Source organism: Ictalurus punctatus, chromosome 23, assembly GCF_001660625.3.
Source record: "Ictalurus punctatus breed USDA103 chromosome 23, Coco_2.0, whole genome shotgun sequence".
Classification (NCBI taxonomy): Eukaryota; Metazoa; Chordata; class Actinopteri; order Siluriformes; family Ictaluridae; genus Ictalurus; species Ictalurus punctatus.
This window is the reverse complement of record NC_030438.2, coordinates 18,085,749-18,157,837: the sequence shown is the minus strand read 5'-3', so window position 1 is coordinate 18,157,837 and position 72,089 is coordinate 18,085,749. Positions and strand designations below refer to the sequence as shown.

Genomic DNA, 72,089 nt, shown 5'->3' with positions numbered 1-72,089 from the left:
TGTTTTTTTGCTCTGGGTTTTTTTTTTTTTTTTTGCTCTTCTCTGTTTTTTGTTGCTCTTGTATGTTTTTTTTTTGCTCTTCTCTGTTTTTTGTTGCTCTTGTATGTTTTTTTGCTCTTCTCTGTTACTTTTTTGTTTGTTTTTTTTGCTCTTCTATGTTTTTTTGCTCTGGGTTTTTTTTTTGCTCTTCTCTGTTTTTTTGCTCTGAGTTTTTTTTTTTTGCTCTTCTCTGGGTTTTTTTGTTTGTTTTTTTTGCTCTTCTCTGTTTTTTTTTTTTTTTTTGCTCTTCTCTGTTTTTTTTTTTTTTTGCTCTTCTCTGTTTTTTTGCTCTGGGATTTTTTTGCTCTTCTCTGTTTTTTTTTTGTTTTTGTTTTTTTTGCTCTTTTTGCTCTTCTCTGTTTTTTTTGCTCTTCTGGTTTTTTTTGTTTGTTTGCTCTTCTCTGTTTTTTGTTGCTCTTTTCTGTTTTTTTTTTTTTGCTCTTCTCTGTTACTTTTTTGTTTGTTTTTTTTGTTGCTCTTCTATGTTTTTTTGCTCTGGGTTTTTTTTTTTTTGCTCTTCTCTGTTTTTTTTGTTTTGTTTTTTTTTTTTTTGCTCTTTTTGCCCTTCTCTGTTTTTTTGCTGTTTTTTTTACTCTTCTCTGTTTTCTTTGCTCTTCTCTGTTTTTTGCTCTTCTCTGGTTTTTTTTTTGTTGTTTTTTTTTTTTTTTTGCTCTTCTCTGTTTTTTTTTTTGTTTTTTTTTTTGCTCTTTTTGCCCTTCTCTGGTTTTTTGCTGTTTTTTTTACTCTTCTGTTTTCTTTGCTCTTCTCTTTTTTTTGCTCTTCTCTGTGTTTTTTTTCTTTTGCTCTTCTGTTTTTTTCTTTTGCTCTTCTCTGTTTTTTTGCTCTTCTCTGTTTTTTTGCTCTGTTTTTTGCTCTTCTCTGTTTTTTGCTCTTCTCTGTTTTTTTGCTCTTCTCTGTTTTTTCCTCTTCTCTGTTTTTTTTTTGCCCTTCTCTGTTTCACTTTCGCTGTTCAGTATTTCATTTTCACTCCTCTCTGTTCCATTTCCACTCTTCTCTTTTTCATGTTTGCTCTTCTGTGTTTCCTTTTTGCTCTTCTTTGCTTCATTTCCACTGTCCTCTGCTTGTTTCTCACTCCCCTCGGTTTCACGCTTGCTCCTTTTGCTTAATTTTCACTCTTGTCAGTTCAATTTTTTTCTCTCTTCTATGTTACCTATCTTACCCAATCTTATCTTGTCCTATCTCATCTAAACAGCACACACACTTTCCCACTGCATTTATCTTCTTTGCAGAGCTTGTAAAGCAGCGCTGTAATTCACCACTTCAGGCTGTAACACAGTCTGTAATTTTACCTAAGTGATCTAACCTGCCTTCCATTTTTCATTTAGATACATGTTTATGCCCTGCATTTGATATTACTTTTAGCTCTTCAATAATGCATCAATAAATAATGAATAATGAGTGTTGCATGAATGTTCATCCAGTCCCATCACTTATACTTAGTGCTACACTGCCGCAGTAATTATGGATAGCGATTATTCGTCAATAATGGAAAATTAATATAATCCATCAAGCTTTTCATTTTTTAATTTATTTTTTTTCTATTTAATTTAAAAGTCTAAATGAAAATGGCTTTACAGAGTATTCCGTGCATTACCAACAACAACAAAAAGTCTAAAACACTCTGATTTGCATTAAGAGGAAAATAAATGCACTAATTACTGTCACTGATTATGAACTGAGATCATTTAGTCCGATCACAAACGTGAACTCAAGCGGCTGTTTAACTCAATTACTGGGACGGGTTTTTCGGAGTTTTATGACCCATCGCCTGCCAGTAACACTTTTACTTTAGAAAATGTAATAATTCTAACTTGTCCTGAGTGACAAAGGAGGTAAGCTGAAAAAATTCATTCATTACCCTAACTTAATTTTAGAACTTTTTTACACACCATTTAATTTATTTCATTCAAATAAAGTTAGTTTCATTGGTTCAGCACAATTTAGTCTGATTAGGTCAAATGAAGGTGCTATCGTAAACTTAACTTAACTTTATTAGGTTTGTCACACTGAATTTTCATACCTCGGTCCAAATTCATTCAGTTAATGTACTAATGTTTATTTAATTCTTTTTATTTTGTTGGTGCTTCTTAATTTATTTATTTACTTTCAGACATTTTTGATTATTTATTAAACTGTGTTATACTGGTCCTAATTAAAGCAATTCATTAATTTACTATGGTTTAATTAATTTTATGATGTTGGTCCGGTTTAACTTTATTGATTTACTATCGTTTTATTTAATGAATTGTCTTATGTTTGTCCAACTTAATTTGTTTTATTCGTTTACTAAAGTTGAATACATTTTCTTGCGATGGTCTAAATCCTTTTAGTTTATTACTTTTATCGTTTAATTTCTCTCAATATTTTTTGTATTATACATGGATTCGAATGCGAAATTGTCAATCCTGTCTCAGAGGATTTGCACAAAAAAAAAAAAAAAAAAGGAAAAAAAAGATAACTTTTTTTTTTTCAAATACACTTCTTGCGGTTAAGTTTATAGTTTACAAAGAGACCGAAAACCTGAAAATCGTGCCGTTTATCATGTCAAGATATTGCTCTCGTGTTTGTTAATATGAAAATTTTTTTTTAAAAAGTTACGTTAAAAAGTTAAGTTCAAACAAGAAAAATCATTAAAATCCTTCTTTCAGAGACTTGCAAAAACTTCAGTTTGTATTTCTTAAAACATACTGAACAAGGTACTACATTCTTCATCTGGTTTACAACATTCAACAGTCACAAAGAAACCAACAGCGTCCGAATCTGGCCTTCGATACGGACAAACTGTAACGCGTTACATTTCAAAACTGTGCTCGAGTATTTCGCCTTCAGAGATTTTCCAAAACGTTAACTTGCATTTTATAAAATGCCCCGAAACAAGGCTTTACATTTTCACATGCTTCTTCTTGTGGTTGTTCCTAACATACACATTTAAAACACAAAACAAAACAAACAAACAAAAAAAAACAGCAAGAACACCACAAGACTCACGTGAACAAATTTGAGTACAAAAAAAGTCTTTCCAAAAAAAAAAAAAAAAATGCCTCAATGTTTTAAAATCATGTATTCGATGACTTCATTACAAAGCAACTTGGGTTTTAGTGCATGTTTCCATCCAGTCCCATCATTTTCTGACTGACTTTTCCGAATGTAAATATACACCTAAGCTCTGGTGGATAATTTAGGTTGAGCGCATATATAAGACCCAGATGCATTGCCACTGCAAAGGGTACACTAGGTAACTCTCTGAGCGCCTCCACGCCTTCCAGGATTATCCCAATGTCCGCTGGGTCATCTGTGGTCATCGCGTTTCTCTAAGAAGGTTCCAGTGACTATCTCTGACATCTCCTTCAGACAGCTAGTCTCTTTGTCCTGAGACAAAACATTGAGAAAAACAAACAAACAAACAAAAAAACTTATTTCTGACACTTTAAGAATGTAAATACCCAAAACTTCTACTGCTACAGTCATATGCAAATCCTGCAGAACAGAATGTCCCATATAAACACGGAGATGTTTTAAAGGCTTTACAGTTAGTAGCTGGTCCTGATGAGAGCTCACCTGCTTACCGTCCGCGCGACTAAGAGACGTCCCGGGATCCAGCCTCTGATCGTCGCGTGAGAAGAGCAGATGACGTCGGAAAGAAGTATAAAAAAATAATAATAATAATAAAAAAAGAAGAGAAGAGAAGAAGAAGAAGAAAAGAAAGCAAATCCAGCTCGAGCGTCTGTCATGTCATGTCATGAAGCGTTGCGAAGAAAAAAAGAAAGAAAGAAAGAGAAAAAAAAACAACTGAGCGGTCAGAGAGAGAGAAAACGGAGATTTGGTGCGCGAGACGCAGGCAGAGGACTCATCCATGGAGTGGAGCGCGCGCGCCTCTGCAGCACGAGAACCGCACGCTTTTTTAACCCAGAACGCTGATCCGCGCGCGCAGCTTCATGCACATTTCGATTTCGAAGCATGCTAATGCGTGTGTTCAACTTTTCCCAGCTACAGCTTTGCTTTTTTTTTTTCTGCTTCAAACCGAAATTAAGTCAAAGACTGGAATAAAGCGCGTGACACGGAAAGGAGTCTTCCGCCATCTATAGGTTCAACAAACAACTCTGACGTCATTCTGTCTCACACACGAACATCCATGACGTATGAAATAGCGTGCGTCCTCTAGGAGAATCACGTGACTCACTAAAACGTGCTCGTACTGTAGGCACTGCATGTTATGGTTCACACACTTATGCACGTGTGCTTTATTGCTTTATTTATTTGTTTATTTATTTATTTATTTATTTATTTGACTTTGCACGTGATTTTCGTCCAGTAAGTCATAACTTTTCACCTGGAGTTTCACTACCATATTTCAAGCGATTATATTCAGTATGTCGTGTGTACTTGAGTTTACTGGTGAAATTTCAGGGCATGGCATGTTGAAATAAAAGTGTGTGAATGTGTGTGTGTGTGTGTGTGTGTGTGTAGGCTACTGGAGGACTTGGTGCTCCAAGTGCATGGTTGGAAAAAGCGCTCTCTAGTGTTCCCCTTAACCTTAGATCAACTGTGATGAAGTGCACCTAGCTACGATTCTCTTATTAAAAACAAAAAAACAATACAGCGTGTCCCAAAATCGCCATGCATATGGACTGTTTCCCAGCACCAGGTTCTCGCTTGGTCCACAACACTTCCAGTCTTTTTGAATGTGTTAAACACAATTTCTGACCATTTTCTCACACAAATTCAAATACACTGCGAGAATCCAGAGCACTAAAGCGCAGTGCACCTGTACCTGCTGGTTCAGGTTCCTCAGCTCATCAGAGAACTGGCGTACATATGTTATCCTAATACACTGCTTCCTAAAAGACTAATGAGCAAACGAGTTTACGAGAGAGCTGGAGTCTCTTAAGAGTGGTCCGTGGTACTGAATTAATCAAGCCAGATGCAAATGAGCTAAATTTACAGCAGGGTTTTTATATGTTAATGACGGAGCAACAGGGTTCAACTGGAAGCCGCGATGCAATTAAGCATTAACTGTATACGTGAGGCAACATCTTTCATTAATGAATATAACCAGGTCCATCCTAGATGCACCGATGCCTTGAGAGTGGTTTTAATTTTTAGGTACGATGATAATGGACGTCTAGAACGATGACCTGCGCTTTATTAGGAACAGCCCTGCTCATTCGTGCAGTTATCCAATCAGATGATCACGTGGAAGTGGCGCGATGCGTAAAATGATGTCAAGAGCTTCGATTAATGTTCACATCAAACATCAGAATGTCAGATGGGCTGGTTTGTTGAACTCCAGAATGGTGCAAATAAAAAACCACACCCATACATGCAGCGAGCATCAGTTCTGACGAGAGAGGTCAGAGGAGAATGGTCTGGACCGGTGCGAGCTGACAGGAAGGCTATGGTAACTCGAATCACCGCTCTGTGAAACTGCGCTGAGCAGAAAAGTATCCCACGTCATGTCACACCTTGAGGTAGACGGCCCAGTTTACCGAGTTTGCCCACTGTAGCCTGTTTCCTGTTGGAGCGAAACCTGATCTCGTCTTCTGCTAGTCCGTTTGCCTGAGGGTTCGGCATAATCGGTGTAAACAATCGCCGTAAATGTTCAAGCTACGCATGATAAACATAACAATGAAGACATTTATAAACGTACGCTACAACGTAGCGAGCGATCGCTCCTATATCGTCCGTTCATTCAGTCGTTTAGCCCGTTCAGTACTACATATATCTAATAAGTTTAGTTTTTTTACGTTTTAAAGCTTGTAAAATACATGCAAGCGACATTCAGTATGGGGAACCGGAACAAACCGCTCATAATGAAATGTACTAAACGCCACCTGCGTGCTATAATCAGAACTATTTGTTCTTTCCGTTATTCGGTCACGTGCCCGTCTGAGCGTCGCGTTCCCGGTCTGACGGTCACGTTAATCAAATACTTCTCCTCAATGCGGTGCACTTTTCGTCCCACTCTGACGAGGGAGGTAAGACGAGCACCTGTCTGGAATGTTAATGGATTTTCATTTTCAAACTTAATGGCGTATATACAGTACAGTAGTAGCTGGGCGACCGTGCCGTGCTGCTGAGATTTATGCATAAGCACTATGTTAGTTAGAACCCGAGGCGGTCAGTGCTGTGCTTTGTAAGGTTCTGTCTGGCCAGCGAGTGAGACCCGAGCCCGTCAGACGTCTCTAAGGCTTCCATCGTTACACTTGAACGTTGGGAGGTAAAGAGAGCAACCGTTACACGTTCTATCTTGAAAGAAGCCTTAGGAGAAACTTTCAAGCTTGAAATTAGTATAAGTGTCTAGTAATAGGTGAAGCTTGCATGGATTCAGTGCACAAAAGAGTACATTAGGATAATTTTCCTTCAAATGAAGTTCAGTAACAACGTGTTACTCTTTTTCGAGAAGCAGAGGCTTGTTGGAAATCTGGGAAATTCAATGTTTTTCAATGAGGCAGTGATGGAAAGTTGATCGCTGCGCACTATTAACCAGCCACAGTACCTTCTGGCCAAAGTGAAGTTTTCTGAACTTTATCTAATGCTATACACTCAGGAGAAACATGGTGTTTCTTCAGAACTGTGATTTTTTTTTTTTAAGCTAGTGATTTCAGTTGTCTAAGTCGTCAGCAGCTGTGACAACTGTACGTCTGTGTTTTTTCCCGCTTGGTCAGAGATTCCGCGGCCATCAGGAAGTTTTCCAAAATTCCGACTCAGAGGTTGACATCAAATTTGTACAAGTCGGAAACTAGTCATTACAATACTTTCAACATGACTTGAATGCTTTCTGGACCATGACCATTCTGTGAAAATGGCTTAGTCAGACTTTTTAAACCGCTTTCCTTAGCTCTGCCAGCTCTCAGCTCTGAATACCAAGAAATGAATCCATGTTAAAGTGGTAATAAATCACCTCAGCTCACCTCAAAGCAGGTTCGGCTGAAGGGAGTATGAATGTGCGCTTTATGGGTACTCTTTTTCAGAAGCGTTTTGAGTCTAATTAGCCTGATAAGTTAATAAATTAACGGCATTTGTGCAATTCAATTCTCTGCGTACCTGTAAGTGATATAAAACAAATTAGGCGATGGACATTAAGTAAGGGATAAAACAACATGGCGGGCTTTTACAGGAAAGCGGTCAACAATGGAGGGCTTTGATATGTTACTGTAACCACTCCAACCAAGTTGATTATTTTTCTATAAAAACTCATTAAGATGAGAGCAAGAGACTGGTGGGAATGATTGTGAATGGCTGTGAATTTTTAAATCTGATACTTGATACTACATCTCACAAGTTTAATCATGTTGCTAGTTTAGAGTGGCTCAACCTTAGCTAGATAACCACTGTTAATATAATTAGAAGTTTATGGGTTTGCTTGAAGTTTGAAGAAGATATATGCCAGTTTTATTAGCATGAAAATTGCTATAAAAAGCGATCAGGTCTATACGTTTATATCTCTCTCTTTCTCTGTATTTTAGCTAGGTAGCTAATGTAGTAACGTTAGCTAAACAGTCTAATGGAAAACAGAGACTTTACCAGTTTAGAACTTACACGATAGTAAGTAAAACGGCATGTCTTCACGTCTCGCTTAGAATGCATGGGTGCTTCTCAACACTCGATTGACGCTTCCTCGTTTCCTCGAATGAAGTCAACCATCTTGAAGGGCATATCAATTCTCTAATTGCATAGCGGGAGGCGAGGAACGAAGAGTTTGGTGCCCCCTGGTGGCATGGCGGTGAAATGAATCATATCGATTGTCTTAAATCAACTTTGTATAGTATAAACAATGCTAGCATTATCCACCTTAAGCTAGCAACATGGTTAAAATGTCCCTGTGGCCTCAAACGATGTCGATGCAGCATGTTCTAGTCTTTTGTTTGCTTTGTAAATGTTTTATGTCTAAAATTATTCCGATAATGCTCTCGTGTTTCAGCACTGATATTACACCGATTGGAGAACTAGCAAAAATGTCGTTTTAGCCAGTATGCCCGTGGAACAAAAATTGGCAGGGCTACGGATTCTTTTTTTCATGCACACAGAGACAAGAGGTAGTTATTTACGACAAATGCCGTGATTATTGTTTTTCTGAAGCCCCACTTTGCCTCTCTTCAGGTATAATAGCTTCTCCTCTTCACGCCTGCCTATCAGCAGAGTAAATGCTTGTTTATGTGGCGTTCAATTTCCATCACGATTGCTGAACGGCGTTGTTCTTTTTCAATAGATTTACATGGCAAGATAATTTTATTCTTCTTATTCAGCACGTCATTGGTTGTTGGATACTTCCCTGACGTTTTTCCTGATATCCACCGAGCAGGTTGCAGCAAGATGCTCGAGATGTTCTACCAGTACCACTTTACTTCAGTGTTTTACTTCACATGGCTTACAATATTTACAATGTTGACGAGTTTGCGCTGCACTTTAATTCCACTCAAACCTGCTGCTGTATCTACAATGTTTACACCCTATTGCGCTACCACATCACACTCTGACGCTGTAATTTTTTTTTTCTTATCTTTTGTATTATTTATTCTTATTTGTTTCATCTATAATGTTAAATCACTTTTAGAATACTTCTAACTTTCTGTGCTGCTGTAATAGGTGAATTTCCCTCTCGGATGAATAAAGTGATCTATCTGTCTGTCTGTTTGTCTGTCTGTCTGTCTGTTTGCCTGTCTATCTAAACGCTTTCTAGCGGCACACTGGCATTTTCAATCAGTGTAAACAAATGAATTACTTTAGCATGGCAAATTTGGTATTAGATGAGTCAGGACCCTGTTGGGTTTCTGTGTGCAGAGTATCGTGACTCTGTGTTTTGCTGTTGGCGAGCAGGGTGATGGGAAAGAGGAGGGGTGTGAGCCCCCTGCTGGGCAAACGATTCACACCTTGCAACAGTAACACTGGTACAGAGATTAAAAACGGACAGTCCTGACGGTCTACTTTCATATGAGCCAATTTAGCTTCACACTTCACTACTGTGGAGTGTGACATCGTGAATAAATTCAACGCTGACCATGGGCACCCCCAAAACAGCAGGAAATTCCTCTTTTTTTTTGGCCTGTGGTAAAAAGAGTTAAACACAAAAGTCCTATTGTTGACGCCACAGCCATTTTTTTTTTTTTATCTCTCTCAAGCAGGTGGGATTTCTTTCTAACACTCTTTCTCTCACCTCATCGACCCAGCCGTCCCTGCTTCTTTTCCCTTCATCACATTATACATCCCGGTGATGAACGCTACAGCAAACCCGAGCCTTCGCATTTGTACAGGTATAAAAGCACACAATAGGCTAAATTGCTTCTGATTGAAACGTTTCAGGATGAGTTCATATTGATTGCGAGTCTGATTGAATGCCTCTGCTGGAAATCCAGTTGCCCACTGGGCGCTGCTCGAACACAGTGATGCAGATGTCTGAATTTCGTTTTGTTTTAATTAACAAATTTGCAACCAAAGCCAATTTGTATGCAGATACTGTGAGCGGTCCTCAGAGAGGCGAAGACAAATACACCTTGAAGAGCCTTTACCAGGGAACACTGCGTGATAAGACACCTGTTATTTTGCACAGACTACCATCTGTGCTTTTATATAAAACACACTTTCAGAAAGATCTCAATACCGTCACAGTACAGTGCCAAATCGAGTATTATTTGGTTCTTTCTCAGTGAAGAGCCGTTTTGAGACAAGGGACTTCAGAGGTTTGGGATTCCAGCTGGCTAAAACCCTAAAGCCCTGAAATTTACATTTCCAGCTAAACAAGGCCGGACTTAACCATAGGGCCAATTGGGCTGTTTCCCACAGGCCTCCAAGCTCGAGAGGGCCTCGAGGTAGGGTCGGATTTTTTTTTCAACAAGGTTTTTACATAAATGGTCGACTGTTTCAAGTGAACAATTTATTATTTTTAAACCACTGAGCACAACTGGTGTATATTAGTGATGTTAGTGTAGAAAAAAGCTCTGTGGCTAGCATTACTGAAACAGTGATCTATGCCAGAGATACTACCAAGACTGCTGCTAATCTCAACACCACCAGCGTTAACGTTGCTGCTTGGGAATGAGAGCGAGTTAGCTAGCATTAGCGAGCCAGTCATGACTAGCTACTGGGTCTCCTTTTACTTCGAGCTTCGACTGATGGTGTTTTGTCGTGGTTTTCTCAGGTTTTTCAAAACCCATAGCTTGGTGTTAGACTAGAGACTGTCGCGTCTTCTTTTACTACACTTGCATTTGAAATGTTTTCTTAGCTACTGTCGAAATTATGAGTTGCATTGAGTTTTTTATTTAGTACTGCCATGAATAATCTATTTCGCATAACAGATAAAAATATCTGAATTTACACAAATGAACCAGTTCAAAATTCTTAACACCGCGTGTCGTTACCTGGACGATCAGCGACTGTGTTTATGTTTTGTGAGTCGTTCATGAGTCCCTTGTTTGTCCCGAGCAGTTACGCAGCCCACTGTTCTTCAGAAAAAAATCCTCCAGGTCCTGCACATTCTTTGCTTTTCCAGCATCTTCTGTATATTCGACCCCTTTCTAACGGTCGCTATATGATGTCGAGATCCGTCTTTTCACACTGACGACAAAAGGTGCAAACATTCACTGATGCTCAAGAAGGCAACACAGTACATTAAGAGCCAGGGGGGTGTAAACTTTTGAACTTTTGTTAGTAAATTCTTATTTATATATATATATTTTTTTTGTTTAGTCCTGCCCTTCAGAAGCTACGTAAGATTTCCCAGAAGATAAAATAACAACAATTTAAACATCTGCTTTATTCAGGGCCGTACCAAATAAAACCCAAAATGCAATTTTTTTATGATTCCTCCTTTATTATTATTATTATTATTAACATTCTGCATTCTGTATATAAACTTATGACCTCAACTGTATTTCTGACTCATGTAGACCAATATGAGCAGCCGCCCATGTAGATGGATATATTTTTAAATCTTTAAGACATAAAGTCTTTTAAGGCTGAGTTTTATTGTGGGCAATCCGAGAATAGTCCATAGTATCACGAGTCAATACACAAGCAGGCGCCAACACACACGGATTAATCCATATTCATGAACCAAAGAAACGCAGAAACTCGCTCGCTCCCTCACCAGCCTCTCTCTCTCGAAGCCGAACTAAACGAACGGCTCCTTACAGAAAGCTTCACCGTATCAACCATTACAGACGCTTTCGATGTGTTTATATGGAGTCGTACTAGTGTGTACGTGCAACCTCCTGACCAATCGGATTCGAGCGGTGTATGCCCTATCTTACACACGCGAACAAGAGCAATCACAGTACACGAGCAAGCGGGTTCTTTTCAGTGAGTTCAAAGATCCATGAAAATAGCTGTTAAGAGAAAAGCACGAGGTTTTCAAGCAGCCATTTAAAAACGTAAGACCTTGTCTGTTTTTCAGAATTGACCCAAACAGAGAGCAGCAGATTGTCAAAATCCCCCCGGCTTTTCATTTCACGGCAGATTTCCATCTCATTTAATAATAATCTGCTGAAGTGCTGCTTTCTTCATGGGTGAAATGCTTTGTACATTCAGAGCAGTAATATCTCTCGTGATAAATTGCCACCTATAGGCTTTCACACGTCTCCGGTGTCACCTATATGAGTTCATCAGTCTCTACTGTTGTTTGTTCAAGCCCGCTGATTTTTACTGTGGCGAATGAATTATTGTGGAGGTTTATGATACTCCGGAGAATAGACGTTTGCTTGAAAGGGTTTTATTTTACAGCACTGTGTAGTCTAGCACTTAGTGACTGGTGTATTTGACTCCAAATTGTAACTTATCGTGTGCAGACTGACTCTTCCAACAGCGAAACATAAAAAGTCTACGTGCAAAAGGAATATTTTCATATTCATTAGACTTGATTCAATATAAACAATTGCATTGTGTTTGCACACTGCCGGAATGTCAATCTCACCCACGGTGTGTTTACGCTTCTAAAGGAAGACAAGATGTCTATCTTCTATGTCTAATGCTGTCTTTTGCGGAATATAAAATAACATTTATATTCGTGCAGATATGTTTATTGCACGGTACTGTTGAATGCTCGGTTCTGATTGGTCAAAAGGTGTTGATTAATTGTCCGCAACTCACAGGATTATATGCTGTATATTAATGTGGATCAAAATATGTATAATTGCTGTAAGACGTTTATTTAGCATTCATGGAAGGAGTCTCCAGTGCGAGGGCTTTGTAACAGTCAGAGGTTTTCCTCCACAGGAAAGTCTTCAGGAAGGAGGAGTTAACCCTTTTCAGTTTCACGATAACTGCATTTATTTATTTATTTATTTATTTATTTATTTATTTATTTATTTATTTTGCAATATTGCCTTCAAGGAAGAGGAAAAACAGAGTCTGGCGAGGAAACGACTGTTTACAGCTGCTATAACAAAAGTGATAAGAGGAACTAGCGTGTTTTGTGGACCTTGTACAACATGAACGTGACTACAAATGGATAAAATGTATGATGCGTTGTTCTTTAACGAATAAAAGAAATTTGCTGGCAAATTGCTGTGGATGTTGTAAAATATTAATACGGCAACAATGAGCAATGGTGTCATGTGGTCAGAATGTCGCTACCCTTCTGCAGTTTGCTAAAGATCGTTTGGACCGATGGCTATTGGAAGAAATACTTTGTAGGTCGATGAGACCAAAATATCATTTTTGGTTGAAATGAGAAGGGTTATGTTTGGAGAAAGGAAAACACTGCATTCAAGCTTAAGAACCTTATGCCGTCTGTGAAACATGGTGGTGGTAGTATCACAGTTTGGGCCTGTTTCAGTGCACCTGTGCCGGGACGGCTTGCCATAATTAATGGAACGATGAATTCTGAAGTATACCTGTGATCTCTAAAGGAAAATATCAGGACATCTGTCTGTGAACTGAATCTCAAGAGAAAGCGGGTCATGCGGCAAGACGACGACGCTAAGCACACGAGTCGTTCTACCGAAGAATGTTTAAAGAAGAATAAAGTTCTTTCTTTTTTTTTATCTACCATATCTACATTTCGTAGATAAAAGTAGATTAGTTTGTGTGAAAATCTGATGATGTCTTAGATCATATTTATGCAGAAATACAGAAAATTCGAAAGGGTTCACAAACTTTCAAGCACCACTGTAATGTGAATGTAAAGGTTGCCTCCAGGGGTAGAGGTCGCTCGAAGAGGATCAAAATGGTCAGAAAAGGTCTAGGCACCTTTATAAACATGAATATTACTGCTTGGAAACGGAAAAGATCTTCTCAGTTATGGGGAAACCAAGCAGCTTAGTGGAAATGACACCCAGATAAGTGCACAAGCCATTATTTCTCCAGACGACACACAGCGAGCGATGTGATGTTACCGGGAACAGGAAAGCAGTGCAGGTCTAACCTTCCATCAAGACTAATTATGACCCCTGTCTAAATTCAACACATGGTATGATGGTGCAAGGGGATGGCGCTTGCTAATGAGATTTATCCAAACATACAGCACAGGGGTTGAATCCAGGTTATTTTCACCACCAAGGAAGCCAAATCTGCTTTCTATTGACATTTTAAAAAGCCATATAATTTTTGGTTCTATTTCAGATGCCTTAAACGTGCCTGCTCATAGCAGCTTTAAGAATACACTTTTTTCTATCATAATTGGTCTGTTTGTCTCTAAATTGTGTCATATTTTACCAATTATCCTCTGCTATCTGGCATAGAGAATCTATTAAAGAACTTTAACTAAAACATCCAATAATATTATAGGATCCAATGTTGAAAATGCACTCCAGTACCCAATTCATTTGAGTTAAACTTTGTAAGGAGATGTTTATTAAGATTTGTGGAAGGATCCATATTAGAGACACAAGAGCTAGAAAACTGTAAATCGTTAACAGGGAAACATACACTATATGGCCAAAAGTATGTGAACACCACCCATATGTAGTTCTTCCAAAAAAAACTGTCGACACAAAGTCAGAAGCACACAGTTGTCTAGAATGTCTTTCTCTTTTACTTTATAGCATTACGATTTTCCTTCACTAGAGCTAAGGGGCTTAGTCACAACCTGTTCCATCTTGACAATACCCCTGTGCACAAAGCAAGTACCATGAACACACGGTTTGCCAAAGTTGGAGTGGAAACATTCAAGTGTCCTGCACAGAGCCCTGACCTCAACACCACTGAACACCTTTGGATGAACTGGAACTGGAGCCTCCTCACCCAACATCAGTGCCTGACCTCACTAATGCTCTTAGCTACTGCTCTTAGTTCATTCAGCTAAGGCTGAATAAACACAAATCCTTACAACAACATTCAAATGCTAAATGGATAAAAGCTAGTGGATAGCAGCAACGGGGCGACCAACTCCATATTAATGTCCATGGTTTTCGTAAAGGGATGTTCAACAAGCACATATGGGTGTAATCGGGTGTCCACATACTTTTGAACAAGTGTTCTCAACTAGACAAAGGAACAGAGGGTATAAATAGATAAACTAAGCATGATCTAAATGGTGAGCAGGTGAACACGATAAAGAATAAATCAATGGAATAAGGGCAGAAAAATGTCACGATAAATGTCTGCACATGATAAATTGTCCAACATGGGAAAGACTTCAAGATGGAGGGCTTTGCACTTTGGGGTTTCTTAGTAACATGACGAGACGTGTTTTTTTTTTTTTTTTTTTTGTCTTATTAACTTCAAGAGAGAGAGAGAGAGAGAGAGAGAGAGGGAAAAAAAGAGGTTGTTTAAGTGATATCAGACACTAACTTGTTTCATGGAAGTTCCACAACATTAAACGTAAGTGTTGTTGTTGTTGTTGTTGTTGTTGTTTTAATCCAACACAGCCTACACAGTTCTCAGTGGAAAAGGTTCCATCTATCACCCTTAAGGGTTCTTCATTTTGTCCATGAGAGAACCCTTAACGGTTCTATGGAGAAATGTTCTAGTACGACTACGCATCAAATATCCTACCCTATGTGTGTTTTAATATGTAGAGGTAGAAACCTGCTTACTGAGGACTTGAAATTGAAATTGAGAAATTTCCCAGAAAAGCTCATTTTGTGCCGATGATGATGTGGCTGTGTGTTTAAGGAACATGGCTTTTTGATAATACGTTAACTTTTATACAACATACTCTAACAACAGTCTTCATTAAGCAGGCAGCCAAGCAATAAGTGGTCCACAGTGACTCTCCATCCATAATTACAGCCTCAGCACTGTAATTTATTCACGATCGGCCTTTGCTAACACTAATTGACTCAATCACGGTGAAAACCACCGGGGATTCGTCGACTGAAAATCGACACGCACAGCTTTACATAGACAAACCCACGATCTCAGTCAGACACGAGCCAAAGGGCGAGCTCTGGAGTGCACTGCAGTCAGCTCGGTTGTCTTAAAGAACCATCTGCAATGCATGGTTAAAGCGAGATAATTAAGAGCCAAGCTCTGTGCTTCCCCTGGGCTGTCAGCATTAGCAGACCATCGGTTTCTGCCGTGCTAATTTACCTGCATGCAGCCACCGTGACATAAAAAATCCCAAACCAAGTAGAATAGAGTGCTGCGTGTAGTCAGCATGAGCTCGGCAGATGCACACTTCAGCTCTTGTGGCTCACCGATGCATTAATTCATCAAAACTCAGAACACGTGATGGATCTGCAGTGTTATGCATGCATTAGATTAAATGTGTGATTAACATTTAGAGTGCATTAGAAAACCATCCCTTATGTCAATATGATATACAATATAATAAAGGTTAACCGTGATGGAGGTGTACGCATACTGCAAATGATCCTTAGCTTTAAAATCTTCCAGGATCTATATTAATGAAATCAACCAGCATGAATCGCCATCGTTGCAGTCCACGGTGGTCACGTTTAATGGAGGAGCTGTGGGTTTCTAGCTGACGTCCCATATAGGAAGAGGGATAGAATGGAGCTGGGAGCCAACTGATGTGCCAATTCAATCCTCAAATGGCACCTTTGGGCTGTTCAGTGAGACAGTCTGCGTACGATCGGGAACAAAGTACCAGAAAAGAGCCATACTGGCACTCTTAAAGGTGGGGTTTGAAACTTTAGAGGTAAAACTTGTATTTCCCCAAAGCAGCCCCCATACATGCTTTGTGATTTGCCTAAAAAGTAAGTAGCTGAGTAGAGCAGAGTACGTACGTTTCATCTGTAGGACGAGTTAATCTCCAGACCAGAAAATGTAAGATCTTTGAAGACACATTTGAATAGTTCGGTGATTATAATCGGTCTAGAAATACTTTTTAAAAAATTACAGACAGCAAAGAGACAAGTCCGCTGTCTTTCACTGCAAAGGGAAAAAATGATATCTTAGCAAGTAAAAACGCCATTAATACCGGGAAATACAACTTGGATTGTTTTTAAACAAATATAAGATCATTAAGCCTATTTCTAGATATTTTAATCTGCACGGTGTTGCCATATGGCAGCAAGTTATTTATCTCCAATTTTTCGATAGCCAATAATACAAAACTGATATTTTCGTATGTAACTGGAAAAAGGTGGCTTTAACTTTGACATAACAAAAAGAATAAATAAATGACTTTTCACATTTCTGCAGTCACATGGCATGGTGAAGGTTAACATCGGAGGGCTCTCAAACTTTGATTCATTTTTCAATATTTAGGCAAAACTACTTAAAGGAAACAATTGAAATAAGTTAACATTTAAAAAAAATAATAATTAATTTAAACAAGTTGATATATTTTGGGTATTCTGTTAAACAGTTAAATGTAATCGTTGCCGTGCGGCAACAACATGCGATAATGGAACTGTAGTGTGTGCGTTCATGAACTGAAACAGGCCTACACAGCAAAAAAAAAAATAAATAAATAAAAATTCAAAGTAAGAAAAAGAGTGAAAAAGATACTTGCACGTTTGGATCTCATTTTTGTATCTATTGTGAGTGAGTAAATACATCCACATAGTTTTTACAACTGTAATTCCTTTCTAGAACCTTTACATGCTTACTAGGTGGCGAAAAAACCTCTGAAATTTACAGTCTAATCTGGAAAATGCAGTAATTAGAAGTATAATCTCATTCATTTTGTGTGATTTTTGGGTATACGATACTTTCCACTATTGCATATTGTCGCCAAGCGGCAACACTTTACCAACGACAGCCCCTAAAAATATTTTCACATTTAATTGTTTATTTTTTGAGGTAAATGTAATCATTCATGCAGTACAGGGTTAACTATTTTCAAGCTTGAAATGGTCTCATTCTATTGGCAGACATTTTTACTCATTTCAAGCATTTTACTTCTAGAAAAAGTCAAACGATCTGCCAATAGAATAAGGACCATTTCAAGCTTGAAATTAGTGTTGAAAGTGTCTGGAACGCTCTTATATTAGCTACATAATAATTTCATAATGAACTGATTCATTCACATTTCCTTTATGCCAGATATCTTCTCTTACCAAGGTATCATTTATTTTTGTGATGTTTACGGGAGGTAAATCTAATGCTCTTTTATTATTGTGTTGCAGAAAACAAAATATTCATAAATATTACGTCACTTTTTTTTTTTTTTTATTCTTGGGATCTTAAGACAACGAGGTAGCATGGTCACAAAAGTTGTTTTCTCGAGATCACTACTGATTTTTTTCACATGGTGAAATACATTATGGGCATGCGGGTTATTGTATGTTGTTTGAGAGATGAAAGATACAGCTAGTTTCTGTCAAGGCACTCCCCTCCCTGATTAAAGTCAAAACCGATGCACTCAACCATGACATATACAGTAGTTTGTACTTTATGCCCAGTGATGCATTTTGACATGTCGGATGAGAAAAATAAGGCACATAAGTCCACAAGAAAAAAATATATATAAAGGCCACGTTATATATATATATATATATATATATATATATATATGTGTGTGTGTGTGTGTGTGTGTGTGTGTAAAATAAATAAATAATGCATGGCCTTTCTGGACTTCCGTACCGACTCAAACTTTCTGTAAGTTTCAAAGTTCAACAATGGCCGTTTAATCTTTCATCATCGTTCTCCTCTTGGAAAAAAACTAAAAGCTCCACACAGTTACAGTGAGACTGAGCTGCAAAGCCGCGACGGACACTGTGGGAATTTAATGCACAATTGCATTAGTGTTCTCTTCCTTTCCCCTCCATCCTGCCTCTCTGTGGACTTCTGCTCGCAGAGATGTTTTCAGCATGCAGCTCCAACACCAGCAGTGCTCACATCAACAGCGACAGAGCCACAACTCACAGCTCAGCAGGTCTGAGGGGGGAAAGGAGTGTGTAGCAGTAAAAAGAAGGAGAAAAGAAAAAAGAAAAAAAAAAACGAAAGAAATTGCAATGATAAATTATGTGTGGCGGTCTGGAAAACTACCTCAGACTTCACTGCAGGTGAATTCGGGTAAAAAAAATTTAAAAAAATAAAAATAAAAATAAATAAATAAATAAATAAATAAATAAATAAATAAGACTGTATAGCATCTTATTTTCTACCTATAAAATACTTGGCCTTATAAAATACACCTCAACTTTATGAAACGGGAAATTTATTATTCAATCCTGAAAAACTTTCAAAACATTCCCTTTTACATACCGCAGCACTGGGGAATGCTGGATTGTTTAGCATTTGTGGAAGGAGTCTCCAGTGTCAGCTGTCTGTAAAAGATTTTCTCTACAAGAGTTTCAACTTTCTGGATTCTCTGTAACATAACACGCTGTGCATTTTTTGTTTGTTTGTTTGTTTGTTTGTTGTTTTTGTCTTGAGAGACTGGTGAGGGAACGACTGCCATAATTATAGCTGCTATAGTGCAAGTGATAACAAGAACCAACTTGTTTCACGGACCTTCCGCGACGTTAAAAGTAACCGTGAATGGATACAATTGCGATACATCATTCTGTAATTATTATTTTTTAAAAATGTAACAGTTTGCTCTGGATAAAGAGGAATAAAACACTTCAGGAAATTCTGCTATAGGGAAAATAATAATAAGCAACTTTGCATCTCTGTTTCGTAACACACCACCCCGCCACTGTTGTTTTATTCCTTACATATTATAGTAGTTCACTTATGGTGTATCCTAGCTCAGTTCTACAATTCCTTTTGTGAGGGAACTGTAAAGAAAAACTTAAGGTAAGCTTCAATTTCTGCATTCACACACACACACACACACACACACACACACACACACACACACACACACACACACACACAGTATCTCTCTCCCCCAGTCAAAATCAATAAGCCATATCGTCTACTGTTTGTGTAAAGGAGCCAGAGCCAAAGAAATGCTCTGTGTGCCACTGGCCAGAAATGAAACACGGGTCTCTACAGACTTTGGATCTCTGAGCAAAGAAACCTTACAATCAATTTGCCCTGATACCTACCACCATGCACACATCAGGCCATATTCAGAGTTTTAAAAAGTTTACGTCGGCATTTACACAGGGAAAGCTGTGCGTGTTCAGAATCGGGATCGTTTCCTGGACTTCCCCATTCCGATTATTTAACCCTTTCACGCATAGTGTCACCACTTAAACAGCCAACTCAAGGCTCTTTTGCAATGTGGCCTTATTTAAAGATTAAAGACAGTCTCAGTGTTCTGATCAGTTTGTAAACCCTGAAGAGGGCCAAACGAACCTTTCGCATCTGCTCACACACGTTCCCTCAAGTTCACAGGACGGTGTCGGCTATTTATTGGCTCCACACTGGATTTGGCCTGTGGGAGTCAAAATGATTGCAGTCATATCGCAGCTATTCTAGATTTATCGCTTCTCCTTCTGCTTTTTAGCTGTAATGTGTTTTGAGGTTTGCCTACTTTCACTTCCCTCTCCTCAATTGCACTCTGGGTGGCTTTTTTTTCCCCTTTCTGACAGCAAAGCAAAAGTCATGTGTGAGTGAGTCTGAGTGGCAGGCACGATGAACACTTTACTGAAACTAGACTCTGCTGTCATTTTTTTTTTCTTTCCAGTTTTATTTCCACCCAGATTGAACCGGAGTACTGATGATGCCTATTAGAGGGGAAATTATTTCTTCTGCATTTGTGTCAGTCGAAATAATGGTACATTTTCCCACTGAAGCAAACCAGTCAATTGGCTCCTCCTGTTTTTTTGGTGTTTTTTTTTTTTTTTTTTTTAAATAAATAAATAAATAAATAAATAAATAACCGAGATTGTTTAGAAATCTTTAAAAGAAATCTTTTAACATTCCTCTTAAAGGGTGATTTTTATTAAACGTGTACAGTTTTGTCATCTAGCCTTAAGGGTTCTTCGGTTTGTCCCTTTCGGGGAACCCTTGATGGTTTTATGTACAGCCATACAACACTTTCCCAATCAGAAAGGGTTCCAAGTGGTCTCAGGTTCTAAGTTAACTGAAATTAGCTTTAAAGACCCCCTTTTCCAAGGGTTCACTGGAACTCTTAAGGGAACCATTAAAGGTTCTCTAGAACCCCACAGGAGATAGTTTCCCTATAAGAAAACTTTTATTTTTAATTAAAGAACCCTTTCAGGAAAAAAAAAAAAAAAAAAAGGCTTAAATTTAGAAGCTTTATGGGTTCCTCTGTCTTTGTGAAACCTTTGGGAAGCTGTAAACCTTTAACCCTTGATGGACCCCCCTTTTTTTTTTAAGACTGTACAGAAGATTTATGGGTTCTTCAGTTTGTCATTCTAGGAGAACCAGTCAGGGTCACTGCAGATTTGAGGGTCACTGCAGATTTCTTCTGTTTGTCCCCTTGTGAAACCCTTCAAGGTTTTATGTGGAACTCCACAACAGATGCGTGCTCTTTTACACAGGGTTCCAAATATAACTCCTTTAGGAAACTAAGAATGCCGAACTATCTAAAGAACCCTCGAAGAACTCTTGGGGAAGAAAAAAAAAAGGTTGAGCAAGAACCCTCGATTATCCAAATCAATGTTTTGATTGATCAAAAGTCCTCCTGCAAATGACACAGGAGTTAAACAGATGTATCCAGCTGTGCAGACTGGAGACGAAGATGACTCGTTTGACGTAGTGGAGACCAAGAAGCAGAAGATTCAAAAGCAATGGGCGCAGATCAGCATGAACATCGCCACGTGCACAAGCGGAAGTGATACCCATCATCCATAATGCAGAGAACACCCTAGGACAGATACGGCTAATTAGAGCCTCAGAACATCCCATAATATTATCCCTGAGGGATCTCACTTCTTTCCAGGAACCCGAGGTCAGCTGTAGATCAGCACTGTTTTCAAGCAGACCGATGGAGTATCCGCAGAAACCTCAGAAAGGCTTGGATGAGATGAAAACATATGAATCTCATAACCTCAATTTAACGTCCTCAAAGCGTTTTTTAATCGCCGTGACCCGAAGCGCTCGGCGTCAGCCCCGAATGAACTCCTTAATATGGTGATTGTTTATTAATGTGGACTATTTATCTTAAATACTCACACTTTTGAGGCAGTGTATCTCTGCACATTCAAAAAAAAAAAAAAAAAAAAAAAAGAGTTCTCCCACACACATCTGAAAGATCTTCGGAAACGGCACAGAGACTAAAACGATTAGCCGTGGAACTCGTATTATCTTCGCTTTTGCTCTGCGCTGCAGTTTTTTCCGCGACTTGTTTATTATTAAGTCTTGCTAAACATTTATGTCCTACAGATTTACATCATTGGTTATAATATTTCATAGCAATTTGCATATTCAAATATTTAAAACGTAGAAAAAAAAAAAAATCTACCTCCGCGAGTTCCTCAACAACATCGGGTTAACAACAGAATATGGCTTTACAAACAATGACAAAAATATGTCAATGACACACTAAGGTATGTTAATGACATTTAATAATAAAGTTTTCAAATGTTGCAATAGTCCGATACTATTAATCTGAAATTGAAAAAAGTAGGGTGGTCAAATGTTTGGGAACTCCTCGTATAAGTGTTTCTTTTTAACCCTCTTAAAACTTTTAATAAAAATCTCTCGCACTCATCTGTATAAGTTTTATTAGGTTTATTACAATTTAGCCGCCGATAGTAAAACCAGCGAAGCTCTATTCTTCGAGTAGAGCTCTTTGAAGGCGCTCCATGAGAAGAACACGTTATCTTTCAAGCACCTAATAGTTAAAAAATATAGCCAAGTTTCAATTCCTTCATTTATTGCGCTTGAGTGTTTATAAAAGCTGCTTTCGAGACATATGAAAGCAGTGTGTGCGAATAAGAGCACACTTTGACACTGACTGAGAGTGAAGGATTATGGGTAATAAACTGGTTTAAACGCTCACTTCTCAAATTAATCCACGGTATTAAAGTCATGTTATTAAAAAAAAAAAAAAAAAAAATCACTCGAGGAGAGATCTAATATCGTGAGCCGCATTTCTAATACGCTCCGTGTTATAAATCTACACGTCCGTGTTTTCAATCTGGATTTAATTAGCGCACTGAATCATGCCCAGACTGCATTCCTCATGAAATGATCATTTCATAAAGAGATACTGAATGATAATATAGCACAATCTTCATCAGCGACACAGTGAAATGGAGCTGGGTAATATCAAAAAAAGAATAAAATAAAAATAAATAAATAATAATAATCTTTTTTTTTTTTTTTTAAACACGTCAGTTTTCCTCTCCATTAGTTAGGAGAAACTGAGTCGTAGCTTTTCAGAGTCATGTGACCGTGAATCGCATAGAAGAATTAAAAGCTCGCGAAAACGTTTCACACGTCGAAACAGAAGCGTCAAAACACAAGGCTCGGGTATTAAGATCACATCTTTACCTCTCGCACAAACGCACAGTCAACGGTTGTTTTGAGAAATATACTGGAAGGAAAATCGGCTTTAAAAAAAAAAAAAACATTAAAAAGCATCTGGATTAATGGCACGTTTAACACGTTCGGCACGCGTTAACTTGCGAAGGAGCAGATCATTTTATAACGAGTTCATTTTAAGCTAGACGCATCAACAATCAATTCAAAATCAGATCCGTCACGTATATCTTTTTTCAGCGTACAATCCGTTCTTCTAAGTTTACTACATTCATACGAATATTTTAATATATAATAGCAGAAACAGACTCCTGGATATTAATAAGTTTTAAAGCGCACCTATTAAGGTTTCGAAACGTGCTTCGATTTTCACGTGTCCGAGGTCAAAAAACACTTTTGACGTTGCAGCATTACCTTTTTTCCTCCCAGTGTCACAAACGACTCGTTAAATGATTCGTTCTAAAGGATTCGTTCTAAACTCATCCTTTCAGAGAGCATACTCTGTTCTGATTGGACAGATGTCCCAGTCTGTCGTGATTGGTCTACCGCTGTCAGCAAGCAGGTGATGAAGACGAGAGGCGGGGCTTTTTGTTACAAACCTACGTAGGTTAGTACAGGAAGTAAAGTCTGGAATCACTAACGAGTCGATTCAGCCGTTCAGAATCGGTTCCTTCTTTTGTGAGTCGATAACTCCGTTTGTCGTGCGCTTTGATTTTTGAAATTTTGCTTGATGATGTTTTTACATTCCCAAACAGCTCTATAACACACTGTTTATGCGTATGGTATGCGTATAGTTCAAATTAGTTTACAAAATGGACTTGCACTTGTGTAGTGTTTAATTCTAAATAATAATTTTTTAAAAAAAAACCCTTCCTGCTTCTGTAATTTTGCTGCCACCCGACACAAGATAAATGATCCATAAAGACCGCGCTGGACTTTATTTTAATTGACTGTAATTTATTATAATTTTCACATCATTTTCCTCATTTAAAAGTTTTGCTCTGACCGTCCTTTCCTGCTGTTGAATGATTTTTTTTTTTTTTTTTTAAAGATGCTTCAGTGAACTCTTTCACCTCAATCAGAGTACATTTTCACACAGAACTTCCATCTATCTCATACAAATAGAAGTTCTTTCTGTTCCTAAAAGAAGCAGGTCTTTCAGATCGCTGATATTTTTTCCCACTCCGGAGCAAAGTCCACCACTCAAAAGGGAATTGGATAATTTTTGCCTGAACAGAATCCTTGCCGTCGTTCATCAGCCGCCCCGTTTCCTGCAATAACACTAATCATAGCGGGGCTACGGAGCGCACGACCCGCAATTCACACAGGCCTGAGGTGGAAATGGCTGTCTCCCATCACCATAAGTCATGTGTGTGTGCGTTATTGAGGTCTTCAAAAGTGAGACCGCGCCGTTCAAAAGACTCGCCAGTCTCACTTGTGCCGAACACACACGTCATTCTTGGCCATCAATCCACAGAGGTGTGCTCCTGTTGTCCTTCAGGTATTTAAGGTTTTGCCCTGAAACGTTAGAGCCCTCTCCAGCGAGTATGATCTTGGTTTTTTTTTTTTGGTGTGTTTTTTTTTTTCCAAAATGATGTGCGTAAACTTCACTTGGGGGATTTCAGAAAGATCTAACGCTGTTGAATTCTCTATTCTGATCAACCAGGAGCTGTTGATTAATTTTCTAGAACAGCAGCTCTGACATCAAATCCAGCTGCAAGGAAAAACCACGTTTATTATATTCACGCGTTCGTTCTGGTAGCGTTTCTATAGCAACATCACATTTGTATGATGGACACGCCACATCCTTTACAGCTAATAATAAACAAATGGAGAGAGAAAAAAAAAACGTGTCGTCCAAATAATTATGGACCTGACTGTACATTTATATTACCGTCTAATATTATATATATATTTATATATATATAAAGTCTCACAGCGTATGGACAACTCCTTGTACGTTTTGGACCATGATGTTTTGGACACTACTTTCCATCAAAATAATAGCGAGCATGGTTGCTGGAGAGGTCTGGGTGAAGGCCATGGCAGGAACAAGCAATTTCTGCTCTGAAAATTGGGGGGGAATTTATTCCTCTGTCCCTGCGGTAAGCAATGTGAAACCACTGACACTTGGAGAGAATTTATTGGCCCCGTCGACCTTGAAATAGTTCTTTTTTTTTAGAACGGCGAGATTAAAATGGGAAGCGTTTTGTCTAATGGGTGTTTCTACAACCTGGCCGTGGAGTTTCCCCCTTCACTGCATGTCATAGTGTCTTCGTCCTGCTCCGACACGTCCATTTCTACTTTTTTTTTTCTTTCAATGGTTTGTAAATGAGTTGACGCATCGTGACAGGTGCGAATCTAACCAACAGGGTTAGGAAACTTTGGTGTAAAATACCAAGATGAAGCTGAGTGATAACTTCAAGCTGGTACTGTTGTCATGGCAGTCACCTTCTCGAAGCTTTAACTGATTGATTCGTGTTCAGGTTGAGCCAAGGACGGAGAAAAGTAGTCAGTTATGATGTCTGGTCAGTGACAGGTGCCATTTATCAGATGGAAAACCATGACATTGGGTATAACCGATGTAGCCAACCAATGTAAGGAATAAACACAACAACAACAACCAGGTTGTGATGCAGACCAACGTAAAGTGGAGTTTTTTCATTTATATAAACAATACACTGGAGTTTTCATATCCGTTTATAGTTAAAGCATTTAATGTTCTGCAAAGTCCACAAAACAAGTTCCTCTGATCACTCAATTTATACAACTTAGAAATCACTTGTTATTAAAAACAACTATAAATATTCATTCTTTCACTTCTTTTTTTTTTTTTTTTTACTTGAATAAAAGAAAACAAATAAAAAGTAGCTTGTGACCTTAAACCTTAAAGTTACAGTTTAACCTCTGGCTGTTTCAGAGCGCTGACACTGGAGACTCCTTCCATAAATGCTACATATTTGTGTCTCCTTACAGAACGATTCATTGATCGGGTTTTGCTTTGCTAAATAACATTATTAGACTTCGAGTACGTTGAGCGTCCATCGTGCCCTCGTGACTTAATCGATACATTTCGACCGATCAGAAACTGTCTAAGCTTCATGGGTCTTGAAACAGAGGCCTTTCATAAATTCTTACGCACCTTGGCAGGACACGGACACCTGTTCCGATCAGTCGTAAACAGAGATTGCCGTGACGACGGGCATTTGCGATAAAACTCCCAGGAGGATTTATTCACCTCAGCTCCTGAGCTTCACGAGGATGGAGGTGTGAAATCCTGGTGATATTATTTTATGTAATTAGCAAGCAAATTAAAAGGATGACTCTCTTGGCTGATGAACTGGAAGAAAGCACAGATTGAACGTCCCTGTGCTTTACGTAACCTTTATATAATCGGCACCCACCTTCAACCGTTCCCATATTCGCCCACACCTTTACTTGAGTCAATATTTTTTCAGATTTGAAGGATTTACAGTTCGCGAGGTGGGGATGTACTCCAGCTTAGCACATCTGCTGTAGAATAGAATCAGCTGTTGCTATGGAAATCTAGCTAAGGAGTAGTATTATATAACAGTTTTATTCATTATATATATATATATATATATATATATATATCGAGTAGCCGATACACATACCTGGTTATTTCAAGGAGGTAAGAAGAAACTGGAGAACCTGATATGGAAGGCCACATGGACCTGAGGAGAACATGTGAAAATCCAGCATTAAACTAAGACACACCAGCTGACCCACTGAAAGATTTGGATCAGCAAGAAAATATTTAGCCCGGGTAGCTACTCCTCAAATATTCCCTACCTATAAAATCTAACGTCACTCATCATTTCACACAGCTGCAGCAACTAATGAACAGCTTCAGAGACATCCAAATACAAGATCAAGGTGCTGGATAGGATTGAAACTCTACAGGACGTTAGTACACCAGATGCCACGTTGAGGAGATCTCTGTACTGAAAATTCTACCCCAAAACGTTATATTCATTTTACTGCTTCTGACCATATGGCAGCATTAAACCATCCCGTCCGCCCCGAGCGCCCCACTAATCTATAACAAAAGTCTTGCTAGCATTGTGTTAACATATCAAGCATCTGGCATATGAGCATAATTAGTCCTGCTTTCCTGTAAGATGAGGCAAACATCGGCGTTTCGTTCAGTACAGAAGATGACATTTAATACGAGAGCTGCAGTTACTGGAACGCCGGGCGCCGGCGGAAGGCTGTAAAACAGCACAAGCAATCAAAGCGGCGCTGTTTGACGAAGACGGAGGGCGTAATTGTTTGTGATTAAAACTGAGCTGACAGGTTCATTAAGAAGCACTGTGTCAGTGTCGCAGTATTATTACTGTACTGAATTTACTCTTAAGGGGTTCTGGGGCTTTGGATGCACAGTCAACTCCGTCCAAAATAATTAGAGAAATGACTTAGCTTAAAAAATAATTATATTATTACAGAATAATAAGATCGACCTTTTGTATATTCTCTCAAGAATATATGGCAAAATATCGATATAAATAACTAAACTTTTAATAACTTAAAAAATGTTGTTATATTTCATTGAAATTGCTATTATTCGCCAATAACAGGATATATATATATATATATATATATATATATATATATATATAAAAATAAATAAACACTTAATGAAGCGCAATCTGGGAATTTTTGAAAATCGGTCATTTGTCAGGAAGTTGATGCGTGTGCATGCCGTCCAGTTTCTAACTAGCATTAAGTAGCATCTTTCACCGAAGACGATTACGCCGAGAGTTAAATGTGGAAGTGCGGATATTTTTTAAAAATCAGAACATGGCGTTAGAACAAGTATACCGTTTCTTCAAACGACACAAAACACTACGGTAGTTTAAGGAAGCGAGATATTTAAGCTCGAAGTTCTTATCGTACGTATATTCATGTTTACTTATTTTGTGAAGGGTGCCAATAATTCTGGAGCTGGCTTCGTTCGGAAAACATCCGGTCCGGCATCGCGTCGTAAGTTGTGTTGTGTGTGATACAATACATACAGGATACAGGAAGCTTCTCCATTACGCATCTAAACAATTAGGAAGTGTAGCAGATGGAAGCACGCCTCAAAGACACACCCCACTGAAGCCTAGCGCTGAGATGCAGACGTTTTTATTACCAATGCGTCCATCAGATACAGCGGTTCCTTTTCCAAGGTCAGGATGGCCCGGTTCTAATTTACATTTGGGATGCCTAACGGTGTTGTACGGTGTTTTGGCAGTGTCCACTCGATCCCCGTGTCCGTCGCTGAACCGTCCTTCCTCCGTTCTGCTCTTCGGCTGCTGTCCTCTTGTAGCGCCTCTGCCATGAAGAGCTTGCTGAGGTTCTGAGCGGTGAATTCTTTCTCGTTCTGACAGTAGTTGTTGATTTGTCCTTGAGAGGTGAAAGGAAACATGCGTATGTAAATGAGATGCAAATGAGCTGAAGGACTCGTATGCAAATCCGCCGGATCGACTTTAAGAAGAGGACTTGTAATTAGAGGGCAATAAATGACAACTTTACTGGAAAAGTTCTGAGAAATAACGTGGAGAAGAGATCCACGGTCGGGGTGCTACTCGTGTCCGATATTGATACACTTTCAGATGTATAATTAAAAAAATTTTAAATTTACCAAATTTACTTGGACACCGCTGATCATCTACGTAGACCAGGGAATCGCCTTGCGATACAGCTTCTACAGACCAAAAACTAAAGCCCGTCTGGTATTTTGTCCACTGTGAACATAGAAAACCGCCCATTCCCCCTCTCACACCTCTCCAACTGTACAGATGGGGAAATCAATGGCTATAAGAGAATAAAGGGAGTGTAATTGGTTGTAAATGGCTGCGATTGCCCCTTCAGGCACCTGCGATGAGAAGTGTGTCCATGCGCAGAGGAGGCGGTGGGGGTTTGAACATCTTGCTGACGTCCTCCTCCGGCAGTGGCGGCGGTTCTCCTCGACTCCGTCGCTCCGTCGGTCTCCTGCTCTCGCCTCTGCAAGTACTACAGACAAAGATAAAGAGAGGAATGGGGAGAGGGGGACGATGTATAAAAAAAAAAAAACCAACTACTGAAATCTGTGGGATGCCGAAAGAACAAAGGAGCCGAGACTAAATAATTTACTGAAAGCGAACGAGAAGAGAATTTATAAACTGGCATTCGGACTGTAGCCAGAAAAAACGGACACGCCACAAGGTACGTCTCCGTACGTGCGCTTTACTCGTCAGGCGTCTACCAAAGTGTCAAAGTGCCAAAGTGCCAAAGACTTAAGTAATTTAAGCCTTCTTCGCCTTTGTTCATCAAACAAGACTATTAAAAAAAAGCAATAAACATCTGCCGCGGAGGAAAAGTCGATTTTATTCCCTGGCTCAGAGATTTACATCACTGCCGAGGATATCGATCATTTCCTTTCAAATTAACAGATATGATTAAAGGTGTATGATGGTACGATGGTGTGTACAGTACACGGGGGAGGGGGAAGGAAGGAGTGACTGATGTGGGAGGTAATTACTAAGGATCTCGCTGCGTTTGATCGAAAGGCCTTTCTGGTTGAGTCTATTCGGTGCTTGTTGAATGCCCCGGAAAGGCCTTATGTCCTTAATGTATCATCCGTGGCACCAGGTATAATGTTACATAAGGTAATAAGAACAAGGCAGGAAGTAAGAAATCGACTTATCGGACATTTCTCGATCAGTATAAACGGATGAATTCTTTTTATGCGATTAATCAGGACACCGTTGGGTTTCTGTGTGTAGAGTATCATGACTGTTTTTAGCTGCTGCTGTGAAGGGCGACGGGAAAGACAGAGGGTGTGAGAAACCTTCTGGGCAAACAATTCACACTCTATAATCTATAACAGTCTATATACGATTGTCGCCTCGATTCGTTTCAAGTGTCGCCTCTTTAAACGATACATCGATCCAAATCGATCGATTTTCCGCATAAAATCAAAGCAGCCGTGACAGTTTTCGGAGAAGGCACAGAGTCTCCGAGTGGCTCAGATGGAGAGGCATCAGGATCCTAATCAAGAGACATGAAACCTCGTCGATAAAGCGCTTTTCCGGCATCGTTACTTAAAAACGTTCCCAGTGTGTATGTACGGCCGATGCCAAGAGGGCCGATGTGTAGAAAAGCTCTGAAAAGCTGCTGGGATGCAGGTGAGAGCGAGTACCTGGGGTTTCTACTGCTGCTGCTGCTTGCTCAGGTTGCGGCAGTACATGTTGTACGTGACGATTTCTTGGCTCGTGGCATCGATGCGATCCATCAGGCGCTGCAGTCTCTTCTCCAGATGGTTACTGCGGACAGAGAGCGACGCCCAATTAAGCCAAACGAACAGAGTCAGATAAATGTTTGACCGACCGTTCAAGAACGACGGACCTGGGTTTTGACGAACGCTCCGTGAATCAAAAGCTCGAGTGCACGGAACGAACCGCGAGCACTCGATATCCGATCGGACGCAGTTGCGCATAGTTTCTCCTCATCTATTAATCCGTGAAATGTCACACGTCAGCCTCGATCAGCCTCTATTCCTTCCGGTGCTTTATTCAAGTATTTCCATCTTCGGTCACACGCTGCGCACATTCTCACGTCTACAAAACACAAGAACATTCATTATACGCTTTCAAGCTTAGTGGCTTTTTTTTTTCTTTCGCACTTCCACGTTCACTCCATCGACATTTGGCATTTACCCAGACAACAAAAGCGCATTGCTGTACACCGCAAGAGTGAAATTACACTCTGAATACATTATCATTATCTGCCTGTTGATAGGAATTCTGCGTGCAAGCCTATTACACACACGCCACGTCTTCCCATGCATTGAATTCCTAATGAAAGACTCATCCGGGAGGAGGGCGAAAAAAAAAGAAGCTCTATTTTTCTTTGTGTTTTTCACCTTCCAGGTTAACATCTACTTAAATTAACCTAAATAATTAAGTTAATTAAAGGAATAACACGCTCTGCATTATAAAGCGGAGTTACAGTTACCATAGTACCAGAGTTACGAGTTTATAGTTATATGTGAAGATGTGGAATGTATGGAAATAAGTTCATTCGTGTTATCACTTAGACTATAGCAGCTATAAACTCTAGTGTGATTGTTTTAAAAATAATAATAATTTTAAAAAAAGACATTTATTTATCATTTCTGGAAGGAGTCTCCAGTCCCAAAGTGTTCTATTCCATACTTAGTATAGATTGTTAAGCCAAATAAAAAAAAAATGGACATTGTAAAGGGGGGGGGGGGGGGGGGGGGGTGAGATTATGGGGCATTTAAGGGTTAGACAAACTGGACCTAGAGTGCACTTGGTCTGGAATAATGTTTAGGTAGGTTGGTACGTGTCAAAATAACATCCACATGAATGCTTAACTATAAAGAGCATTAACTGATTTTGGATACGTAATGAAATCTCATTTGCACTATGAACTTATTATATTCGATAATTCAACGACCTCTCATTGGTTGATGAATGTAGCAGATTCTATATACAGTATTTGGCACAGGGCACTCAGAGCCAGTAAGATCAAGGTCAGAAAAAGAAGAGGAAAAAAAAAAAAGTCCAAAAGAATCCAGTGAAGTAGCTTTAATATTCATGGGATGCTGTGTATCAGCAACCCATGCTATGAGCTCTATGGGGGGAAAAAAAGAAAAAAAAAAAAGGCCACTGTTTAAATGTGAAAAAGTTTCTGTCCTTCCTGTCGCTGATTTCGGACCTAGCTGTCACTCCTTCGCCGTTATTTCATCCTAATACTCTTGCGCAATTTAAAAAGCAATCACCGTCTGCCAGTGAGGCCAGGGGAAGGCGTGAACCGTGTGGCCGAGATTGATGACTAATCCAGCACAGTCGGCTCGACCGCCATTATTTCTTTTACAAGTTCCTTTCTGATGACCGACACCACAGGGGGTAAAATGTCTGCCTTTTCGCTTTGCTTACAAAAAGTAAGACAAATCCAAAATAGGCCTGGAATAATCCGATCCTTTTATTATTTGCCCTCTGAAGTAGGGAAAGTTAAAAAGTTAAAGACACTACAGGTGAATAGGGTTTTTTTTTTTTTTTACAATAAAATATCACTATTAATATCTGCCTGTTGATTGCCGATGTTCTTATAAGTCGTTTTTGTAATGGGATTTTTTCAATACTTTTCTCGCAAATCAGGCTTCATTTTATTAAATGTATGCATAAATTTGCATACATAATAAAAAACAAAAAAAAAACGTATATGCTGCTGTTAGAGGAAGAGTGAAATGGAATATCTATTTAGCTCTGAAGATTAGAGGTCGACTGATGTGGATTTATAGTGGATTCCATCGACACCAATAACTACTAAGTTGGGCAATGGTACCTGCCAATAATAACGAAAACATAGCACTCAAAGAAAACTATCGCTGAACTTGTTTTTATTTATTACAAATAAAAATAGAGACATCCAAAATGAATTAAAAAAAAAAAAAAAAAAAAAAACACTTCAAATAACACAACACAATTTGTCAGTGATAGGTTATATTTCTCCACTAGAGGCCGCTCTCGTAACCGTATAACTACAGCGGACGCTTCTCAGCCGCTCCCGCAATGGACGCAACCGGGAAAAAAATAATAATATTTTATGCCAATTTCAGTATAAACGCTAGTGTAAATCCAACACAGTCCACCTTCTCAGACGAAACTCTTCTAATTCTAGGTCTTGATTAGGCATACGAATGTATATAAATTCATGAATGCAGGCTATACACGAAAGAATTTTGGTTCTAAATATAGATAAAAAAAAATAAAGTGTTATAAAGAAAATCATTTTAAGGGTTAAATTCTATTTTGGATAATGTTTCCACAGAGAAGTAATTATGTGAATATCGTAATGACTGACACGTACCGTATATCGTAACGATGTATCGTGTATATATATTCGGTAAACAAGCGTTTGGGTGATATGTGACACGATTGTGATGAGTGGGCGTGGCTTAAAGCCTTCTTCAAAGTTGCTACATTTGAGATAATATGTTGGGCTCGGAGTATGCAATTAACTCAATTAAACTGACCCATGTGACCAAAATGTAATTTCTACATGTAGTGTAAAATGTACTGAACTAATTATGCATGTGTATGTGTGTGTGTGTGTGTGTGTGTGTGAGAGAGAGAGAAAGACAGAGAGAGAGAGCAAGAGAGCGAGAGAGATGCCTACCATTCTGGAGAAAAGTGTTTCTCTTTACAGATCTCCATCAGTTCAGGTGTTAACCTGTAGGCTTTGAGGGACAGTGAGCCTTGTGCCGTCTTTATGGGATCTACAAAAGAGAAGGCACTACAAAGTAAAGCCCTGCGCTTTCCTTTCTACAGAGGTAGACATTATGCCGGTCTCTAACTCTTCACCCGGGGTTCTTAACACGTCTGAGAAACCCAGCGAGCAAAGTGTTGTAAACAGCGATGTGGCTGCCTGCAAGTCAGTGAAGTAAATCGCAACATTTTTCCAAAACTAGGTTCCAAACGCTCTCTGCTATTAGAAGTTTACTCCGACTCTCAGCGTAATCACAGGTTGCTCTTCCGGAAAATGGCTCGCAATAAAAAAAAGGGACCTGTATCGCACGTTGCCTTGTTCATGATCTCTCCAGGAAACCAGAACACCTGAAGAGCTCCTTGCTTGCTGTGAAGTAAGGAATAAAACATTGGCGCTGTGCTGTTATAGTTAGATACTGTAATGAAAGACGCGATGGTGTCACCGTTACCGCTTCGAGCTCGATTACTTTTCTAGAAGTCCCGAAGTGTTTTATTCCACTTGCGCCACAAACATTTATCAAAGATTTTTTTTTTTTTTAATTCATTTACAGTTAATGTGATGAACATGAAACGGGACTTCCCAGCCAGCTCCATCAAACCCCTTCAGATGATTCAGAATGCAGCAGCACGCCTCATCTTCAACTGGCCCAAAAGAACCCATGTTGCACCGCTCTTCATCTCCCTCCACTGGCTTCCTGGAGCCGCCCGGATCAAATTCAAGGCCTTGATGCTCACGTACAAGAGCTTGTCTGGAACAGCGCCCCCTACCTCAACTCTCTCCTGAAGGCTTACGTTCACTCACGCGATCTGCTCTGGATTAACGACCGATGCTTAGTAGTGTCTACTCAGCGTGGCTCACGGTCCCTTTCCAGGACCATCACACTAATTGTTCCTCAGCGCTGGAATGAACTTCCGATCTCAATCCGGACCGCAGAATCCGTCACTATCTTCAAAAAACTCTCTTCTTTTTTTCTTGAAGGCAAAAAACACGCCGCGTCGCTGTTCCGAGAAACCGTAAGGTACAAAGTCCTGTCTCGAAGACGGCGGTGGGAATCTTACGGACTGTTACAAAGCACTGAAACTGCGGACTCCTTCTCAAAAACGCCAAAGAAGCATCTTTTTCACAGAACACTTCAATATATCAAAAGTCAAATTAAACACGTTAAAAACGTTTATTATCGCACTCGGATCATGTGGTGCGTTCGTCGTACGATTCCCTTCTTCTGGCCAGTCAGGTGTGAGAACACGCACACACTCACACACTTGTTTTAATTAATGTTTGACGGTACAATTTTGAGTGTGTGAAGTAAAGGTCAAGCAGTAAAGCCTTTTCAGCTGCTTGCGAACAGAGTCAAGGGTCATAGCGATTGCCACGGGGTGTCAAAGTGCAGCTCACCAACAGCTTCGATAACTGAGCTGTGCTGAATTCGTTAATTTCGTCGTCAGGGTTGTCGAAAGACTTGAGACGCATGTTCAAAGTCCTCGTCAGCTGTGCCGCTCATCCAAGATTGGCTTTTGCTCAGAATGAGAGTCTGATTTTAAAAATCCCCGTGCCACAAAAAAAAAAAAAAACCCAACCCGACATCAACCCGATGTGTGTGAAACAACCTCAGTAGCGAGCTAGAATCTGTCCTTGGCTTCTTTCACACTGGATGTTGACAGGCTCGTTTATTTGCTCCTTTAATATAACAAGCTGCATTATTGATGCATTTTAAATGTGTTGTGATTAACTGCATCACTCACATAGCAGCTTCCTCTCTGGAAAAGACTGCGAGATTAACAAAAAAAAAAAAAAAGGGACCAAATATCCCTAAAGGCCTGAACACGCCACTCCTGCCTAATGAACTCTAAAGAACGTGTGGAACCTAAAGCACTTTGGAATAAGATTAAATTTTAATAAATGTCTACTAAAATGTTCAAAGGAATTGCTTGATCAAAAAACGGCTAACATTTGTGTGGTATCTGGGGGAGGAAAAAGCCCGTCGGATGTCCCCCGTGGATGAATTCGGCTAAGCTAAGTGGGAGTTCCTCACATGGTGAATGCCATGATTTGACGTGATGTAGCAAAACAGACTCAAGTCTAATCAGTTGAGTCTAATCAGATACCGGCTGTCAAACTACCACCCACGGTCGGAATGAAATCTTTTAATGCAGTTTTCTCCATTTTCGCTATTTGCTGTAGTTTTCAGAATTTGTTACCATTTGACCAGGTGAAGAGTTTTCCAGGCTGCCACACATTTAACAAACGCGAATAAGCAGTAAAGTCACGTGTTGGTTTGATACATTAGTACCGATGAGACGAACAGTGATCATAGAGTAAGAACTATTAAGGTTGGACCATTTACGTTATGTTTTTAATAAGAATTTCACCGTAACGTGCAGATTTTCGGGGAAACCGCCTCCTGATTTTGGGGAAAGTCGCCTCCTGATCAAATTTCGGACCAGTGTATGAACTGTGAGTTTTTCCAAATTGATCCTGGATTAGAGGTCGACTGATAAAAAAATCAACCGATAGTTCTTAAAATTGATACTGAATGAAAATTTAAACACTCAAAGAAAAATATCGCTGAGCTCTTATTATAAAAAATAAGCAGTACTGTACTGTACTATGAAAATGTACTGTACTTTTTTCAAATAAACAATATATAACACGCCAAATAACAAATAAAAATAGAGACATCCAAAATGAATGAAGGAGAAAAAAAAAACACTTTAAATAACACAACAAAATTTGTCAGGTGATAAGTTTTTATTTCGCCTCTAGAGGCCGCTCTCGTACTGCGTAATGACCGCGGACGTTTCTCAGCCGCTCCCGCAATCGGGAAAAACTATCTGTGTGGATTTTTGCCGATAACCGATCCGATATCGGCGCAGATTAATCGGCAAAACCGCTCAATCAGTCGACCTCTATCCTGGATATTGAGAGGATCTGTTCAGATGTGAGGCGATGACGGACATACTCTGCTCAACTAGGTCCAGTGAAAACTGGGGAAAAAATCAGGAAGTTAGATTGTGCGTGTTAGATGTTTTTTTAATAAGACAAGCGCCCTTAAATTTTACATCAGTCTGAATCATTCATTATGTAAGTTTTAAATCCACGCACCATGAGGTAGCCCTATAATTCAATATGGAGGTCGGGTGGATGTATCGTTAGAATTTAGGGCCCTTAAAACGGGTCTAGCGCGCAGTAAAAGGTTGAGACCATCTGCTCTCGAGTGTGTTCACCTATATTACCGCCCCACAGATACCTGAGAAAATGCACAATGCCGAGGCTTTCTATAATCCGCTTAAGGCACCAGCTCATATGTTGTTAATATGGGAAGTGAAGGTGAAGGTGCTTCTGTTTGCACCTCAACCTTCCGTGTAAATCACACTCCCTGGAAGGAAGACGTTACCTCAGGAGGGGAACTCGATGATCACGGAGACGAGTCTTACCGTATATAAGCACCACGGACTCCTCGATAGCGTGCTGGTAGCTGAACTGGGAGTCCGGCGGCGCTCGGCTCAGGAAGGAGCCGTAGTACGTGGACTGGTACCAGCCGACGTGGAGGTGGTCGATGTTGACGTGATGGAGACTCCTCATCATTCCCACCTGGTATTGAACTGAGAGAGCAGGACAAGATAAAAGAGGAAGAGAAGGAATAGAGAAAATAAAAATTCACAGGAAAATCACAACTGATAAGAAAAATATCCTAGCAAGCAAATATCAAACAGAATTTTACACAAGCGTCATACTGAATACGTGTATCTACGCATCACGTCATGGGGTTGCCAAACGTGGCAATGGTAATCGAGTGTGGGTGAGGCTTTGAATCCGTAAATGATCAATTGATCTCAAATGCCACAGAAATGTGGATCAATACCTATAAAAATATAGTTTATCAGAATCAATAGTACCTTAGTAGTATAGTACCTTAAGAGTACTTTAATAGTATAAGGTATAAGGTCATTAAAATGCACAGTGACGTGATTAAACGTGGATAGAAGGTACAAAAATGTAAGGTGAAGAACAACAAGGCCATACGAACGAGAAGTAGCGAGGCCGAGAAGGAAGCGGGAGACCACGACAAGCTGTGACGAGGTGATGACGACGCACCCGAGCAAAGACCAGCCCAAAATGAGACGGTAAACAAGCGCAGCCCCAGATAAATAACCACACGTCCACGTTCCAATAACACACCTCCTAACAGAGCCTCTGATTTGGAACGGCACCAGCTGAACGGTGTGGATGGACAATCTTGCCGCTACAGAGGCATCTTTCAGGCCGTAATCAGAGTCCTGCTTAATTGGCTGTGTCTGGAGTTTATGGGCAGCCATAATGAAGTGGAATAAGAAAAGGAGCCTGAGGCGAGGGCGATGAGGACCTGCAGGATGCAATGAATGTTTATCACACTCCCCTTTCAATGAAGTACACAAGCGTACAGATAGAGCCTGGTGCATCCTGTTTCTATCAGCTCAAAATGGAACGGGCCAGAAAATGCCCGATACTGGAAAACACATGAGAGCAGTAAAGAATGATACCAGCTACGCAGGAAAGGGCGACCCGGCTCAATCAAAGCCTGCATCAAGATTAGAGTCAATCCGATTGTCCCAGTGCATTCAGACTAGCAAGCGACAAGTCATTCGTTTCACTTTTCGGAATGTAACGACCGTGTTCTTGCTTGTGGGTGTGGCCTGTACAGTGTTGTTGTTGTTTTGTTTTTTTTTGAAGTTCTGTTGAGAAATGTTAGTAGCTGTGAACTCAAGCTAACGAATCAAACACAAGACAAATTAAACGATGCACTAACTTATGTCGCATGCAAAGCAAGATAACCGTACTAGCTACATACATTCACTGAAGGCCCCAACGAGCTTCCTCTCAAGCTTTATGCTTCTTCAGAAATGTCTCTATACGCATTAACTGAGAGGTCGTAAATGACTAAACAAGATGAAACCATGGTTCTGCATGTTTCTTCCATTTTTGAGCATCAAACAGTACATTTGTATTAACTGCAGGTAGGACCTAAAGTTGTGAGTGGGTACCTGAAGCTTTTTAGAGAACATTATGTGAAAGACAATACTCCTTTGCTTAAAAAAAAAACCCCCACGAGTGCAGTGGGTTGCACCAGAAGAACGTGACCTTTATTGTAGCCTAGTTTGAACTTTTGCTCCAATTAATATAGTTTTAACATAGCCTTAAGTTATCGCTTAAAACGTACACCGACCATAAACCGATTACTAAAACAGTCATTTCACGAGAGCCCAAGCGGAATAAGCTTGAAGAACAAACACAACATACAATGAATGGATCACTGGAGATGATTGTTAGGCATAGTGTATTTGGAGGAACAGACCTCGCTTGAAGTTACACTCTTCAGGGTTTTCAAGATTTTTATTTGTCACAAATAGTTCTACGCAATATCTAGTTTGCAGTGAAGTGAAAACGATCCCCACGATAGAAAGGATTAGGCTCGTCACCAAGCTAATCAAACAGCTGAGCGGATATCCCTCCGTACCGTCAACCCGGGGTAGTACTTACAAAAGTTGCAAGCCATCCATAAGGTAAGCCTCAACAAAGAAGTTACCCACAAGTAATTCTTGTGGATGTTAAGACTAGTTATAGCAGATAGATTAAGCTTATAATTAATGCAGCCTAGTTCGCAACTAAAGAAATTGCTAACCTAGCTAAGTTACGTTAGCCAGCGTAGCTAGTTATATACATTATAACGATACCTTGACAGAACTAACGTTAGCATCTATAGTGGCTTGGTAGCTAAACAAAGTTAGGCTGGGTTCGCACGTAACGTCTTTTTCGGATGAAACCCGCCGGTCAAAGCATTTTTACATACTAAAAAGACTGGTCCAGGATGCAGTTGAGAGCATCCCAAAAGAAGCTCGGGTCGTTTCTGAAACCACGGTCTACTCCATAGGATTATCATGTAAAACAGGTGCTGACCACTTCAAAATAAAGATGTTTCACGTGAACACAGCGCCAGGTAGCTTCTTCTCCAAATACGTATGGGTGTATATGTGCAGCACTTCCCACGACTGTCCCGAATACAAATAGATTCCTCACCCCATTCCTGCAGAGTAGTGCGAGAACCCGTCGCAGACAGTGATGCAAGTCCTCGTCTAGACGGTCATGATGTGTGAGCTGCCTTGCCTGCCTAGAAAATTAGCATATTTCATTTTTGTAAAATACGTTTTAGCATATTTTGCCATAACTTGGTGGAAAGCAGTGTGAAAAAAACTGAAAATAACTTCGAATGATTTCAAACCCAACAACTACCACCACCACCACCACCATCAATCCACCGCCGCCCCTACACTGAAATAGATGCTAATTGGTTCTCAAATTCATAAATGAATTTGTCCAAGAATTTGCCTAAGTCCAGGCTAAATTGAACAATAAGACTTAAAAGTAGCCCAAAAAAAGAAAGAAGAAGAAAAAGAGAAAGAGTGAGAGACAGAGAATGAGAGAGAGAGAGAGAGAGAGAGAGAGAGAGAGAGAGAGAGAGAGAGAGAGAGAGAGAGAAAGCCCAAAGCTAAATGCGGAGGTAGGATATCTCAACTCTAGAGATATTAAGCTTAATATTCAACTTGATATGCTGACGACGATGAGACCCCATTCAGGTCAAAACCAAAACAATCCAGAGGAAATTGGCAATTCAAAACAGCAGTGTCTTGCCAAACAAACAATTCTTCAATATTACAGAAAACAGGAGCAGGGTCATCTGTTTATAAGGGCTGACCGAGATGCTAGAATTGGTCTAGGCTAGATGAGAGTCTGTCAGATGAAACCCAGCAGGATTATATCTTGCATAAGAGGATGAAAGCATAAAGAGTGAAAACGCACAGCTGCCACAGTCACAGAGGACCTCATATTGCCGTCATATACATCCAGACCAGATCAGTGCCGAAGACGTCAGGATTGATACACATACGAGCTCTGAATCGTCTTCACAGCAGGTCTGCGTACCGATGTGGGTACTTCACGTCAGAACGCTCTTATCTAGTGTTCAGACAGCTGGATATCTTCTTTTGCCAAGCTGGCACTGTTTAGCATAATCATACAAATAATGTGATGGGAGAAATATTCCTTTTTCCAATCGTGTCATCTCGCCAGATGTTGAGAGCCATTAATATGGTGCACAGAATGAACTTTATTTTCACTACGGATTTGCTTTAGCGATTTCCCGTATGCCCACACGGCTTCACAGCCCAACAGCTAAACTCGCCATCACCCGAGACTTGGCAATCCGGGAATAAGAACGGGGAAGAGAGAGGCAATTTGTCATGAAAGTCTTGGCTGCTTTTTCATGAGTGGAATGTGTGGAAGTGAAGACTTAAGTCATGCAGTAGAAGCTGAACAAGTGATGCCAATTGCGCAGCCTTGACAGGCATAGGGTAAAAAAAAAGAAGAAGAAAAAAGAAAAGAGAAAAGACTACCATCTGCTTTCATAAGTAAGCTATATTGGCAAAATATTGCAACAAAAACACTCCCGTATTCTTTATGCCCGTGTTCAATCAGAATGAAAGTTCTTCCACTGAACGCAACAGCCCACAATCTTTCGTTTTATAGCAAATAAGGTGAAACGGTCACGAGGATTTAAAGCATATAGTCTTATTGCTAATCCTCCTTCATAATTTAAAGCAGCCAGAATGGAGGTAATGAGCAATCGCACCCTGAGATCGTGCCCACCTAAAGGGATTGGGTTTAATGAGCTTTTAGGAGAACAATCCTCCAGAAAAGTCCAAAAAATAAAAACTACAGGGAAGCAAGTACTGAAATCACATTTGCATAACTTCTACCAGCTTCCATTAATCATCTGCAAGTCTACTATTTGAAAGTGAATTATTTAGGGCTTCTTTACATGTACCCTGGGCCTATTGTGTATTTGTTCAGGGGAAGGCATCTTTAGCATTCTCTTTTCAGGTGCTGTCGTTCATTTTCACTTGATTGTTTGTATCTTCACTTTAGCGTTTCTATGCTTTAGCTTGACAGTCTGAGTGTCTTCTTCATGGCTAATACACTGTATGGACAAAAGTATGTAGATGCCTGGCCACAATTGTGTTTGTAGGTTGTAGCATTAAAATTTCCCTTCACTGGAACTAAGAGGCCCAAACCTGTTCCATCATGACAATGCCCCTGTGCATGAAGCAAGGTCCGTGAAGACATGGTTTATTGACGTGGTTGAGGAAGAACTCCAGCATCCTGAACAGAGCCCTGACCTCAACCCTACTGAACACCTTTGGGATGAACTGGAACGCCGACTGCACCCCAGACCTCCTCGCCTGACATAAGTGCCTGACCTCACTAATACTCTTGTGGCTGAATGATCACCAAGCCCAACAGCCACGCTCCAAATTCTAGTGAAAAGCCTCGTCAGAAGAGTGGAGGTTATTATTATAACAAGCAAAGGGGGAATAAATCTGGAATATGATGTTCAAGAAGCACATACTAGCAAAGGTCAGGTGTCCACATACTTTTGGCCATACCGTGAATCAAGTATTGGCACTGTCGCCATGAAATGAATTGCTACAGATGGTTTTGCAGACCACCATCGCTTTCCCTGCTACGGTGAAATAGGAAGTTCCGCCAATCATGTTACTCGTGGCCCAGTCCAAGGAACGGACTTGAAAATGGTGTCCAGAAAGATCAACCCAAAATGGTGGTCTGCAGATCAAAGATAAACCAGCAATCTTTCTGGGCAGGGATACTAGTAACATGATTGGTTGAACTTGATACGTGACCTCCTGTATCAAATTATAGTCAATTTTGGATGTGAACCACATCAAGTAATCGTAGGGCTGGTGGTTCGATTCCCGGCCCATGTGACTCCACGTGTCGAAGTGTCCTTGGGAAAGACATTGAACCCCACGTTGCTCCCGATGGCAATCTAGCGCCTAGGTTGGCAGCTCTACTACCATTGGTGTGTGAGTGTGTGTGAATGTGTGAATGAGAACCGGTGTAAAGCGCTCTGGAACCACTAAGGTTAAAAAAGCGCTATATAAGTACAGAGCATTTACCAAGTATGAAAGCAAACAGGTCACGAATTGCCCACAATGTCAGGATCACGCTCGGAAAACAGCTTTCACGCTTGACGTACCAAGCTCTCGCTTGCGCAAGCGGCCACGGATCCAGCATATATTTTTTAGAAAGCGCAAATACGAAAAAATACCCTTAGAACCAATTCAAAGGAATACTAAACATCACAGGCTAAACACAAGCTAACAGGGGAGTCAAATGTAGTCATCGCTCTTGCTATTTGATTTTGGTCTAAAGAAGTTTGTTCCCACATGACTCTATGCAAAGTTACACTGAACTGAATAAACACATTGTGAACTTCCCCGCAGTAGGGTAATTTATTCCCTCGATCTTCATTCAAAGCAGGAGTCTCATTTGATCGTTATAGCCGAGCGAGAACACAAAGATGAGATTGCACCTCTGTAGTAATCCGGTACTGCCGCCACCTCCAAAGGATTTCCATTGAGGTGCTGTAATTCGACAGCTTTTGTGTACGACAAGTGGTCTGGAGGGCGACTTGACCCACCCCGAATTACTTAGACTGTGTAGGACTACCATGGGAAATACATTCATTTCATGATACATTGGGCTTCGAGTCGGAGGCGAAAAAATCGTTCAAGTCGGACAAGTGCTGCCTTTTGATTTGTTGCCGGACACGGTACGGAAGTCTTTACTAAGAGAAGCACCGAAGCTGTGATTCATGTGACCTGGACAATAAGCATTTTGTTAACTGGGACAATAACTGAGCACCTTTTTCAAACCGCCGCAGTCGTGTAAAGACCGGCGACCACCTATTTTATGGTGCAATTATGGGGTTCGTCACTTACTGAAACAGTCAGTCATCCGTCGTTGGAATTGCAATGCAAGGTGTTACATCAGGGATAGACAATGTTACTTAAAGTGTTTTAAATGGAAAAACTAAAATTACAGTTCATAGTACATCCAACTGCAGAATGGACCATATATATATATATATATATATATATATATATATATATATATATATATATATATATATATATATATATATATATCATGGCTTGCCATATGGGAAAAATGTTAACTTTCCTACTTTATGTACTCAAAAAACTTCAAGATGCCACAAGCTACGAAGAAAAAGCTTGGGCCAGAACGCCCAATGGTCTTTGAGAACATCCCCAGTGTTTTATTACTTACAAATGACATCTGTCCCACGTGCTGAATGTTAATTAGCGCTATAATGGTGTGATACCTCACCAAAAAGATCCAGTATAACTGATTGAAGCAGGTTACATTAAAAAAAAAACAACCAAGTATCAAATAGAAACTGCTCTTAAGAAGCAAAAGTCCACTACATCCAGAGCTGACTCTTGGGTCTCCTGTCAATCAAGGAATGATAGATTTAAAAAATTATAGGCTAGAAGCAGAATTCGCCTGTGCTGGAAGTCGAGCTAACTAATTTATCCAGCCATGTGTATTATCGATGATACATCCCGGCAAAGACTGGCAGACCTTTCTGTTATTTAATGGCTCAAATGGCCATCGAACCCAACACATCCTGCATTATAATTTAGCAATTTATAACAGAGACACTCCCACTCATAGATTAACTGTCACTTTATGTCACGGTAACTCATAAAATGCAGTGGGTTTTAGCCAGTATAACGCTAATCTACTTAATGCTAAGTAGTGCATTTTTCAGCTCTTACTTATTTAACACCAGCACACACACACACACACACACACACACACACACCTCCCCCCTCATTTCAGTCTTTTCCATTAACCCCAAACAAAATTAACCCTTAAATTCTTGTCTTAATATTTAATCTAGAAAAAAAACACAATTTTTTTTTTTTTTTTTTTTTAATGAATTGCTATAAAAGCATCACTGAAGAAATCTTCCTATAGATGATATCTATATCTACATGCATTTCACTGCTCGGACTATTCCTGCTAAAGCTATAAATATCAAGCCGTACCATCAGAGCCAGGGCATGTGATCTCGTCTGTGCAGAACCGTATTCATTTAGCTGGATCCGAACATCAATTCAGGCCTTATTACCAGGAGAGCAATCCAAGCAGAAAGGCCACCAACATGCGACCTTGGGCACGAGGAGCGAAAATAAAAAGGAAAGATAAATTATGCATGGTCTCCTCTGTGCTCGCAAACAACAATTCTCTAATTTAATACCGGAGATGGCCAAGCCTGCCATATCATCACAACGTGGAATAAAATAACAGCGTTGAGTGAATAACAAGGGATCAGACTTAAACGACGGGTTGTATCGGAGCGAGACGGCGAGCGATGATGGCGTTCGGCGTACACAGCATGGGATGCCTGGAAGAACCTCCAGGCTGTTGTGGCATGTCGGAGTGGACGGTGAAAGCTGTGAATCGACTGCTCGTTCGTCAGGACAGCCGAGAGAACCGTGGAGGCAGTTCAACGTTCGTTTCTTACCTTATAGACTTGCACCAGAACATGTTTATGTTCATGGTCGATTCTGAGAAAGAATGGCAACTGGAGTCCACATCTGAACCGCTAATTTGTCTGCGCTTTTTGACCTCGTCAGTAAGGTTTCCAAGCAACTAAAACACGGGATTGGGCACGCACGCTAGGGTTTCTAATGAGAATTATACGTAAAGATTGTGATGTTGCTTCAGGAGCCTGATGTTGATATTAACGACCCATCTCCAGATCGATGGAAACCCGAGTTATGCCTTCGAGAGAGAGAGAGAGAGACCATCATCAGCAATAACTCTGACGTATCAGCGGAGTGCAATTAATCAAAGATTAATGATTATCACAATTTGGAGCACAATTAGCATTAATGCGTGCACATAGCCGCAATCTTGCTAGCAGACCTCCGGCTTACCTCTGTTAATTCGAAATAATTACCGTCATGCAACGAGATGAAGGAAGGAAGCTTTTAATTGTTAATTGCATGACCCTGCTTTTTGCCAGAACAACATGACTCATCCTCATCGAGCATTCGGTAATGCATGCATCAGTAGGAACGCACCAGGAGACGGAAAAATGGAGAGACGGTGGGGGAAAAAAAGCAGTTGCCTATAAAAGGAAATATTCCAGGGAGTGCAAAAGGACGTGCTTGCGTGTTGCGATGCTTTTTCTGACGTCTGATCCGGCCCTGCTGTTTATTTCGATCTGACGCCGTTGCGTCAACCCAGTACCGCGTTGAACAACTCCGCTAGCAAAAGACAGGTGGCAAGCACATACGGGTTTCTCGTAACGAAGATGCACTGCCGCCAATCTAGCCTAGTGGAACACCGAACGAGGCAAGGCGCAGATCTCGCTACGCAGCCAAAAGCGGCGAAGATCAGGCCGCTCCTTGGCCGTCTGGAGCTGAGAAGAATCAGTGCTCGAGGCACGGTTCAATTCCAGCCACACCGAGATCTGTTAAAAGATGTACATGGAGAAACGTGTGTATTGGGCATGTGTTACAATGCCAGCCCCTTTTCATCCTTCTTCAAACAGGTGATGGGGGAAATAGGCAGACAGAGAGGAGGGGGATTATTCTACCAGCAAATGGTGTCCCAGTGAATATCTGCAAATGGTGGACGGTTTCATATTTCACACTCAATCTGTACCGAGCACCTCTGGCGAATCTCTAATGACCTGTAGGATTTGGAATGCAACAGACAGAAAGTTCAACAGGATTTATAGTGGCAGAACATCAGAATAACAAAACACACACACTACCCTAAAGGACCTCAATTTTTTTTTTTGACCGGTGTTGTCATTAAAGCAGCCGGATGATGCCGGGTGTTGCCCGGCTGGACGGATATCCACTGCGTCTCCCTACTCCCCTACAGATAAAACCAACACAGATACACATCAAGTTGTGCCTTCGGTTTGTGATCAGTAGAAGCTGACGGAAAGAGATGAGCTATACGACACATTTCTCACAATGAACCTTGTTTAAATGAGAACGTGGCAAAATTTCTATAGTCTGGTTCACGGCGTCTCCTCCTTTCTGGCGTCCTCATAAAAAGCGACTCGTCTGCAAAATCCATTCGCTTCGATAAAATCGTGCATGTCCTCCTGCATCAGGAAGCAAAAGGCCGACGACTTCGCTCACGCAACTGCAATCAAGAACTTTTCGAACCGATCCACGGTCTGATCCTTCAACGACGGCGAGCTGTCAATTTAAAGATAAAACAGCTGGGTGGCTTCTTGGAGTTCGGCACACCGCGTCCTCCTGCAAGTCCTCCGTCGGGCAGATAAAGGCAAGTTACGAGCTCCTAAAGGATTCGTTCGCTTTAGCTTGTTTCAGGTTCACTCCAATAAAGAAATAAAGATTTTCTGCCTTTAGACAAGCGTTCGCCGTTCCATAATTCACAAACGACGGAGGTTTGAGGTCAGTTTCAGTTCTTTGTACTTGAACATGAAAGCCACAAAAGCGGCTCGAGTCTCCATAACAGTGGGTTCTGCATAAATTTCAATAGATTAAGACCTATAAAAAAAATTTAAAAATCTATTTTCCAGGCATTTACAAACGAGAAGTAGTTCGATAAATTAGAACCCAAAAGTCCCAACACAGCAAATTGCTAAATTTTAATTAAATGCAGTCCTTTCTAGACTAGAAAATGTTTTCGGTGTTCTACAGTATAAACCCGAGTGGGTTTATTATAAGGCTTAATTGAGGACATTTGTCCTGCTTCTTTAATGCGCTGTTTGCTAACGGGTGTTCCACGCTCAGTACGATGACGTATGGATAATTGTGTTTCCACTACCCTCACTGTTGAGAGCTGGCCCAGTGTATTAGAGAACCTGCAAGGTATTTGTTCTTGGAAACTGGCCCGATAATTTCTCACAGTGCAAATTCGACAGGCGTGTTTTAGTGATACTCGTGTTACTTGTGTTTCGAGCGTTAGGATTTCTGGATCCTAGAATTTCTCTCAAAGGTCTCGATACCAACGTGATTGGCGCTACAGGGCAGCCGTCTCAAAAGACGAACATTAAAATCTCTGACGGAAATTGAAGCATCTCCCATGAAGAAATGTAGTTTAACTGCAGTAAGGAAAGCACTTGTCACTCCAGCTCAAGGCACTGGTGGTGTGGTTGTCCAGAGATACTCAATTAATTACATCTCGAGAGAGACAGGAGGAGAAGAAAGGTCAGTATCGAAAGCCTTTAATAAACCAAGTTGTTAAAGGAAGACTGGCCAAGAACCAGACCCAAAGCTCCAGCATCTTCAACTATTTCTCACAAAATCTGAAGCTGGAGATGGCCGTCATGGATATCGTATGATATCCTGAGGCGAGCGTGTGATGAGATCTGAGGTTTAGAGGTCAGCCGAAAGCTAATCCACGTGTTCCAAAAATTCCAGTCGACTCTCACAGCAATGTAGACAGCATACCAGGTTTGAGCTAGACAAATAAAAGCATTTGAAAACATGAAGACGCCCGAAGACGTCACTGCTGCCGAGTGGATAGTGTTGCTGCCCCAGAGCTCCAGGGTTTGGTTCGATCCTGAGCTCGAGTTACTGTCTGGGTGGAGATTTGCATGAGCCTGAACCCCCCACAATTTATGCATGCCTTTTCCTCCTCCTCCCGGTTCTCTGGTTTCCTCCCTCCTCCCAAAAAACATTCCATTAGGTGGTCTGGCTATGTTAAAATTTGCCCCCAGATGGGCAAATGTATGAATGGTACCCTTCTTTGATGGACTTCGTGCCTTGCACCCCATGTTCCTGACACAGGCCAGGATAAATCGGTTACCGATGATAAACGAGTGAATACTGAAGGACAAGGTCCATTTGTCAAGGGGACACACTTTCATCCTAGTCTCTGTGCACCATAAATCCTGTTGTAGGAACTCTTAATAAATGGTTTGCATCCAACTAAAGACCCCAAACTTCCAGCATCTGTGCTCCATAACCAAGGTTTCTCTCAGCCCATATACCAAAGTGCTTTTTTTCTCCCCAACCATGACACACCCACACCAGGGACCAATAAACTCACTCAATCAGTTAGGGCTGCAGAAGATCGTGGACATTTTGATTTGCGTTAAGGGTCGACGATCAGGCTAATGTACACACGGATTCTTGTCGACCAACTCGACATTCGACATACCGCTCTTACAAGGCACAAACTATGGAACGGGTTGAGCTCTGCTCGCTGGCTCGTCAGTTTAGGGGGTTGAAACGGCGGTGCTGAAAGCGGAAGTGCGACATTGCCACCTATTGAGAGGCATGCAAAATAGCTGCCATGGAAGCCTCAAAAAGAATGAAAACCTGCAGCAGCAGCAGCAGCATCAAGCACTGGGGCATTTCTCTTAGGTTGGGGAGAATGATCACAGCAATAACGAAATCCTCTCACTGCCCTTACAACTGCCATCATGCTCACAGGAAGCAAAGGATGAGGGAGGGAGAAAGAGAGACAAAATTATGAGCTTCTGTGAAATCTGTCACTGAGCCAAGACGACTGCCTCAGCAAAACGCGGCCAGCGAGACTGATTTTAAGCGTGATGGACTGCTAAAAATAGTGCTGGGGCAGACTGCAGTCTACAGTCTTCCAGGCTGAGAATTATGACTTCAAAATCAAGTCAAGAGTTGAGGTTTTCAGTCCGCCTCCTTAACCGGAAGTACGTAGTAGGAGTGCCTATAAAATTCTGCTTTGATATTAATCAAGAACTGAGTTATTGCCATCAACACTCAGTAGTTCACAGGACCCAAATAGATATTGCTTTAGTGGTACAGTTGTGCTCGTAAATTTACATACCCCTTGCGGGATCTACAAAAAAATGTAATAATTTAAATAATAATAATAAGAGGAGATCATACATTTTATACGATCCCTGTTATCTTTTTTTAAACGATTAACATTTTGCAGATTCTGCAAGGGGTGTGTAAATTTACGAGCACAACTCGTATAAACGACGCACAGGCACTAGGTCTTCCATTAAAGCCACGAGATAATGCCATGGCTCTGGAAACATCTGTCCCTGGGCACCTATTTTCATCTTGGCCTTTCAGTTCTAGACACAACCTCCAGACTACTGCTCATTAGTGATACTGACCAGTGTTACGTTTAGACACGCTCGAACAGGCGGTCCGGATCAACAAGGTTGTTTCCCGCCCGCAGAGAGCTGGCGAGTTGACCTCCCGTATAGGGTTGGTCTGTCAGAAGGCTGGAACTAGTGCTGGCTAAATAGTATGGCCTACTTGTGAGGAAAAGCCTGCTAAAAATATCAGAACGACGAGGAAGTAAAACACCTGGTTTTTACTCTTACAGCTTTCAGAGTGATGCAGAGTGTCGGTTCACGTGTTGGAAAAACGTTTTCTTTTTTTGAAAACGAAACACGACTCGGTACGAGAGCAAGTACGATAAAGGGTATAAAAAGCCAATTAGTGTCGATGTTTAGATCATTAACGAGGACTCGAATGTGCAATTATGATGACAGCGTGAAGCAAATGATTGATGACCGAACGCTGGAGTACACTCTGACCTGTCTCACGTGTTGTCGTGAAATGACCGTACGGGGAACTCTAAATCAGGCCGGCAGAGCCAAGCCAGAACTCGAGTACTTCCCGTCAGGCCACTTGAAAACGTGGCACGTGTATTAAAAATACCCAAAGCTGCTCAGAGTGCGTTTGCTTTTGATATAAGTAACCGTTCTGAGCTCAAACCTGACCGGATTCATCTTAGCAACATCTGACTCGGGGTTACCTTCGTCAAAGTCTGCATCGTCGTCTGTGTTCTGAGGAAACGCGAAGTAGTTGGTGATCTCCAGGCGGTCGTCAACCACCAGTCCCAGGAAGACACCCTGTACCACCTCGCTGCCCTCGTCCTGCTAATGCTTTATGATCTTTAGCACCACCTGCAGACATACACACCGAACAAGCTCAGACACTCGGAAGGTCTGTATGCACGTATATGCAATGTATGGACAAGTTCACGTATTTAGAAAAGTTCTGAACTTGAAAGTGGGTTTCGAATCATATTTGGGTTTAATGGAAAGACTGATCCAAATGTAGTAACCAAGGAGGGGGGGTTATGAGGTTAATGGAAGCACAACTCTCCACACTATTACAATACAAATACCCTCTCTGTGGTGTAACTGCCGTCTGAAAATCGGTGCTGGGGCATCTGGCTCTCATGATCTTACAGTCCTTATTTTTTTAAACATGCGAATAAATCTAGCAAGGTGCGGTTCACGTTCCCGGTGCAGTATTCTCTCAGTGCAAAGATCAAGACGTGCATGGTCTCGTTGGTTTCTTATGACTTCATATAACATATTTTCAGGATTTTACTTATGTCAAAATCAATCCACCGAATATCTATCTAATGCTAACTCGCTACCTCGCTAACAAAATATAAAGCAGACATTATCGAAACAGGCAACGGTTTTAATCAACGCCAACCGGCTCTTAAACGAACCACCGAGTATTGATTAGTAAAAATAAGAAGAAAAATACCGATAGGCCTGTTTGTCTTGAAACTACTTGAAAGTGAGGTCCAGCCTCCCCGCAGGATCCCAGTTCTTTTCAGGATAGACACTAGGCCAAACCTATGACGCACAACAAAAGCAGCTTACCACAATCCCTGGGATCAAAGATTGTATCCGAATGCCCGCGGTTTTCTCTCTGAAATCCTGAAACGGGCTTTAAGGTCAAAACGAGCCGAAAGGTCAACTCCGTCGGAGCACAGACCGGTTGGAATAGAGCTGGCAATTCAGTAAAGGGGTCTGTCGGGCTAGTCTAAAGAGTTCTCGACATTAGTCAAACACCTGTTTCTCTAAACGAAACGGACGATGCCGCAAAACGCACACGGAGGCCAACGCTGAGATCACAGGGTCTGACCAGCGCGTGCATCTGTTCCCAATTTACAAGCATATTATCTTCAAACAGCTCTTGGAAAGCACACAAACAACAGGATGTGGAAGTCAAGAGAAGCCAATTTTCCCGCTTATTAGAAATGACATGTCATTTGCATCCAAGTCGCTCTTCATGCTAAGGATCAGTCCGATCAGGACGTGATTTGCCAGTCCGGTTTTTGCTCTCGCTCTCGCTCTTTTCGCTCTCGGTTTCAAAGCAGCCGACTGTTCCGTACCACGTGGTAGGTCCGGCAATCAGAGCACGGTACTCAGGGACATGTCCACATGTTCATGACTTCATGCGTCCTGGACATTTCAGTTTAGATGCTGCAAGTTTGGTAAAAGGGTTTGAATGTGAAAACGCCGTCGAATGACGTCGACCTTTGGGGAAATCGCATTTGACATTCCATCAGAAGGCAGTCAGACTTCAAGACAACACTCACTTGGCCGAAAGACAATGGCAAAGTAAAAGTCTCGGCTTATGTTTAGGTACGATCGTAGGGTTGGCGGTTCGATTCCCGGCCCACTTGACTCCACATGCCGAAGTGTCCTTGGGCAAAACGCTGAACCCCAGGTTGCTCCCGATGGAAAGCTAGCGCCTTGCATGGCAGCTCTGCTACCAGTGGTGTGCGAGTGTGTAGGAATGGGTGAATGAGAAGCAGTGTAAAGCACTGCTTAAGAACCACTAAGGTTAAAAATAAATAAATAAATAAATAAATAAAAGCACTATATATGGTCTGACATGCCAAATCATTTCTAAAAGAAGCAACATCATCGTGTTAACATTTTGCCCTCAACTCTCATGTAAATAGACAGATGACGAACGGATTCAGGGATCTGCTGCGCGCGAGAGCCGATGAATTTGATTTCCTCTCAAAGGAAGGTGCTCAAGAGGAATATCAAACATGTTTGGGGGAAATGCTTGAAAATAAATAAATGGAGAGAAAATCTCATCACTGAACCGCTCGTAGTACTCGAGCAGTCACCGTGATTTCTTGTCATGGGATAGGGAGGAGTGTTTTTTGCCACCTCTGTTCCCTCCTCCTCTTGCGTGATCATTTCCTGAGTGATGGAAACAGATTTAGCGAAAGCACACAGCATTTGTTCTTCCAGCCAGGCCTTCCTGCCACCTGCGCTGTGACGATCGAGACAACACACAGAGTCTAGCATGTCGGCTAATGACGCCTGTGAACGCCGCACGCATGCCGGCTCTATTTCAAACAGTCTTCACTTTTGCCTCCTGCAGCTCTCTGTACAAAAAAAACAAAAAAAGATGATTCATGGTCACGATTTAACCTCGGCAACGAATCGACTGTGCTCCAAAGGTGCGAATCATTTATTAATCACATGCTCCAGATTCTCCCATCCAGCACACTGTACTGTTCTGTTCATCAGGGGAACTGGAAATCTGAACGAGGACTTCAAGGTGTGTTGATTTCTAAAGAGGACGCAAACAGATTCTGACCTGAAACAGAAGAAACGTCATCAAAAGGTTTTGAAAATGCGTTTAAGAGTGTCGATTTGCATCAAGGTAAAACCTAGACATGTATTTTAATGCAAGTCTGCCCCCTGTTGGTCATAAGGAAAACTGCACAGCACCGCCTTGGACCAAATTATCAAACCATCAACGTATTGAACACCAACTTGATTGCTGATTGGGCCAGTTGTCTGTGGTACTGATCTGAAATTTACTGGTTTTGCCTCACTGGTGGTAATCTGACTAAAACACACTATACAATACCTTTGTTTAGTAAAATAACTAAATGTAATACACCAAAAAAAAAGGGGGGGGGGGCTTGGAAAACCACAAACCTCACAATCTTCTGTACTAAAGTTCTTCCCATGGTGGAAACTTCAAGTTTATTAAATAGTAAAATTTGTTTGTTTATTTATTTATTTATTTAAAATTTGCTTTTTGTCAGACTTGAGGCCCCATTCACAGCTGGCATCAGCATGTATCACAGCTGGTCCGATCGTAATTGGACAGCGCTAAAAGACAGGTGTGAACGTGTCTTGGAGACACGTTGTGATCCAATCATTCAACCCACCATCAGAGGAGGTCTGGGACATTCAGGTAACGCCACACTCCGGCTGAATCAAAACAAACTTAAGTCTTTCCCCCCCCCCCCCCCCCCAGCTGTAGAAGATCTCTCAGCGCCACCTTCACCCACGCCTGCCTACTTTAACCAAGATGATATCCTAAACCCGATCCGGACAGGATGAAACGTACACGGATGATATCCAAAGCCCTATCCAGATGGGATTAAATGTACACAGGGTCCCGGGGTTTCTTATTTTACAGGTGCTCCTCTGTGACGTTGTTTCTGTCCAGATCGGCAATGTTGGTTTTTCTCCGCCCTCCGTTGAGAAAATACCGTTTTTCACAGTCGTCCGATCATTTCAGTCCGGACGCACGTGTCTGTCCCGGACCGAAATAAGAGCTCTTCTCTACTCCAGTGTGTAATACCGAAGTCACGTGTCAGTGGCACCAGTGGAGACGGAAAGCCACAGGGTCGGGGTTAAAAGCGAAAGGGTTAGGGTTAGTTCAATTACAGACTTGATAGCAGTATACACTGATGGGAGAGACAGAATCAGGTTCTCCATAACCATGTTTCAAATAAATAAACTCCAACACACACAAAATACAGACCCATAAACTGAGCTGCTTTTGTAGAGCAAGACACGCCCCACGGGGGGCGGGACATATAGATACAAGAGAGCATTTAATTGGACAAACACAAGACTAGTACAGGATGAGTCATAAAAATATTTGCTTTCCAGGAAGTGGCGAAATATAAAATTAAAATGAGAATGTCCAGTTTGTTTATTAATTTATTATTATTATTATTATTATTATTATCATAGTTGTTGTTGTTGTTGTTGTAAACATACTTCCGTTTTTGTGCTCCTCACACTAAGGAACATGCACAAAAATCTCCCAAACAGCTGTTTTGATTTTAACTAATCTATAATAAAATATAACTATAATAATATTTTCCATGTTTAAAGGTTTAAACATGCTGTACTAATGAGCTAGCTTCTGTCGTGTTAGCTTCCGTCCTTAACGTATTTATTGTAGTCAGACTTCCGGTTTCACGACAAAACGTAAAACTGTTGAAATATGAACCCGATCACGACACTCACCAGTCCATCAATCTGAAGCGAGTGAGAAAGAAGCTTCAGCGGTTGACTCTGTGCGCGTCGCCATTGTTGCACATGGACAGGAAATGAACATGACGGAGCTTCCGGTATCCGCAATTTATTATTATTATTTTTTTTAATAATTACGTTTTTTTAAATCGTTGGAGAGAAATTAAAATGTACAAAAAGCATGGCTCGTTATAACAATCACAAGAAACAGTGACTTTTCCTTCACAAACCAGATATAACTGCGATTATAGTGAAGAAAATGACAAAATACTGAACATAAAAAAATAATTATAAAAAAAATACTAACAAATCGTTCAAAAACGATTACACTGTGTATAAAAAAATGTTTTTCAGCATTTTTTTTTTTTAAAATAGAGTGATTCAAAGGTTTTTTTTCGTTTATAAATAGTAAAACAGGATAAGGACTTTTATAAAATAAAATGAAGTCTTCCTAGCAGCACTAAATTAGACAAGATATATTGCCATCCATTAAAATATTTTTTTGTCCGTTATAATACAAAACACTTCATGCTGATTATTTCAGTTATTTGTATCTATCCAGACACACACGTTACGTCCTCCCAAAATGTTTAAACAAGAACGCACTCAAACACTAGAAGGTCAGATGTTTCGAGATCTTTCTTCATATCGATTATAAATCGAAATTAGATCATTCAGGCCTCATAAAATCTCCCTTTAAGCTCCACATGCACCAAATACTCTTTTTCTCCTAAGAAATAGCTGTTTCATCAGCTTCTTATTGTAAAATAAACCATGCATCAAGATCAAATATGGAAACGAGTTTTATTTTACTAGTGAACTAAATAGTGAACATGATCATATTTAATAATTTTGCACATTACGTAATTTATGAAATGACACTAATCCATTCCCCAGCAGGAAAAAAAAAATGTCAACATCCACAAATAATTAGCAACAAAATCTGTTTTAATAAACCTTTAATAACCATTGTTAAAAGAGATACAAAATGCAGAGCTTTTGCATTATTCGAGAAATACACCAGACTTCCAAAAATAAACCTTTTGTCTCTCAAATGTGATATTACCAAAAACGTAAAACTGTATACGGCTACTCTACGAAGTATCTCGATGTAAAATCTAGTTGGGTAAAACCATAACGATAAAACAATTTGTGGGGAAAAAAAAAGAAAGAAATGAGGGTGCAAAAGTCTGGTACTGAGGTTACGGGAGTATAAAAGGGGCTGACATGCAAACTGGGCATGGAGCGAAATTTTCAACATGATCAACCAACTGCTCCTGTTCCTCCAAAAAAAAAAAAAAAAACAACAACAAAAAAAAAAAAACAGCCAAACAAAACACAAACAAAAATACAAAGTTGGTCCAAAACAAGCCCAAGATATAGGTACAAAAGACTGAGAAACGATAAAAAGTGTTAAATACAAGCTAAAAACAGAAGAACGAGCGTCTATACAATGTGGAATCGCGGCCCGGGTGTGGCGACGATGTCGCTGTAAGGCTCGGCTTGGGACAGATCCACTGCTTGCTGTTTCTTCAGGACGAGGAAGCTGTAGAACTTGGCGGCGGCTTGTTTCCTGTTGTTGTTTCTGCAAAGCTCCAGCAGGCTGATGGACTGGGCTCCGGTCTTCGCCACCACACGCTGAAAAACACAAGATCGGACCTCAAGACACGCCGACGTACGACGGAATCGTCAAAAACTCTTCAGCTAGAAATAAGACGACGTACGGTAACCTCACAAGCATGGTTTCGTTTTCCGTTACTGGGTCAAAAGGGTGCTTTCACACCTGTTGATCCGTTTGCTAAGAGTCTGAATCAGGGAGGATTTCACACAGACCAAAACTGAAATTTGCAAAATACCGGGAAAATGCTATTATTAAACGTAGCTTAAATTTATATTAAAAAAAAAAAAAATTAAAAAAAAAAAAAAAGGAAAGTGCTCGAGCCCTTAAAGATTCAATTCCAAGAAACAAAGATAAGCTTTTTGATTTTATTTAAAAGCGAATATAATGTTTAAATAGCAAACCAGACTCAAAAGCTCAGATGAATTACATCATACAATAAGATTTCTGCTTATTTCAGTGCTCTGTGTACATTTTTTTCCCTCCGTCCAATCAGATACGTCACCCAAAACTTTTGACTGGCAGATGTTTAGATTTTCTTCCCACTATTATATGTATATATTAATTATTATAATCAAAATTAAACATCAAATCATTCGGTTAAAATATTCCGTGTCGCCGTCTTTACCGGTATATGACTTTAAATCGAGTGTAAAAACGTTTTGTTCTTAAATGAACAATCTTTATTTCAAATGTTCTCAATGATCACATGATCCTTTTTACGATGCGAGGTGCGACCAGAACCGGATTAACCGTTCTGAGGCAGTGCGAGATCCGTACCTGAAGTCCGTGCAGCATCTGCTGGGTTCTCTTGTTCCACCGTCTCTCCTCTTGGTCCTGGTCTCCACCTTGTCCATCACCCTCCTTTATGAAGCAAACCATTACAGTCCGTTATCACTCTTCTTCTCAGCTAAAATAAGATCTCTACTGGGCAGCCATATCTGAACATTTCAATCAACGTTTCTACGGAATAAGGCGATAATTTAAATATATAACGAAACCCTAAGTGGGTGGATGTCGGTGCTCACCTCCTCGTCCTCCTCGCTGTCCTCCTTGTCCTTGCTCTTCTCTCCCAGCAGGTCGAGCTCGGGCACGAGTCTGGACAGGTTAGCGCTGTCCTCTGGAGGAAGGTCAACCTGTGGCATGTCCAGCTGCTGGGATAACAGCGACTGCTCCATTGGCGGAGGCACGGACTGATCCAGTATGCTCATCGTCTATGAGAGAAACACGGTTTCTCGTCACGTTCGTGGAGCAAAATCATAGCAAAATTAAAGTAGCGAAGGAGAAACCATGCGCGAGACTCACAGGCAGAGCGGCTTCGGGCTCCTGGGACTTGCGTTTGACTCCGCGCTGCCGTGAAGGAGGAGGCATCAGGGTCTCGTCCAGTGCGGTTCTGCTGCCCTCCACAGACGAGGTCTGCAGCATGCTAGGCTCCTCGACGATGGTTTGATCTATTCGAGACACCAAAAAAACAAACAAAAACAACAACAAAAAAAAAAGACACACAGTCTGATTAAAAAAGCTGAGGAGAATAACTGAGTAAAGCTGACCCAAAATGGTCCTGAGATGAAGACGCTGCTGATTTTGATGTGACCTCGTCAGAAAACTATACTGCACTGCGTCGTCTAATGGAAAACTCCTTACCGATGATGTCGGCCCTGTGGCCCAGCTGTTCCTCACGGGGAACCTCGGGATTCTCCAGCTCCTTCAGGAACTCCTCCAGGCTGTCAGCCTCTCCACCCTTCCTCCTCTTCCTCATCTCGTCTGGCACCAGCGGGGTCAGGCAGCGTGTGAACATCTAGCGCGCGCACACACACACACACACACACACAGCCAGTGAGCAACTCGCACCATCGTACCTCTAAACACAGCACTCGCACGTGACGGATCGGGATTTAAGCCTCTGGCGGCTTTTAATTTTAAAATGTTAGGAAAGGTCCTGGAGTGCATGATCCAGCAAACGGATATTGTCTAATAAACCTTCAATGGACAAACACTTAATCTGAACAGGATTTGTTTCAAGCACGTTAGCAGATAAATACAGGCTATAAAAGTGAAGTGCGTAGAATCACATCTCGGTCCATTTTGCGGTTTTCCACGACTTGAACTGCCAATGAAAGTCACCAAATTTCCCCTTGGGGATCAATAAAGTTCTCTCCATCTAGGAGCTAAGCACAAGTGGGTAATAATTTGACAACCAGTAAAGCTCAAACCCGGGGGGGTGGGGGGGGTAATCATGAAATGAAAGAGTAACAGGGCATGGATGGCATGTGGTGCTTGGACCTGCGTCCTTTTAACCTGCACTAGGAACAGGCTTTTATAGGAGCCGTTTATACTTGGTCAGAATGACGTCCGACTGAAGTGAACATTGGAAAGCCCCGAGCTTTCAGTCTTTCTAAACAGCTCCATCAAACAGGGGCATGGGTATAAAAAAGCAATACGTGAAATGTTAAAAATAAATAAATAATAAACAAAGTAAGTATATTTTGCTGTGAACTTGTCTGTGGAAGATTGTACAGATTTGTATCACTTACTGAAAAATTGATTTGAAAGCATGCTTCAGCGCTTTTGAACGTCTCTCCTTGTTGTGAATTAAATCCGTTTTAAAAACGTAGCCAGGCGTACTGTCGATTGTATTGACGTGAAAGCGAAAAGCAGCCGAGCGACATCTTTCAAAACTATTTTAACGATCTAGTCTCAGAGATGAACACTCTGGAGCTGATATTATAGCGGCACGCTTCCTTTCCCCGCTTGGCAGTTCCGCATAGATGTACTAGCCTTGCGTTTAACCTTTTACGCAGTAAAGTAAACCCCCTGTCAAAGGCGCACCTTGAGCAGTCTGCTGTTCCAGAGTGGCTGGGCAGGCAGAGAGAAGAGCTTCTCCACGCCTCCCGTCTCCTTCCACATCATCAGCTTCTTGGTGGGCGGGGCCAGATCCAGTGTAGTCACGATGTCGGAGTAATCGCTCAGCTGAGCGCGGATGGTCTTGCTGTCGAGCTCTTTCAGGCTGTCCACGATCAGCTTCCTCTTTCTCTTCGCCTTGGTCTCTTTCACTAAAGACAGAAAACCACCGCTCGTCGTTTACACACCACGTCTATCTTAGAAAGAGAAAAAATGGTATCTCTGGGGGAATTTTTTTTTTTTTTTTTTAAACAACATTCTAGTAGCAGCGTCCCTAACAAAACATCACTTCTGTTTTGTTCGTTTCTTTACCGGTGATGTCGATGGGCTCGAGAGCAAACGCTTCCTCCTCATTGGGCACCAACGTGGTTTGCTCCGTCTGGTCTGTAGTGTTGGGTAGAGCCTCAACCGGACACGAATCGGGGCTGTCCGGAGCTCCGGCCGCTGACGGAACCATTACACACAGCAGGATAAGAGAGAGAAAAGATAAAGGTATATATATATTTTTTTAATTAGGGGACGCTGTGACCAATCACGAAATGAAGATTACAGTCTGAAAAACATTATGTTGCGGCTTTCCGCTGAACTTTAATCTATTCCTTTGCTTGGATGGTCAGAAAGTGATTTTCTAGAATGAATCACTTTCTTTTTAGCGTTTCTATACTAACAGTAAAGTAAGTAATTTCAGCAAATAACCTGTTCCACAACATTAAACGTAACAATAAACGGATAAAGAAAATATAAGCTCAGACAAATTACTGTAGTGCAAGTAGAATAAAACAGTTTGTTGTTAGAGAAAAATACTCAACTACGTATCACCCTGTTATTGAATATTATAATAGCACACCATCGTTGTGTTTGGTTTCTCACGTAATATCTTGTACTGTCCGCGTTCTCAACCCTACACCGCCGTACGTGCGTCCAGCATACGGAGAAGAGCTGCGATAATTAAGTCGCTTACGTGAAAGTTGGTCGTAATCGTCATCGTCGTCGACTCCGTGGACTGGGGGCATCATGACGCTGTCGGTGATGGCTGGAGGGTCGTCGAATATCCCCCCGCCACCATCACCGCTCAAGAGCTTATCCACTGGAAAGATGCAAAAACAAACCAAGTACTTAAGTAAATGAAACAAGCAAGTGCTAAAATGTTTAATGAATCGGTAATGTTATCGTCCTTACCGAGTATCCCACCGTCGCTGTTCTCCAGGTTGTTATCTCCGAAGTCGTCGTAGTCCAGGTTAGTCGACTTGTCGGGAAGGTGGGCGGGGCCAGGCTCCGCCTCCAGCAGGAGGTTGGACGCTGAGGATCCGTGTATAAAGGCGGTGTCCTCAAAGGCAGTCTCCTCCCTAAGGATCTCCCGGTCCTCGATGCCAAAATCGCCTGTCGTTAACAAACAGCGGGTTACAGGAGGTCAAATACAAATAATAAATAAGCAACACAACTCAAAGTGCTTTAGCGAGGCTGAATTCATTATTCGTCGGAATAGGTACACCAGGCGCCGTGTCTAATTTGCTTGAATTCATTCTTACCAAAGTGGTCGTCGTTCATCAGGCTTATGTTCCCCACCTCCTCCCTCATGGTGATCTCCTCTACTCGACTCTGGTTCAGCGTGAACTGCTGTGCTACATCTATATCGCTGGAGGAAAAAGAAACCGCGAGTTACCCAACGTCAACGAAATACTCCTTAATACGCGATATCCAGTTTTACACAGGATGATGTTCGGCGACCGAAAGGATTTCGAATTAAGCGTGTACGCAACATGAACTTCTCTGTTCGCACACGTTAACCGTAACCTGAAAACGAATAAGATGGACTTGCTCACGGTGCCTTTAGTTGCCTCTTTTGGTCAGTGAGCGGTACGACGTTAAAGTTCATCAGGTTTAAAAGATTCCATTGTCAATTATTCATCCATTTATTGGGCAACCTTTCGAGTATTTTTTATTTGTTTGCTCTTAATACTGATACGCCATCGGTATGATTACTAACACAGACTTAGACTTCACTTTATTAGTCTTTTATAGGGACCCTACAGCTAAAGCAACAGTCACACCTCAATATTTCATTCACATAAATAAATAAAATACATAAATGTATATTATTATTATTATTATTATTATTAATAATAATAAATAATAAAAATTATTACTATTATTATTCCTTTTACCAGAACAGACTGCAGCACATCCACTCGCTCTCGGTTGGCTCACCCTACCCAGGTTTGTAAATTTGTGAGGGTAAAGTTCACCCTGACTGAGGGTCTATAGTCTTATCTGTAATCAAACGGGAACATGTTTTAGCATTTTTATTCCAAGTCTACCGAGCTTGGTTTTCAAATCGTTACGCTTTCAGCCAAGATTGAAGACCTCAGTCCCAGCTGAACTCGGAGCGAGGTGAAATCTGAAACTGCTACCCCGAAGCAAACGCATCCTTTGTTATTGTGTTTTACTTTACATCCCGCCTTGTCCGTGCTTAATCTTACGCCGAATCGGCCTGCGGTTTAAAACCCGAACTCACTCGAGATCTGGCAGCGGCTGATCAAAGTCGTGAAACTCCTCGGGCAGGGTGATGGCGTTGTAAGCAGCCTCGCGATTATCTTCGGGCAGATCCACGACCCCTGAGGCGCAGACATTTCAAAACGAATTAAAATGCAAGCTTTTTAAGAACGGCACCGACATTTAAATTCAAGATTACAGCAAGAGCTCAAACCGTGCTTTGGATAATACGAAACGCGAACGCTGCGGGCTCGTCGTTACCTGGTCGGAAAGCCATTTTGATCTTTATAAACGCCTCGTTACAGTCAGCAAGCAGATACTTGGCCTTCCTGTGGTAGATCCTCACCACCCCTAGGAGCAGGTGGCCAGATGTGCGCAGAGCCATTTTCACCTGCAAAAATAAAAAGGTGACTGATTTAGAAAAACGGTCTCTATTCCATGTGTGATACAACAATCGTAATTGTTCCTTCGAGATATTACACCATCATGACAGTGTGTGGCCTTGACTTTACTAAACGAGCACAAACATACCGTGAAGGAAAGGAAACGGTATCAGAATCTTTTATGGACAATTTGTTGTCAGAAATCTCTCTCGAAGAAACAACGATAATAATTACAAGACTCGATCTTATTGCTTCTGGTTTTTGTTATATAAACGCACAAAAACACAGCCAAATATCTTCAAAGTAGAATCCCATTTTGTTTAGAATTTCCAGAAATGTATTCTTGCCGTTTTCTCGACAAATCTCCGAGATGGTTTTTAAACAGTATTAAAGGAGTTCACACCTATGCTGGACTTTTACCGGCTGCTTTTTGGAATATTTCTCTCCGAGTCGTCCATTTAAACAAATTTTTTTTTGTAAATAAAATGTTAGTTTTCTAACGAAAGAAACAAATATGTCGGCACGATGATATTTTTGTCTACGACACCGATTTCAAACATTTAAAATCATACACATTCAGGTCAAAAGCTTTTTATGATCGTGAGAAACGGTTCAGTCTCCAAAGTTTTGACTGCTAGTGTATCTGTCAAATGTCAGCTAGGTCAACTGACTAACTCGAGAAGCTCTCCGTTTCCTTCGACAGAAAAACCTATTCGAGAGGATTATTTCAGGAACGAGGACACCGCCTATTTTGGCGCGACAACCGTGTACACGAAACGTCCGAATGTACGCGTGTGTAATCAATCACCTTGGGTGAAATGATGCTCTCCACACTGCTCTCCAGGTTGCACTCAAACACGTGGGCTTTCGTCAGCTTCTTGTCCCAATGGGCCGCCAGCCAGATCTTGGCCAGCGGCCCTCGCTTGCTGAGGACGAAGTGGGCGTAAAACATTGCCCCTGGGTTTGCTCAAAGTGTGTAAGGGTCAGCTACACCTGGATGCAAAGGCACATATAACTGTAAACACACAATACAAATAATAATCATAGCAATATTTCACTTTTTTTCCCCCTTCAAGTCTCAGACTGGACAGATGTGTTATTAAAGCTCAAAGTAGACAAAGTAATTATTATAAGTAAGGATCATTTGTTGCATTCCCATTTTACAACAACAACAATAATAATAATAATAATAATAATAATAATAATAATAATAATGACAAAGAACACACCAAAACAATGTAACAAAAACACAAAAATACTTTTTAACGTTAGCTCCCCTAGCTAGCTAGCTAGCTAGTACCAGTTGCAAACTCCAACAAGCGAATTATCTCAAACAAATTAAAGACAAAGCGTCTTTAAAACAAGTTGTAAACAAAAAGCGGGAGTGAGGGGGCTTTTTTTCAAAATTGTCTAGGAAAACAGGCTAGCATTCAAAATAAGCTAGCAAAATTAGCTACTTTGTAAGAAGTCAACAGAAACAGCTAGGCTATAGCAGGAAAACAGGTCGACAGGTTAGCATATTGGCTAGCTAGCAACCAATAACATGTCGTTAGCATCCGTTAGCTTTTTTTTTTTTTTTTTTTACAAAAACAGTAAAACATGCACAAATTATTTGGAAATTAATTATAAATACGCTGTAGATATGATATATGCTGTTCTGGACCAACAAAACATGAAGCTAGGTTAGCATTTTTAAAAAATCGCATGTTAGCTGCTACGATATGCTAGCTTGTGAAGATATTAGCCTTGTTAGCTGTGCAACTGTGCAGCTAGCAAGTGCTCGTAAAAATGACTAAAACTCTAACCTTATTTTATTTAATTTTTAATCATTTGCGAACTCGGACACGCATAAACTCACCATCCAACAATGTTTTTTTTCCGTTCTAGTCCGGAGTGGGAGAAGCTCTCCCTTCCCAGCCCAAAGAGAAGTTTACAACTTGTTTCCCTCCTTCCTCGTCCCTCTCATTGAATCGAACCAAAATGGCGCCCGCTTTTCTTCCTCCCGCTTCAGCGACGCTTTCAAAATCAGCGGGATGTTTACAGTCAAAATTCGCCTGGTGGGCGGGGCTAAGCGCATTAGACTGACAGCGCGCGCCTGATTGGCAGGTGATCGTCGTGTGCTGATTGGCTGGTTCAACAAATGATTGACAGTTATCCCGCCCTTCGTGAATTTTGTGCATTTCACAGGCGGCCATGTTTGTAACAAACGCCAGAGATGTGTAGAGGGAAGATGGCAGTGTTGTCTTACAAATTAATACCACTAAAATTAACCCCTTTTTGTCTTTCTTGTGTATTAAAAAGTACGCCCGTCTTGGTTAGGCATTAATAATGTTTCTAAGATTATATAGTATTGTCTTTTTGTGTGCAAAATATTACCATAAAATCTGTAATACTTTAATACGTAATGAATATACATGTTATAGTTCAATAACCATCACCAGTGGTGTGGTCCCAAAGTATTTTATTCCTCTTTCTTTGTCAATTACTATTTCCAATTTCTTAATGAATAACACGTCATACTTTTTAACCATTTATAGTTACATTTAATGTTGGGGAACATCCACAAAAAACAAGTTAGTTCCTGTTATTACTTGTTTCCTCACAGAGAAACCAGAAAGTACAAACTCATATTCCAGAAGACTCGTGTTCCTGTGGTGGAAAACGTACCAAAAGTTACAAAGTGGTGACACGGGACACCTTCATAAATGATGCGCTATATGGCCGAAAGTATGTGGACACCTGACTATCACACCCATATGTTGGCCTTCCCAAACTGTTGCAACAATGTTGGAAGCACATGATTGTCTAGAGTGTCTTTGTATGCTGTAGAATTAAAAGTTCCCTTCACTGGAAGTAAGGGGCTGAGCCAAAAACCTGTTCCATCATGACAATGCCCTGTGCACACAGTGAGGTCCATGAAGACGTGGTTTGCCAAGTTTGGAGACCAAAGAAGTTGAGTGGCCTGCACAGAGCCCTGACTTCAACCCCACTGAACACCTTCAGGATGAATAGGAACATTGACTGTGTGCCAGGCCTACCAACCCGACATCAGTGCCTGACCTCACTAATGCTCTTGTGGCTGAATAAACACAAATCCAGACAGCCATGCTCCAAATTCTACTGGAAAGGCTTCCCAGAAGAGTGGAAGTTATTATAACAGCAAGGGGGAATAAATCTGGAATGGAATGTTCAGAAAGCACATATGGGTGCGATTGGCCAGGTGTCCAAATACTTGTGTGTGTGTGTGTGTGTGTGTGTGTGTGTGTGTGTGTGTGTGTGTGTGTGTGTTGTTCCCTTTCCAGACTCTCTTTTCCTCTCTCTCTTTACGTTAATAAGACAAAATAAAAATCACAGCTTGTCATTAATTCAAAAGTATATGGTATAAGGTTTGGTATAACCTAAGTTAACCTCCGGTTGTTTGTGTTTGTGTGTTAATTAAAGCATTTAATAGTCTTAAATGTTTTATTTGGATAGATTTTGGGTAACTGTACCAACTGAGTCCATTAGAAAATACTGTGGGCTGGCAGGAACAGAAATAGCTACAGGAGCAGGCGGATGTGGGATTTAAGAAAGAAAAAAAAAAAAAAAAACCCTCTCATGCACAACTCTAGAGTGAAGCTTAAATCTGATCAGTGCAGCTCTGAGATTTTTTTTGCTCAAACACAATTGATTCATCAGGGGAAATCAAACCGTGATGTATTCTGGACATTCAACACCAGAGTTGGGTTCTTCGGCTACCATGGGACCACTGGATCCCATCATCCCTGTGGAACCTAGTAACTGTAAATGCGAACATTTGATACCCTTGATTGCAACATTTTTTTTTGTTTTTCACCAGGGTTATTGTTTTATTAATTTTTTGTCCTCATTCCTTAACTCAAAACCATGTAGCAGCCAATTTATCTTGGAGTTACATGCATTGCTCAAGAGGACAATGGCAGCACAGTAGCAATCATCTGCCAACCTATTTTGCACGTCTTTAATGCCATATTGTCATCAATCATCTTTTTTGGGGGGGTTTCTTTTGAGGTTTTTGTGGAGGTGGGAAAGCATGGATTTCACACATTGTTCTTCAAAATGACATTTGGAAAGAATCGAGCGTCTCAGCCATTCTCACTTTAGGTTTGTTGTTCGCAAAATGTAAGAATCCTTGTTGGTGATGTTTTCCTTCATGCATATTGCAGTTAGTGAAACGATCAGATCCGTTCAACCTGGACTCTGGAGCACTTGCAGCTCAGAGGTTATGTGATGAGAAGGCGGTGGGTTAGAGGTTAAGGCTACCAGTTTAATCAACTGTAGCTATGTGTATTTCAACTATATTGATTCAGGAAGGAATAAAACACTTGGAGGTGTGCTGTTATAGGAAAATAATCAACGACGGGGTGATGTTATGAAGTGGAGTTACTGTTACCACCACGAAGGCTGATTATTTTCCTATAACAGCACATCACAGTGTTTTATTCCTCTTATACCACAGGAATTTGCCTAAGATTACAATTTTTAATTTATTAAACACCACCACCGTACTGTTTATCTATTTACAGTTACATTTAATGTTGTGGAATGTCCGCAAAACAAGTTACTTCCAGTCATCTTTTAGGTTTCTATTGAAACTATTAAATCCATACCAAATCGAATGGATCCCAAAACCAATTATCTCAGTCTAATTTATACATTCAATACATAATTAATACATTCGAATCACTTTAATGAAAAAAAAAAAAAAGGACCCCATGAAATATTTAAACCGGTTCAAACAATGGACCGTTTCTGGTTCATACAAATGAAGAGAAATAAAATGGGTGTCCTGAATTCTAATTTTAATACAAAAAATTCACTTACTTTTTTACTTCAAAATACTAGAGAATATTTGTGTGAATATTCTAAAGTTAATGAACAGGTTTCTACTTTAAACACTAGTGCAAGTTTATAAATATAATAAGTACAGGTTTCTCCCAATAAACTGGGACTCGACAGGGAAAACCGAATGACGTTAGCCTGATCTCATTTGCTTAAAGCTAATCATCAGCAATTAGCTTTTCATGTAGCATTACTGAAAAATACTCCGAGACAAAGAAACTATCCTGAAGACCAAGGACGAAAGCGATGCCAATTCGTGTCATGATTCATTCTGGGAAACCGTGAAATCTAACCACAAAATCCCAGCGTGATTTATGGAGCTGTGATCAAAGGTTCGTGTTGGGAGGCGAAAAAAAAACAAAAGCCGATCCAAGATTAGCGCTCAACCTCAAATGGGCATTTTGTAAACATGTAATCTAGCCCCTTGTTGTTGCAATACTTGTGTAAAATTCATGAGAAGGTTATGGGTTAGGGAGATATTTCTATATTTTTCTAATTGTACTTATAATTCTTTGTAATTTGGTAGCAATTACTTTTTTTATAAGCTTTTTATAAGTAAGGAATAACACATGACAGGGCATGTCGTGAAAAGAATTAACAGCAGGGTGGTGTTATGAAGCGGAGCTGCTTTTGTCACGCAGAAGGAGATTATGTTCCTATAAGAGCACACTCTTAAGTGTTTTATTCCGTTCACAGGACAGCAATTTTCCAACAATTGCAATTTATTTATTAAAGAATGACAAGTCGTACTTTTTATCCATTTAGAGTCACATTTAATCTCGAACATCCACGGAAAAAAAAAGTCCGTTCCTATTATCACGTCCTGTTATCGGTTCTTTATGTGTTCTTTTTTCTTTTTTTTTCTTTAAATCCATGTTTATACAATGCTTTTTAAGCCCTGTTATTAAATTACAAAGAATTCTCAGCACGGTTATGATGATTTATGAATGTTAGCTTCTTAGGAAATGTTATACAACTGTCTTTGTCAGCTCAATCCATCTCAGATTTCCAATTAAGACTGCAGTCTCTAGGGGGAAAAAAAAGGGGAAAAAAAGAGAAAGATTTTGGAGAGGAAGAACAGGATCAGGCTCCCAGTGCTACAAAGCTTACAATCAATTAATATGAGCTGAAGAAAGGACTGCAGTGGTGTGTATGAAAACGTCTTTGAGGTCGAGTGATAATCTTGGATCGGTTTTCGCTTTCCGCATCCCAACACGAACCTTTGATCACAGCTCCATAAATCACGCTGAGATTTTGTGGTGAGATTTCAGAGTTTTCCCAGAATGAATCATGACTCAAATTGGCATCGCTTTTGTCCCGCGTCTTGTCCTTCAGTTTCTCTGGCTCTGTAGTATGCAGCCATGATGGATGAAAGCTAATCGCTGTGAACTTTACATTATGCAAGTGAAAAGCACATACGAATGCTAGTATTAATGTCTGATTTGTGTTCTTAGTAGAGCAGTAGCTTCCTAGTGGAACATCCACCATGTGATTGGTTCTAAGGAAACTTCTCGATATACACGTTTGGTCTATGGCCATTTCTTTTCTTTTCTTTTCCATGTAGAACCATAGAACAAACTGTTTTCCTATTTTACAAGCAAAGAAGGTCCTGTGGAAAGCAACCTAGGAAGTCCTATGACTCCTAAAGCGTTCTATTTGGAACCGTTTCCGATAAGGAGACACTGCGGTGATGGTTCTACATAGAACTTTTATGTTATTTGTTTGTAAATTGGCCTGCTTTATAATATATATAGCTGAGTGGGATGTAACTGTACCTGATAACAGCATGGGGATTTGCTTGTAGTGTAAACAAAAATATCGTAGCAAAGTGGAAACATTTCGAAAATTGACAAATTTATGTAATAAATCAGAGCCAGATACAAACACTGGGTTAGAGAACTCGATCGGGTTTAAAACAATAAAGAAAAATAAAAAGAACAAATAAATGGTAATAGACAGAAACGTATTTCATTTGGTCAACGGTGAGGTTACGGTCCATTCATAGGATATGTACTGTATATGATTAATAAGTGCATGATACAGTAATCTCCTTTTAAGGCATTACTTTTCACCTGTGTAGAAATTTTTTATGCAGCGTCTCTTTTCAGACATTAAGCAACAGGACGACGTAATAACACTCGGCTAACGGATTTAGCCAGAAGAGATTTAAATTAGGATTCCTGTGGCGTTATATGGTACCGAGCGGCTCGCCGGTTGTGACTGTCGCCAAGCTGCCACCATATTGGTATGTTTTCATTTAAAAAAAAACCCCAAACAAACAGAAAAACAAACAAGCAAGTCAAGCGCTATGATGCCCAGCAGAGCAGCCAGTCAGCCTTGATTTACTTATTTATGCACAGCTTGTGTGTGCAAACCAATTGCAGGGAGATTTGCATGAGATTGGGGTCACCATGGATGTGCAGGGATATGAATTATTTTGGCTTTACGTGATGCAACAAAAAGCAGTCTGACTTTCGGTCCGTATCATTTGAACATAATATGCCCTTGGCTGAAACCCTTTCACCTGCTTCAAAGCCATTCCAATGATTTTATGTCCGGTTTATTGATCAGGAATTTATTTGATGAGGTACTTCCTTTTCAGCTCAAGTCCTGCAAACCCCATGCACCTTCCCAGTTCATATTATACATAGATAATTCATAGATATCGATGTTAGATCCCTTCCCAGACCCCTATCGACTTGCATTGATATTCCATCATCTTCCTTTTTTTTTCTTTCTCCAGAGAACGTGCGATGCGTTTTCACATTTGAAAACAGACGTAAACAAACCCCAAAGTCTTACCATGTGCGTTAACACTATACCCTTACCTCAATTTAAAATCTTCTGTCCCAACTGTATAGTGCAGCCTCTTTTCCACTGTAGACTGTCCTGATAGTATCGGTTTCTTTGGCACAGTTAGCTAGCCTTGTTCAGCTTATGTAGCAGAGCTGTGGGGATTGGGTAGCTACATAATGTCGGTATTCAACGACTGGTTTCTTCATTTACAATCCAGTGTCATGCTTCTTTGTTCGGTCTTGCTAAAAAGGCCAAGATGGTGTAATGATTGGTGGAAGGCAACGGGGCTGACAGTTCAAGAGCAATTACAAGGAGCAGAGGCAAACGTTAATAAAGACGCAAACAGCAATGATCTGGGCCCAAGCACTTGAGCCTACACCCAAATAGAGGACAATCTTTTTTAAAAAAAGACATAACGCTGCCTCTAGATAAAATGTTTCTAAAGTTCATTAGATCCAGAATGCAACATTTCAGCTTCATAGGACGACAGCCAGCAGGGATACCATTCACAGTTTGATGATGATTGTGTAACTGCCTGCTGAAAGTTGATGTTGGCCATGTTTAGTCACAATGATATTCTTGTGGAACATTGTGGACCCTTCTTACCACATAGCCCATATATGCACCCTTAGCATATTATATTTAGTGACAAGGTGACTACTTTTATCAATCTCGGTTTGGATATAATCTGCTGCGAGTTTTATGAGAAGTGTATTAAATGTAGTTAAGTGTAGTAGGTTTTGAGAGTTACGCAAAACAGCTCAAAAGCTAAGTGTGTGGAGCTTAATGTGGCAGTCATGGCTCAGTGATTAAGGCTTTGGGCTCGTGATCGTTATGTTGAGAGATCAAATTCCAGCACTTATCAAATCTGCCACTGTTGGGTTATTAACGCTCAACTGCTCACCCATACCCTGTCTCAATTACAAAAATATTGGTTTATATACACTATATTATTGATTTATATTGGTTTATATACTGTACAATCCATGGGGTTATATACACAATATTGGTTTATATACTATATTATTGATTTACATTGGTTAGTATAGAATACTATTAGTTTAAATTGGGTTATACATCATATTATTGGCTTATATTGGTTATATTCTGTACAATACTTGTGGGTTATGTACACTATTATTGGATTATATATAATATTGGTTTATAAACTATATTATTGATTTATACTGGTTAATATAATACTATTGGTTTAAATTGGGCTATATATTATATTATTGGTTTATATACTATATTATTGATTTATACTGGTTAATATAGAATACTATCGGTTTAAATTGGGCTATATATTATATTATTGGTTTATATACTATATTATTGATTTATATTGGTTAATATAGAATACTATCAGTTTAAATTGGGCTATATATTATATTATTGGTTTATATACTATATTATTGATTTATATTGGTTAATATAGAATACTATCAGTTTAAATTGGGCTATATATTATATTATTGGTTTATATACTATATTATTGATTTATATTGGTTAATATAGAATACTATCAGTTTAAATTGGGTTATATATTATATTATTGGTTTATATTGAGTTCCTGTACAATACTTTTGGGTTATGTACTCTGTTATTTCATTACATACCACATTATGATGTTATGTAATTAAGCCATTAAACATCGCATACATCCAAGATGGATGTCCCATCCCCCCCAAAAACAAATATAAGAAAGATATACTGTATATACAGTATATTATACCCTAAATAAATTATAAGAACATACAATACAGACAAATGTAGGCAAATAGTATTTATTCCTTTTTCTTTATTATAAAACCATTCTTACAAAACCGTCTTTTGTTCTATATTATCGTTTGTAACTGTGTAAAATAACGTCATCGAATAACATCGGTGTCCATACTGGGCAGAGAAGAGCCATGAGTCCACATACACACAGAGGAAGTGCGGTCACAGAACAAAATTAAACGGCGACGTCACAGCAACGTTTTCCTACGAAACAGGTAGGAATGTCAGTACAGCATAATAATACTGCAATAATGACCAAAACAATCCAGTGTTAGACAAAGTACACTAAAATCTATCATGTGGTACTGGATGAGGAAATGTCCATCTGACTGACGCAGCACAGGAATGGGAGCACACGAGCGATTTCCGATGAAAAACAACGTCGGAAGTGTCTCGAGAAAGGCACGTTCGTGTAATTAAGAGATCTTTGAAAATGTCAGAAAGCAGACTGAGAATGTGAAGGATCAAATGTGACATTTCTATAAAAGCGACAATTTTGCGGAGAAACCCACAGCAGGACACTTTTAATTACTTTCATACGTTTAAAAGCTCTTTCAGTCGTACTCTGTGCTTTGAACAATGGATTATCGTCCTTGCCCAGAGATTTGAGATTAATTTCCTTTGACTACATTGACAGAAACAAGGATTTCTGGCAGTCACCCATTTCTGGCAAATCCTGTACGGAAAAAGGAATGGCACTGTATTGACTTTTGAGGAACAACTAGTGTTGGTAATGACATTTTTATTTATATATTTATATTATACATATATATATATATATATATATATATATATATATATATATATATATATATATATATATATATATATATATATATAAATAAAACATCTGCCTGAACTTGGACTCAGTTCCTTGCATGGATATAAAATCGTTTGGATGATTTCCTGTTTGAAGAAAAAAAAAATAATAATAATTAAAAAAAAAAAAAAAAACAAATGAAGTGAAGAACGAGCAATGATATGAATGTTAAAGACTTATTTAAGTTATAATACTTTAGGGTACAATCATACAATCTTCACTGGGGGAATCGGTTTCTATACTGATTTTTCGGTGCTTCAATCGAAGCAATTACGGAGATGATTTGGTATTACAAACATATATAGATTTTTACCTCTTAACAATAACATTCACTTAGCTCAGACCATCTGATCCATGTGAAATAATGAGGCAAAGATAAATAACTTTACACACAGCTTTCCTGGATTTCTCACTCCCAATAAAACAATTCAA

General features: G+C 40.3%; 3 protein-coding genes across 5 annotated transcripts in view; all 3 read right to left on the bottom strand.

Annotated features, from left to right (window-relative positions):
* Positions 1–27,884: 27,884 nt before the first annotated feature.
* On the bottom strand, positions 27,885–54,112 carry eif3ha (eukaryotic translation initiation factor 3, subunit H, a; the record flags this gene model as incomplete). Its single annotated transcript, XM_047150076.2, is given in 8 exon segments — positions 27,885–28,161; positions 28,634–28,742; positions 28,744–28,770; positions 29,939–30,062; positions 32,944–33,043; positions 36,468–36,635; positions 49,708–49,858; positions 53,999–54,112. Coding segments are annotated over 8 exon segments (993 nt in total), but the record flags the coding sequence as incomplete, so codon positions are not given.
* Positions 54,113–54,946: 834 nt separating this feature from the next.
* rad21a (RAD21 cohesin complex component a) lies at positions 54,947–63,424 on the bottom strand. 2 transcript variants are annotated; one of them, XM_017453740.3, is made up of 14 exons: positions 63,258–63,424; positions 62,208–62,392; positions 61,278–61,407; positions 61,039–61,138; positions 60,053–60,159; positions 59,703–59,903; positions 59,485–59,610; positions 58,836–58,967; positions 58,452–58,675; positions 57,267–57,420; positions 56,928–57,073; positions 56,651–56,836; positions 56,403–56,486; positions 54,947–55,642 (listed from the first exon to the last, which is right to left on the bottom strand). In XM_017453740.3, the coding sequence occupies exons 2-14, from the start codon at positions 62,349–62,351 to the stop codon at positions 55,451–55,453; spliced, it is 1,926 nt and encodes a 641-aa protein (XP_017309229.2). In that variant the 5' UTR covers positions 62,352–62,392; positions 63,258–63,424; the 3' UTR covers positions 54,947–55,450. The 2 variants fall into 2 exon arrangements, with proteins under 2 accessions (XP_017309229.2, XP_017309230.2); XM_017453741.3 differs by having other exon boundaries at positions 62,208–62,414; positions 63,258–63,409.
* Positions 63,425–70,828: 7,404 nt separating this feature from the next.
* Positions 70,829–72,089, bottom strand: part of ext1a (exostosin glycosyltransferase 1a) — a 53,210-nt gene continuing 51,949 nt past the window's right edge. For both annotated transcript variants that reach the window (XM_017453678.3, XM_017453676.3), the window contains exon 11: positions 70,829–72,089. This exon is cut by the window's right edge. The gene's annotated coding sequence lies outside the window, so the exon portion shown is untranslated.

Coding starts and splice junctions, on each gene's coding strand:
- rad21a (XM_017453740.3), bottom strand. CDS start 62,351: ATGTTTTACGCCCACTTCGTCCTCAGCAAGCGAGGGCCGCTGGCCAAG. Junction 57,074..57,266: donor CCACAGGGCCGACATCATCG/GTAAGGAGTTTT, acceptor TGTCTCGAATAG/ATCAAACCATCGTCGAGGAG. Junction 55,643..56,402: donor AGATGCTGCACGGACTTCAG/GTACGGATCTCG, acceptor TGTGTTTTTCAG/CGTGTGGTGGCGAAGACCGG.